Source organism: Lepus europaeus, chromosome 1 (assembly GCF_033115175.1).
Source record: "Lepus europaeus isolate LE1 chromosome 1, mLepTim1.pri, whole genome shotgun sequence".
NCBI classification, from domain to species: Eukaryota; Metazoa; Chordata; class Mammalia; order Lagomorpha; family Leporidae; genus Lepus; species Lepus europaeus.
In genome coordinates, this window is record NC_084827.1 from 163664814 (window position 1) to 163733372 (window position 68559).

The 68559-nt window shown below is 53.9% G+C and overlaps 3 protein-coding genes across 5 annotated transcripts; 1 reads left to right on the forward strand and 2 right to left on the reverse strand.

Annotated features, from left to right (window-relative positions):
• Positions 1–4761: 4761 nt before the first annotated feature.
• DNAJB2 (DnaJ heat shock protein family (Hsp40) member B2) lies at positions 4762–13039 on the forward strand. 2 transcript variants are annotated; one of them, XM_062192429.1, is made up of 9 exons: positions 4765–4969; positions 5525–5634; positions 6620–6673; positions 6840–6962; positions 8324–8416; positions 8622–8724; positions 8849–8919; positions 10747–10953; positions 12095–13039. In XM_062192429.1, the coding sequence occupies exons 1-9, from the start codon at positions 4905–4907 to the stop codon at positions 12103–12105; spliced, it is 837 nt and encodes a 278-aa protein (XP_062048413.1). In that variant the 5' UTR covers positions 4765–4904; the 3' UTR covers positions 12106–13039. The 2 variants fall into 2 exon arrangements, with proteins under 2 accessions (XP_062048403.1, XP_062048413.1); XM_062192419.1 differs by lacking the exon at positions 12095–13039 and having other exon boundaries at positions 4762–4969; positions 10747–11204.
• A 1974-nt stretch (positions 13040–15013) lies between these two features.
• Positions 15014–31482, reverse strand: PTPRN (protein tyrosine phosphatase receptor type N). 2 transcript variants are annotated; one of them, XM_062201983.1, is made up of 23 exons: positions 31362–31482; positions 29963–30013; positions 29614–29727; positions 26824–26920; positions 25712–25973; positions 25277–25631; positions 24742–24873; positions 24127–24161; positions 23238–23512; positions 22965–23051; positions 22620–22699; positions 22415–22479; positions 21594–21812; positions 20964–21164; positions 20733–20880; positions 20417–20490; positions 20088–20165; positions 19857–19976; positions 18779–18945; positions 16461–16514; positions 15641–15705; positions 15386–15459; positions 15014–15173 (listed from the first exon to the last, which is right to left on the reverse strand). In XM_062201983.1, the coding sequence occupies exons 1-23, from the start codon at positions 31474–31476 to the stop codon at positions 15102–15104; spliced, it is 2940 nt and encodes a 979-aa protein (XP_062057967.1). In that variant the 5' UTR covers positions 31477–31482; the 3' UTR covers positions 15014–15101. The 2 variants fall into 2 exon arrangements, with proteins under 2 accessions (XP_062057967.1, XP_062057962.1); XM_062201978.1 differs by lacking the exon at positions 22965–23051 and having other exon boundaries at positions 31362–31476.
• Positions 31483–44371: 12889 nt separating this feature from the next.
• On the reverse strand, positions 44372–48488 carry RESP18 (regulated endocrine specific protein 18). Its single transcript, XM_062197179.1, has 6 exons — positions 48383–48488; positions 46463–46567; positions 45032–45164; positions 44759–44798; positions 44552–44641; positions 44372–44383 (listed from the first exon to the last, which is right to left on the reverse strand). Exons 1-6 carry the CDS (start codon positions 48486–48488, stop codon positions 44372–44374), a joined length of 486 nt encoding a protein of 161 aa, XP_062053163.1.
• Between the last annotated feature and the right edge of the window lie 20071 nt (positions 48489–68559).

The following is a 68559-nucleotide window of genomic DNA, read 5'->3' on the forward strand; positions in this document are numbered from 1 at the left end:
CCTGCCCGTGTGCTGTACCAGCCAACCCAGCTGGACTGCTACCTGGCTGTCTCCTTACAAGGCCTCCCAGTGAGCTATGCACCTGGCAGGCACTGGCAGGCTGGAGTTGGCCTGGCTGTGGGTGTGGGGAGGTGGCAACCCAGACCTCCTGGAGCAGCAGCTGGGAGCCCCACCCAGCCTGGCTCCTGGAGACTCCCTCAGTGCTGGGGAATGCTTTCATCCCTGACACTTCTAAAGCCAGGGTACAAGTCCCTCCTGCAGACAGACACAAGAGACCTTGGATTCCACCCAACACCTTTATTCTCTCGTCTCTGATGTGTCAGAAAAACGCTTACCACCAAAGCTGAGTCCCCAGCGTTTCCTGCGTGGGGAAGGCCACCCACCCCCTGCTTGCCACAGTGTTGCCATTCCTTTCGGCTGAGCTCATGGGCACGCACCCACCCAGCCCTGGGAGCACTCCCTCCTCCCGCGTCTCTAGCGCCTGCCTGCTGTCTGTCTCTATCACTTATCTGATGCTTGTCGTGGGCTGCCCTGTGTAGTAGTAGGTAGCTTCTTATCAATGTCCCATTTTTCCAACTGCATCTTTTAAGTTACAGATGCATTTAAACAGTTGTTAGGTGCGCATGCTTCAGAATTCAGAGGTACCAAAATGATACACCGGCAGCCAAATAGGTCTCTTGGGTGAGGAAAGGAAGGTAGAGAGAGGAGGTTCATGGATACAGGGGTGCAGTTGGGTGAGCCCAACAGCTTCTAAAGTTCTGTATCACAGTAGGATAACCATGGCTAGCAACGATTAATTGACTATTTCAAGATAGCCAATAGAGGGGCTTTTGAATGTTCCCAGCACAAAGGAAAGATATCTATCTGAAGTTACCACCTGGATCATCGCACATCGTAGACATCAATTGCAATGCCAAACAGTGCATCCCAAGTACATACAATCTGGAAATAAATAAAAGCAGTGATATATTAAGAAAAAAAGAGGAAAGTCTTCTTCATCTTGTTCTCCTCTTAAAAAAAAGATTTATTTTTTATTTGAAAGGCAGAGTCATAGGGGGAGAGAGAGAGAGAGAGAGAGAGGCCCGAAGCCACTGGATGGTGTACTATCACTTAGTCTGCTATCAACAGGTGTTAAGGTTGTTTCCAATGTTTTGCTATTAAAAAGAATGCTGCAGCCCTTGTGTATAATCCTTTGCACATATGCACAGCCATAAATTCCTATAAGTAAAACTCCAGGGTCAAAGGCTCTGTGCCCTTAATTTTGTTTAAAACCATATTGTTCCCCTTAATTAATTAATTTTTAAAAGATTTTATTTATTTGAAAGGCAGAGAGAGAGAGAGAGAGAGATCTATCTTCCATCTGCTGGTTCACTCCCCAAATGGCCACAAAGGTCAGGGCCCAAACCAGGAGCCAGGAGCTTCTTCTGTGTCTCCCATGTGGGTGACAGGGGCCCAAGCATTTAATCCACCTTCCACTGCTTTCTAGGCACATTAGCAGGGAGCTGAATTTGAAGTGGAGCAGCCAGGACTTGAACTGGCGCCCATATGGGATGCTGGCATCATCAGCGGTGGTCTTACCCACTGCAGCACAGCGCTGGCTCCCATATTGCTCCTTTTAGAAGTTACACAAATCACTCACCCTCCCACTGGGGCCGTAGGAGAAGGTCTGTGCTCACACCTTGGCTTAAACTTTCCCATCTTTGTCAATGAATCGCTAGGTGAAGCACAGTGTTTTGTTGCAGCTTTTGTTCGTACTTCTCTTGTTAGGAATGAGATTGAACATCTTTCCATTTGTTTAAAAAGCCAGTATTTCCTCTTCTGTGGACTGCGCCCTCTGCCCATTTAAAAAAATGTCTTGTATGGGGCTGGCCTTGTGGTGCAGCAGGTTGAACTGCTTTTTGGGACACCTATATTCTATGTCAGAATGCTGGTTCAAGTCCCAGCTACTCTACTTCTGATCCACTTCCTGCTAATGAGCCTGAGAAAGCAGTGGAAGATGGCCCAAGTGCTTGGGCCCTGCCACCTACATGGGAGACCAGGATGGAGTTCCTGGTTCATGCTTTCAGTCTGGTCCAGACCTAGCTGTTGCAGCCTTTTGGGGAGTAAACCAGTGGATGAAGGATCTCTCTTCTCTCTCTCTCTGTCTTTCAAATATAAATATATATATGTATATATATATATATATATATTTTTTTTGCAGGCAGAGTGGACAGTGAGAGAGAGAGACAGAGAGAAAGGTCTTCCTTTGCCGTTGGTTCACCCTCCAATGGCCGCCGTGGCCGGCGTGCTGCAGCCGGCGCACCGCGCTGATCCGAAGGCAGGAGCCAGGTACTTCTCGTGGTCTCCCATGGGTTGCAGGGCCCAAGCACTTGGGCCATCCTGCACTGCACTCCCGGGCCATAGCAGAGGGCTGGCCTGGAAAAGGGGCAACCGGGACAGAATCCGGCGCCCCGACCAGGACTAGAACCCAGTGTGCCGGTGCCGCAAGGTGGAGGATTAGCCTGTTGAGCCATGGCGCCGGCCATAAATAATCTTTTAAACACTGTATTTCTTGTCTTATTAATTTGTTGTATTTCTTTGAGAGTCAAGGAAATTAACCTCGTATCTATTACTTGTGCTCCATGTAACTTCCCTGGGTTGTCATTTGTCTGTGTCCCAACTAGGTTACCATCTCCTTGAGCACAGGGGTGGGCATCTAGGCCCTTTGTGTAATTAATAGAACACCACCCACGTGGCAGGGGCTAGAAGCTGTCTGTGGATACAGAAGTGAGAAGAAAAAGGCAGAGATTTGAAGATTTTGGAGCGAGTTAACCTGACCTACTCCTCCCTCTTATGCCAAGTCTCTGGGCCAATCAGGCCTCTTGCTGTAATCAGCAGAAGTACCTCTGTCGAATTTATAAAAGCAAAATACCTAATCTAACCTCTTGCTCCCTACCCTCAGCCCCCTCCCAAACAAGCAAGAAACAGGCAGGCACCAAGGGAAGCTGAGCAGCCAGGCTGGGGTCAAGGTCAGGGCACAGGGTCCCCTGTGCAGGAGACCCCCGGCCCTCTCCTGTGATGAGGACCCCGGCCCAGGCACTGAGGCTGATACTTCCCCCTCCAGACACTAGAGGTCGCTGCAGGCCCTCATGGCCACCACCAAGGCAGACCCGAATTCTCAATTGCCTGCGCTTTTCAGTGACCCGCTCCAGATTCAAAGTCCCAGTTGCAGCATCAGATTGGCAGCAACCTTAGAGCCGAGAAGTCTGGGAGAGCAAGCGCCAGGGCTTTGTAGCAAAGGGTGGCCTGCCTCCCATGAAGGGTCGATACCCTAGCTGGGGTGGCTATTCCTCAAGTGTAGGCGGCAGGTTCAGGTGATGGGCAGCCGGGAAACCCGGACCACCGGGCACCTCCTTGTCTCCTGTCGGCGGGCACAGGCCCTTCTCTTTGGTGAAGCATTCCCAGGTCACCCAGCCTGAACCACTGCTCCGGATGGCTGGAGCCGCTGCTGCTGGGGCCCACCAGGAAGCGGGGGGGGGGTGGGGGGGGGGGATGGGCTTGCGTTTAATCCTATCTACTCTGTACCACTGCGCCATTTGACTTTCAGACACCCTTAGGCGCTACTGATATTTGGGGAGACCACACTGAGCCCTCAGAGGTTTTCCCCTCTCCTGGCAGTGCCAGGTTGCAGATCTAGGTCTGTTTGCGAATTCTCGGGGTTTCTCAGTGGACTGTGTGGATGGACCGGTGCCTTATCAAGTTCAAGTTCTCGGAAAGTAAGGGATTGGGCCCCACTCTTCTCTCTGCAGCCTGGCAGCATCGAGTGCTCCACCACTGCTTGTGGATTTCTCTGGGTGGCATCGAGCGGGCCAGTTCTGGAAGGTTCCCTACCTCTCCCATGAGACCTGGACTCAGGAGTCATTTTGAGGTGTCACAGGCCTATCCAGGATCGGTTGAGCCAGAAAAACCCTAAATCGAACACCTTCCCTTTTAGGGTCCCCTGTGACCTCCCACCCCCTCCCCCAATGTGGCACACTTGTCAGGAGCTTTGCACCTGCTCATTGAATCTCCCAGCAGATCACTGTTAACCCTCACCAGTGCTTAAAAAGACACAACTCTCAGGCTGTGCTATTTACATTCTAGTGGGGGAGGTGAACGATAATCGAATAAGCCAGTGAATGCTAATTTGTGGCTCTGACAAGCATGAGGAAGCAGATGCCACGCGAGGTTATAAAAGGCAGCTCTGACCTACTCGGGCACAGGGCAGCCTCTTTTGAGGATCTGGAGCCCACGGAGGGGGAGGAATTGCACTCAGAGGCGGTGGCCTCCGGAACGAATAAGGGTCACGGAGCGTGTTCAGAGGCCAGCGACACGGGGACCCCGGGCCAGGCGGCCTGCAGGTCGGCCGCCCCTGCCCCTGTGCGGGTGCGACTGCGTCACGCCGGGATGGATCCCCAGGTCCCAGCTGGGGATGACGTCGTCCGGGTGCAGGCCCAAAATAGCCGGCTCCGCCCCCATCTCCCGGCAGCCCCTGCAGCGCCCTCCCCCGCCCGGGGTGACAGGCCGAGCCGCCCCTCTCCGGCTCTAGTAGCTTCCGTGCCGCTGACGCATGCTGGCGCGCACAGCGGGGCCGGCGCGTCCTACGCTGCGGCCGCGAGCCGGGCCGCCGCTGCCAGACGGTTCCCGGCGCGGGGCAGGGGCGGGGCGCCGCAGGAGGCCGGGGACCCCCGGCGGAGGAGGTGCGGCCGGGGCCCAGGGCCGGGCTGCGGGAGTCCGGGGGGCTCCGATAAGGCTGCGGGAGGGGGCGCCGTCGCCGGCCGCAGGCTGAGCGCCGCGGGCCCCGCTTCCGTCTCCTGCCGGGCCTCCGCCTGACGCCTTCTCGCCTGCAGCCCGGAGGAGGCCGGCCTGACGCCCGCCGAGTTGCCATGGCATCCTACTACGAGATTCTAGACGTGCCGCGGAGTGCGTCCGCTGACGACATCAAGAAGGCGTAAGTGCCGCGGCCGCGCTGCGGGCGCCTCTCCGCCCCTCTGTGACACCTGTAGACGTCTCAGGGCACCGGGGCCTTGGGAGGCATGGGGGCCGGCCTCTGAATGACACCGTAGGGAGAAAGGAGACCCCTGAAAGTAGGAGGGAGTCCGGAGTGGGAAGTTAGGGCCGGGGGCGGCCCGGTGGGTCCTGTCCGGAGGCCCTGCCCCGCCCCCCTCTCCACCCGAACCTCAGCTCCTAGGCGTGGGCTTTGCTTGGGAGAGCAGCGCAAAGGTGCCCGGCTCTACGCGGAGCAGGAGGGGCCACGGCTGCCCCAACCTTGGCCGCCCAGGTCCAGCGAGCCCCAGGGAGGGCTTAGGGCCGGAGCTGGCTCACCCTCGCGGAATCATGTGTGCGTCCCCGCAGTCCTAGCGCCAGCCGGAGAGAATCCCCTGAACTGCTCGCAGCACAGGCAGTGGGGCGAGGGCAGTGGCAGGCAAGCGGCTCCGCTCAGGGCCCTGGTGGGAAGTGTTGGCCTTTGTCCCTGACCCCTGCCCTCTGAACCCGCTCCCCGCAGGTACCGGCGGAAGGCTCTACAGTGGCACCCAGACAAGAACCCGGACAATAAGGAGTTTGCTGAGAAGAAGTTTAAGGAGGTGGCTGAAGCCTACGAAGTGCTCTCTGACAGTAAGGCCCGCGGGGTCAGGGCAGGGCCCAGTGCGTCCCCCCACCCACTCCGTGACCCATCTGGCTCCTTCCCAAAGCCACCATCACCATCTCCCCCAGGCCTGCTTCCGGCCTGGCCCCCTCCCACCAGCACAGCTCCACGTGTGTTCCGCAGGTGTGGTAGGGCCGCGAGGGGCCTGCCGAGGGGAGTGAAGTGGGGCAGGTGCCTCCTGGCAGGTGCTGGGGGTCTCATCTCCCTGAGTGCTCGCAGCCATGCTGCAAGGCAGCTTTACCCCTCCCGTGTTCCAGGCAGAGAAACAGGCTCTGAGAGGTGAACTCACTGGCTCCAGGTCATACAGAGCTGGAATAGGGATCCAGGTCTGTGCTTCACTCATTCAAGAAGTTTGCATCGAGTGCTGTTGGGGCCAGGCACTTGTGGGCGTCTGGGAAGCAGGGTGGTGGTGGTGGGGAGAGGACCAGCAGGCCCTGGCCTTGTCCTGTGGGGCTCTTCCTATCCTGGTCAGAGACGACTGACACAAGCCAAGTGGACCCTCAGCCAGGGCCGCAGATGGGAAGAGTGTTCCAAAGGAGAGTAGCAGGGCCGTGGGCTGTGGGGAGTCATGGGCACCTGGTCTGGGGACGGTGGGCACGGAAGTGCTGGAGGTGGCACTTAGGCTCAGCCCTGGTAAATAACATGGTGAAAACTAGCAAGTGTTTGCTACCGTGTGTCAGTCGCTGTGCGGAGCTGTCTGCCTGGATTATCTCATGTAGTCATGTAGTTCCTGCGGCGGCCCTGAGAGATAAGGGACTGATACCATGTCCGTCGTAGGGATGAGAAGGAGCCAGCTGTGGGAAGGGCTGAGCTGCTGCAGCCTGCCGCCCGTGGCCCCTGGACACCCTACCGCGCCCCCTGTGTCTGTCTCCCACAGTCCTTTGAGGGTCCTGGCCTGTGGGGGGGCGGCCGCCACCCAGAGCGGGGGAGAAATGATGTGATCTCTCTTTCCAGAGCACAAGCGGGAGATCTACGACCGCTATGGCCGGGAAGGGCTGGCGGGGGCAGGTAGGTGGAGAGGCGGGGCCCAGGACTGGAAGTGGGTCAGGGAGGAGAAGAGGGGAGGGCAGCTTCCTGCAGTAGGACGCTCCCTCCGAGGTGGCGTAGGTTGGAGCCCCTGGCTCGGGGCAGGATGCACACCCACAGTCCCCTGCTCATCCTGCCTCTCCTCCAGGAACCGGCCCGGCGCGGGCAGAGGCTGGCGCCGGAGGACCTGGCTTCGGCTTCACCTTCCGCAGCCCCGAGGAGGTCTTCCGGGAGTTCTTCGGGAGCGGAGACCCTTTTGCCGAGCTCTTTGGTGAGTGCCCGGCAGTCTCTGAGCGAGGCCTGCCCTCCATCCGCCTTAGGCAGGAGGGCGAGGGAAGCACCGCTGCACGGCAGATTCTGTGTCACGGGGGTGGGGCCAGTGAGAGCAGGACAGAGGCTCACACAGGCCGGCAGCCACGTGACCCTGCAGTGAGCCCTCACAGCCTGGCCTTAGCAAGGGACGGCAACAGTGACACATTGTTAGGCCGCCACAATAACAGCCGTGGAAGCACACTCGAAGCGTCACGTGACAATAGTAATAACATCACACCTAACAACAGCCCCTGTTGGGGGAATGATTAATACGTGCCAGGTACTTTATTTCCCCTAATCCTCGAGTGAACCCGGGGAGGGGGGTGATTTTAGTCCCTGTTTACAGACGAGAAAACTGAGGCACAAGTAACTTATTTAAAGTCACACGGCACGTGGCAGAGCCGGGACCCCTCGCCGTGGGTCCTGCCGATCTGTCTGAAGGAGCCACCTGCTCCCCCTCTCTTTCCTTCCCTCCCGCCCGTCCTTTACTCTAGTGGGACAGAATGATCCAGTGAGCATTTTCGTACGTAATATCAACAAGCAATGTAATGGGGCAGTGCTGTGGCGCAGTATGTCATCTACCACTTGGGATGCATGCATTTCATGTTGGAGCGCCCGGCTTGCGTCTTGGCTACCCTGCTCTTCTGATCCAGCTGCTGCGAACGTGCCTGGGAGGCAGCAAATGCTGTCCCCAGTACTTGGGTTCCTGCCACCCGTGTAGGAGACCTGGATCGAGTTCTGGCTCCTGGTTCTCTTTGACTGTCATGAACCAGCAGATGGCAGATCTCTCTCTTTCCCTCTCTCTCTGTCACTCTGTCTTGTTAATATTTTTAAAAGGAAATTTAACTTGTGAATGAACCCATGTAGAAATGGAAAGACAGGGGCAGGTGTTGGTTCAGTTAGGAAGGACACCACCTGGGATGCCTGCGTCCCACGGTGGAGCCCTGGCCCCACTTCCAACTCCAGCCTCCTGCTAATGCGTGTCCTGGAGGCAGCGGTGATGGTTCAAGTCCCTGCCACTCATGCAGGACACCTGGGCTGAGTTCCCAGCTCCTGGCTTGGGCCTGGCCCAGCCCTGGCTGCTGCAGACATCTGGGGGTGTGCACCAGCAGACGGAAAACCTGTCCCTGTCTTTGTGTCTGTCTTGCTGCCTTTCTAATTAAAAAAAAAAAAAAAAAAGTAAATTTTAAATGGGAGAACAAAACTAGAAATGCACCTGGCTGGGTAGCAGCTTCGATTTTCCGACTGAGAGGCAGCGTTTGCCCGTTTTTGGGGGCGGTCTCTAATGCAAGTGACTGCTAATCTGTCTTTTGGTTGCAGATGACCTGGGCCCCTTTGCGGAGCTTCAGAGCCGGGGTTCCCGACACTCCGGCCCCTTCTTTACCTTCTCCTCCTCCTTCCCTGGGCACTCTGGTAAGCGCCGTCCCTTCCCGGTTTTGCAGGCTCTGAGCCTGGCCCCCTTGGCGTCAGCTGTGGCTCCCCCAAGTCTGTGTGGGACCTGCCTCCAGGCTGCTCTGTGGGACGCCCCGCCGAGTCCCCTGGCGCTGGGTGACCGCAGCAGGCAGCGCGGGACCCCCAACTAACAGCCTCTCCTCCTCCTCCTCTGTCCCGACACCAGATTTCTCCTCCTCATCTTTCTCCTTCAGTCCCGGAGCGGGCGCTTTCCGCTCGGTTTCCACGTCTACCACCTTTGTGCAAGGACGCCGCATCACGACCCGCAGGTGAGGATTCCCGGGGCCGCCCAGGGAGGAGCAGGGTCCGGGCGTGAGGGCGTCGTGGGGGCTTGGGGCGGTGCCTGCAGGCAGCGCCTGCCGTGGGTTGACTGGACTCCGCTGCCTCCCACAGAATCATGGAGAACGGGCAGGAGCGAGTGGAAGTGGAGGAGGACGGGCAACTGAAGTCGGTCACGATCAACGGTGAGGAGCCGCTCTGCCCCCCAGTCCCTGAAGCCCCCGCCCCAGCACCCCTCTGTGAGCCCTCCCAGAGTCCGGAGGGAACAGCAGCCATGGACCCCCAGGGCAGGACCCGAGCTGGTGGTCCCGAGAAAGGCAGAGGGCTCTGAGAGCAGGCTGATTGCCAGCCTCATCAGTACAGTGCTGCACGTTTGCAAACGTTTCACTCTTGTTGGCTTGTTTAATGCTTATTTATAAGGAGAGAGAGAGAGAGAGAGAGAGAGAGAGAGAGATTTTCCATCCAGTGTTTCACTCTCCAAATACCTGCAATAGCTGGTATTTTTTTTAAAAGATATGTGATTGGATTGGCAACCATCCTAGATAGCACTTCACTGCGTGCTTCCTGTGAGAAATGTTTCCTTTTTAAAAGATTTATTTATTTGAAAGGCAAAGTTACAGAAAGGCAGAGGCAGAGGCAGAGAGAGAGAGATCTTCAATCCGCTGGTTCATTCCCCAAATGGCCTCAATGGCCGGAGCTGGGCTGATACGAAGCCAGGAGCCAGGAGCTTCTTCTGGGTCTCCTATGCAGGTGCAGGGGCCCAAGCACCTGGTCCATTGTCTGCTGCTTTCCCGGGCCATAGCAGAGCTGGATTGGAAATGGAGCAGCCAGGACTCAAACTGGTGCCCATATGGGATGCTGGTGCTGCAGGCCATGCTTACCCACTACGCCATAGTGCCGGCCCCGAGGAGCCTGGAACTTATTCCAGGTCTCCCACTGGGTCACAGAGACCCAAATACTTGAGCCGTCATCTCTGCCTTCCAGAGAGCACCAATAAGAGGAGGCCAGAATTGGAAGGGAGCCCAGACATAAACCTGGCCACTCTGACATGGGTGTGGGTGGCCCAAGTGTCGTAACTGCTTTCCCAAACACCTGCTCCACCCTGTACTCTTTTTAAAGCACTTCACATATATAATATCCCCTGTATTCTTTTTTTTTTTATTTAAAGATTTACTTATTGATTTGAAAGGTAGAGTTACAGAGAGAGAGAGAGGGAGAGAGAGCAGGCTTCTGTCTGCTGGTTCACTCCCCAAATGGCCACAATGACCAGGACTGGGCCAGGCTGAAGCCAGGAGCTTCATATGGGTCTCCTATGTGGGTGCAGGGGCCCAAGTACTTGGGCCATCTTCTGCTGCTTTCCCAGATGCGTCAGCAGAGAGCTGGATCAGAAGTGGAACAGCCAGGACTTGACTTGGACTGGGGGCCCCTATGGGATGCCAGCATCACAGGTGGCGACTGTTCCCCCTGTGCCACAATGCTGGCCCTCCCTGTATTATTAAAGAATCCGGGCAGGTGCTGGTTGCTTGGTTTTTAATCCAGGAGCCTGAGCTGTAGCGCAGCTAATTGGCCCTAACATCCAAGGACCCCAGGCCCAAGATTCTTCCCCGTCAAGTGATGGGTAAATCAGGATGCAGAATTCCTGGAGTGGCACGCTGCCACAGCAGCATGTCGCACAGGAGTCCCTGTGGCTAGCCTCCTGTGCCAGCTGATGCTGGGTGCCCTGTGTTGCGGGTCCTGGGCACGGGCTGTCTGATCCAGTCACCAGGACAGTGTCTGGACGTAGGCCCTCTCCTCATTGCCATTTCACAGGTGAGGAGGAGGCAGTGCAGGGAGGTTGAGTAGGTTGTCCGAGGACGGGGCTCCTGCCTGGTGGGGTCCTGACCCCTCCCTGTCGCATCATCACGGCCGCAGGTGCTGCAGGACTGCGTGGTCAGAGCCTTCAGTGCACGAGGAGGTCTGGCAGGATGCCCTGGCCTGGAATGAGGGTCTCATGGGGTCCCCGATTCTTGCAGGTGTCCCCGATGACCTGGCACTGGGCTTGGAGCTGAGCCGCCGGGAGCAGCAACAGTCCGTCCCCTCCAGGGCCGGGGGCCTGCACGTGCGGCAGACGCCTGCCTCCCGCCCCTCCGACAGTGACCTCTCTGAAGATGATGAGGACTTGCAGCTTGCCATGGCCTATAGCCTGTCTGAGATGGAGGCAGCTGGGAAGAAACCGGCAGGTGGGCGGGGGGAGCAGCAGCGGCAGGGGCGGCTCAAGGCCCACCACCAAGATGCAGGCAGGGCGGGCACCCAGGGGGGCGCGAGGGGTGACGCAGCAGAACGCAGTCCATCCCCGGAGGACAAAGCCTCTCGCTGCCTCATTCTCTGAGCCCCGGGCCCTCCGTCGCCTGACTGGGGTCTCGGCCGGGGGTCCGGCTCACTGTCAGGAGAGCCGAGAGGAGCCTGTCTCTGACTCCAGGCTCCCACTACGAGTTTCCCTCCCGAGGTCCTCCCCTCCTGCACTGCAGTGTGGATTTGGGATTTGCTGTGCTCAGCCTGGGGCTGATAGGTCCCTGGGTGACACCCAGGGAGGGGACTTCAGGACAGCGGAAGGGCCTGGGGAACTCAGAGGCCCCGATCGTCAGATGGGGAGCTTCTGAGATTTCTAATGGCCTGGGTGGGCCTTCTGCGCCCAGTCCTCTGCCACCCGTGTCGCTGGTGGTGTTGCCAAAGAAGGAGGGCTCGGCCCTCAGCCTGAGTCGGTTGCTCCCCCGCCGCAGTGCCGGCTGAGCGGCCGCCCGCTGTGCTGGTCCAGCCGCAGCCGCCCCTTGGCCCGCCGCGCAGTGTCGAGCTCTGACCGTCTCTGTTGCTTCCTTTCTGGTGTGCTTCTCCTCCCTCCCACTCTGTTCTCCGCAACGCCCCGCGGGCCGCATCGCTTGCTTTCACTGCCGTCTGGCTAGGACTCCCTTCTCCTTCCTTCCCGGAGAAGGCCTCAGTGTGCCGAGGAAGATGCTGGGGCCGGTGGGGCCGTGAGGTCATCTGGTGGGGGGCGGGGGGGCGCGCTGGGAGCGGGGCGTGGGAGTGGCTCAGCTGTCCAGGTCGGAACCAGAGTCCATTCCTCCCTTCCTCCTGCTGCCTCAGCCTGCCCTGGCCGTGGGACTAGGCAGAGGCGAGGCTGGCTAACCTGGGAGAGGTGGGATAGGGCCAAGGGGACCCAGGAGGGAGGCCTAGGCGGGGACTGTGCCCAGGACTGCCTCCCCACCATGCGTCAGGGCTCAGGGAGGGGCTGCGCAGCCAGCCCAGGTCTGCATGCTCAGCTCCATCCTCCATGGCTTGCTGCTGACCCTCTCTCCTGTCACCCCGCCCCCGCTCTCTCCCCAGATGTGTTCTGAGCTGGATGTCCGGGAGCCAGAGTCGCTGCACAGTTCCAACAGGACAGCGCCCTCCCCCATGTGCTGGGAGGGGACACTCCATTCCTCTCCCTCGCCCATGCTGAGTGTAGAGTTGGGGCCTGGGTAGCGGGTGGGCACCGGGAGGAGGCGTCAGTAGTCTATTTTAGCCTTGTGAACTCTGTTTCCTGGGTGTTAGCTGCTGTCTCTTGGGGACTACAAGTCCCAGAATGCAACGTGCCCGGCCTCATTTCTGATAAATCACGCTTGGGGGAAGCGGTGTGTGTTTGTGTGTGGATATGGAGCTGTGCATCTCGGGACGTGTAGTTCCAGCCCCAGCCAGCCCGTCGCTGGCTGTGAAAGGGGGAGATCTTGTCTTTTGATTTGCCCCCCGGCAGGGGTGGCAAGAACGTGGATGAACGGGGAATGACGCCAGCATCAGTTCCCCCGACACCTCTTGCTCAGCTCCGGGGTTGGAGTCGGGGTAAAGTTGGGCCCTCCAGCCTCTGGGAGAGGTTCTTGTCCTGTGAGTGGCCTGGGGCCCGAGGAACAAGCCAGGGCAAGCAGCGGGACTGGGCTTGCAGGCCTGGGCCCGGGAGTTGATGGGCGCGGGCTGGCAGAGCCGGGAAGGGAAGCTGTCCCCATGGGTGTGTGTGGCCGGGGGGGCCTGTGATGGGAGCTCCGGGCATGCTGCTGCTTGTATGGCTTTCTTTGGCCTCTGACCCTGCTGCCCATTCTTTTCTCTCCAACATCACAGCAAAGCCGCCTCTCCTCCTCCCTGCCTGGAGTGCCCAGTGGCTGGGGAGGGCGGGGGTGGGGACCTGGGCTGCCACCAACCCTTGTGACCTTGAGCCTCAGAGACCTATCAAAGCCAGCTGGGCTGAGCTCAGACACAGAGGGAGACACTGGAAATCAATAAAGTTGAGTTTTGACAGCTCGGTGGTATGCTGTGTCCCTGTCTTCCTCTCCGGAGTGGCTCAGGAGGGACCCTGTGGGACCAGCAGGGGGCACTTGTGACCCACACTCCCTTTACACCCAGACAGCTAAAGGTGCAAGGTCAGAATCGGTACCCTCTGTGCCCAGGTGGCCCTCCCCACCTGTGTCATGGAACCCCGAGGATGCGGTCCCCTCCGTGCCCAGGGGGCCCTCCCCACCTGTGTCATGGAACCCCGAGGATGCGGTCCCCTCCGTGCCCAGGGGGCCCTCCCCACCTGTATTATGGAGCCCCGAGGGTGCTTCGTTCTCTGCCTTCACCAGGGGAGAGGCCCATCACCCAGGACGGTGGGGCCAGACTGGGTTCAGACTTAACAGAAATCACGGAGACCACAAAATGCCGTAAAACCTTTAAGCTGTGTCTTCAAAGCCCAGAGGCTAAACCTTGGGCAGCTTTCCCGAGTTCACAGCCAGAGGCACGAGCCAATGGCGCGTGGAGTGGCCTAGGTCCACCCCGGCCGGGGGCCAGGCCACAAACTCAGGGCCCAGGGAGGAAAATGCTGCGTGCCCTCCTCTTTGGTCTCCGGCCATGGTGCGAGCACCTTGCATTGTCAGGTGGGGCGGTGTGGCTCCCCATCGCCCCTCACCTTCACCTTCAGTAGCTAAAGGCATAGGATGCGTTTTTCTCCAAGAGGTTGCCTGCCCAGAGAGGGATTTCAAGCCTCCATTGTGAGAGAGGAGTCTACAGGAAGTTTGCAAAATCACTTTTGCCCTGTTGTGCAAGTTGAGGTGTCTAAGGGAGTGGAGCTCTCTCACCCAGCAGGGCATGGGTGGGACCCCAGGAGGGGCCTGGGGCTGGGGTCTGCCTGGGGCTCCCTGAGCCTCAGCCCACGGAAGCACCCAGGTAGTCCGGGGTTTGAGGCACTTTTCACCGCGTTTCCACACCTACCACCCTTGTCCACGGACATCTCATGACACGCAAGTGAAGACCCCTTGTGGGGCCACACAGCGGGGAGGGTTCTGGGAGCTGGGGCTGCAGGGGAGCAAGCGTCCTGACATCTCACGGGGCCCAAAGGGCTTATCAGAGCCCTGTGGTGTGGCAGGCACTCGGCCAGAGCCACCTCGTTTAGTCCAAATCCCAGTCTTTGATGCTGTACCTTATTCCTGAGGCCCCGGGGCAGGAAGCAGCTAGCTGAGAACCTTGGGCAGAGGCAGGAAATAGGTTTGGATGCCCGGGTTCAGCTCCTGGCTCACAAGTTCTGTGCCCTCGTCTCTACGTCTTGAAAGTGGGGCTAATGGCAGGTGGTGTTCTTTTGGTGCTGAGACAAATACCCGTGAGGCCCCTGGAAGACTGCTGGCCACCTAGGGAGCACAGCGCGGCCAAAGCGACCGCCCCAGTTGGGACCCACTGTTCAGACGCGGGTACTGGCCCGTGCCCTCTCTGTGTCTCCTGAACCATGCAGGGCCCGGGCAGGTGAGCAGGGCAGGCTCACATACACTGGAGTCTGGGTTGCAGCTGCACAGACAACACACTAACTTTATTCACATCGATACAAAAGTAGATTTTTCTAGAAGTGGGCCAGAGGGAAGAGGTTGACTGGCTCACGCGAGAGGGCAGTGGGAGGAGGCTGAGGGCAAGGGCTGGCCGGGCAGATGCCAGCTGAGGGGGGTCAGGGTGGCAGGCCAGCCACGGCAGGGCTGGGGAAGCAGCAGGGGCTGGGGCTGGCCACCGCCACCCTGCTCTGGCCGCAGTGGAGGCTGGCAGGGGTTGGAAGCACCCAGAACCACAGGTGCCAGGACCCAGGGAACTCAGGCAGGGAAGGCTCTGGGCAGAACCCCTGCCCACATCCTTGCCTCTCCTCCCAGCCGGCTGCCAACTCCTCCTGGGAAGCCTGCCCCCCCGACCCCCCTTCCCCTTCCTTGCAAGCGCCTTTTGGAAGGGCTGTGCGTGCCACCGAGGGGCCCAATGGTGGGGCGGGAGGAGGCCAGGCGTGGGTGCACAGACAGATGCTCACGTAGGCGGACAGGAACGGGGTCTGGCTGCCCAGGGAGGGGTCCCGGGGGTCTCACTGGGGCAGGGCCTTGAGGATGGCATTCACTTCCTCCGCCACAGCGGTCAGGGCAAATTCAAACTGGTCCTGCGGGAGGGTCAGGGGAGGCTCCAGCTCCGCCCTGCCCCAGGAGCAGTTCCTGGGCAGGGGAAGGCGTGGCACAGAGTGCGAGTCCTCTCAGGGAGGCACAGAGGTGGGCGGGGGGGGGGGGGAGGGGGCGGGGAGGTAACTGCTGGTTTCCATGAGTGGTCCAGAAGCAGGTGCCAGGGACGGGGCGGGGGGCAGGAAGGCACAGTCACCTTAGAGCGGACGAGGCCAGGTCGCTGGTCCCGCACATGCTCCAGGGTGGCAGCAATGTCAATTTCCTTCACTCCTGGGGGGGGGGGGGGGGTCACGGGGCTGCTCAGGGGGCGTCACTCTTGGGGCATGTCACACACATGAGGTGTGACAGCCTGCTTCTCCACCAGCTCTGGGACCCTGGGTGCTGGGGAGACTCTAGCCAAGGCCTGCTGTGGGGGTGGGGCGACTGCAGGCCCCGTGGGGACAGTCCTTACCCTTTGCCATGCGGTTCAGGACCATGTCGATGAGGATGTAGGTGCCGGTCCTCCCTGCACCGTCACTGGAATATGAGTTGGAACAGGCTTAGCTCCGAGTCAGCAGGAAGGGGGAGGGACAGAGGGGACACAGAGCCCTGGGCTGGGAGGATACTGGCTGATCTGTGCGGGTGGCCGTGGGGACAGGCCAAGGGTCAGCCATGGAAGGACAGTCATAGCCCTGGGCCTTGAGTGGGCAGCTGGTGGCCCGTGGGAGTCGCTGGACAATGGGACAACTGGGGCTCTGTTGTGAGGTGGGCACAGTGGCGGGGGATGGGGCCAGGCTACTATGCAGCCAGCATTTTGTGGAAGAGGCCAGAGGGTCAATGCCCTCTGCTCCGTGGGCTGTGGGTGAGACTCCTTTAAACAGTTCTTGGAAAGCAGAATTAAAAGATACGATTATTTTGGTGCAAAAAATTTGGAATCCATGCACTTTTTTTTTTTAAGTCTTCTCTGTATGTACATATTCAAGACTTTTTGCACCCTATAAGCTCATCTTTTAACTCCATCTCCCAAGAACTCTTTCACATGCCCTTGAGCAGCCTCGGTCACACGTTCTTCTTTTGTTCCTTCAACCGTTCTCAGCTCGTGGGGCGCTAGAGACGGGTGGTGCGCCTGAGGGGGCCCGGGGCTGTGGTGTGCCAGCCTCAAGGGGCTGGACGAGCAGCGTGCACAGGGAGCAGGAAGAGCTGGGATGAAGGGCCCCATCCCAGGGCCCCATGGCCTGGGGCCGCCGTGTCCTCAGCTCGCCCCCACCACACCCCATGGCCTCTGCACGCACCTGCAGTGCACGATGATGGGGCAGGAGCGGCCGCGGTAGCACTTGTTCACCTTCCTGCAACGAGAAATGGCCATGAGGGCCCGGTGGGCACCAGCAGAGCAGGAAGAGGGGCAGAACACAGGCCCGTGGGCCCCTCTTGCTCCCTTTGTTTTCCTGGGCTGTGGGCAAAGGCCCGGAGCTGGTGTGGGTGGCACTGGGCCCGCCTTGTCACTTATGAGCCATGCGCCCAAGCTTCCTGCCTGGAACAGCCGATCTACCCTTTTGAGCCTCAGTCTTCTGACCTGGAGAATGGGGTGAGGGATAATAATAGAGATGGCAACCTTCCCCTTAGGGTTCTTACAATGGGAAGAACTAAGTGCCAAGTGTGGCACACAGCAGGTGCTCAATAAATGGGTAGCCTCACAGTGATGCTAACAGCAGTCTCTGCCAGCAAGGCAAACAGGCTTCTTGGTGACCTGAAGGATGTCACATCCCTGCTCTGCCCAGGCTGGTCCTGTCCCCGGGCAGACTCCTGGTGGTTGTTCCTAGTGGCGCTGTCAGCTGGCCTGCGTTCCTCTGGCCGGGTCTTGGGGTGGGGGGACAGCCCCTCCACTCTGAACATTGTGCTACTGCGTCTCCCTGGACCTGCCTCAACTCGGCACAGTCGTTCTGGGGCTGGGTTATGGTCAGACTTGGGGTCCGCGTGGGACCCTTCCTGCAGCCCCTGGCCACAGCTCAGCAGGGAGCACGGGTTGGCTCCCTCCCTCAGAGGCCCCTGGGGACCTGCCCTTGGCCCTGGCGATCTTCCTGCTTTGGGAGTCACTTGCAGGCTCCTGATACCCCTTCTGGGCCAGGTCCCGCGGGAGCCATCTCGGCAGTCATCAGGTGGTTTCGTGGGAGGCTTGGGCCTCGGCGGTGCCCCAGCTAAGAGGCAAGGCGACTTCTCACCGTCCACATGGTTTTCCAGCACTGTGGCTGGCCTCGGGGGCTGGGTTTGAGCGGCAGTCACAGAGCAGCTTCCAGTCATTGGCTAATCGTAACAACAGTCACCGAGCATTAAGTGAGCCCTTTTGAGGTGGCAGTCACTCCTGCTGGGTCCCTTCCGCCTTATCCTGTTAAATCAGGGGTCTCCCCCAGGGGCGTCTGCCACCATTCTCATCTGACAGGCAAGGGGTCAGAGGGACGGGCAAGGAACTTGAGCCGGGTCACTTTCTAGGGCCTTTGATTCATCGGCCTTCCCTCTGGCCGACTGTCACCAAGCCACATGTTTGAAGCGACAGTTTGCCCTGGAGGTCTCAAGTTAACTGGAGCCTCTGTAGGTCAGCCTCAACCACCCCTGTGCGACCCTGAAACAGATCAGTGCTCTAAAAGGGATTTTAAACGCAGAAGAGGGGAAGCAGCCCCGGTACCCCATCACTTTCAAGGGCCTGTGCCTGCAGCCCCAGGGACTCCCGTTGGAGGCCACTGCCCTGAGGTGTCCCGGGGGCCATGCCCGTAGCCCCAGGTCCCCCCGTCCCAGCTCTGCTTCTCTGCCCAGCACCTAGAGACCCTAGGCCAGCCAGGCAAGAAACGGAGAAGCAGGAGAAAGCTGTGTGCTGCCTCGCCTCCTCCACGGGGCAGGCTTCTCGGCCACCTGTCTGCGGCAGGATCAGGCAGAGGGTGCAGAGGCCTGGGCTGCCCAAGGGTCCTGTCTGTTCCATCCAAGCAGCGGCCAGGCCGGCAGGGACCATCCTTGTGATTATGCATGGGAAGCGAGAACGCTGGCTGCGAATGCCCAAAATGACACTGGCAGCTGGGGCAGGGGGCAGGGTGGGACAGAGGGAGAGGAAGAGGAAGCACAGAGGGAGGGTGGGAGGTGGGGAAAAAGAGGAGAGGGCTAGGGAGAGAACAGAACAAGGCGGGAGCAGGGAGGGAAAGGGAGACCACGACAACGGATGGGGGGAGGGAGAAGAGGGAAGGAGGAAGAGAGTGAGACTGACACAGGAGAAATAAAAATAGAGGCAAAGAGGCTGGCAGCGGCGCCGGGTGCAGGGTGCCAGGCTGGAAGGAAGGCGCCCCCTGGTGGAGGAAAACCGACCCGCAGAGGCAGGGAGCACGCGAGGCTGACCAGGCTGGACCGCGCACAGCCTGACCCTGCATGGCTCCTGCTGTTCTGGGTGAAATAGTGGGGTCTGGAAGAGGCGGCCAGAGTCCCAGCCTGCAGGCCCCAGGTGGAGCTGCGGGCTGCAGGATCGGAGGTTGGCCGGGCTCCCGGCACCCTGCTCTGGCGCTGCTTTCCATCAGGGCTCCTAGGCACCTGCCGGGGATGCGCGGTCCAGGGCCGGCCCCGCGGCGCTCACCTGCGGAAGTCCAGCAGCGGCCGGGTGGAGGCAGGAGTGCCCTCTGCCGGCCAGCTGAGGAAGTGGAACTGCGTGAGCGTGCGCGTCTCCTGGGTCTGCACGTTCTTCAGGTAGAAACTCCGCACTAGGAAGTCCTCGCACCAGATGTGCTCCGACACCAGGTTCACCTGCCGGGGAGCGAGCCCAGGGCTGAGCGCGGCAGGGGCGCGGCAGCCGCCACGTCGGGCTTCCCAAGTCCTGCCCACCTCAACTTTTTAAAGTCCTCCCGGAAGGGGCGGACCCACCTGTCCCAGTGTCCCAGCTGGTCCCCGAACCCCTGGCTGCACGTGTCACTAGGGACAACTGGCAGCTTTTCCGCCTAGATGCAGCAGCTGAGGCCCGAGTGTCTCCTTCCCCTTCCTCACCGGGTCTCCCCCAGTATCAACGCTACACATAGCACAGACTTTGATGAAATTCTGTAATACTTGGTTTTGATATTTTCCTTTAACCACGAGCAGGGCCAATAAAAGGCTTTCACAAGACTGTTAAGTGCTCATTTGGTGATGAAAAACTCCACGTTTACCTGGGGATGAGAATCTCTTGTTGAGTTCTCTAGGTCTCTTGTCTGACAGCCAGGTCACCATTTCCCATTTGTCTGGAATTTCTTCCTCCTTCCCCTGCTTTGCCTAGCCCCCCCCCCCCCCATCCTCTCTCCTCTGGGAAAAACTGTTTCCATTTTACATAAGCAATATACGTGAATGGTAGTGTTTCTTTCTTTGCTGTGGCCACTAGGAAACTCAGAACTAAGCTGGCTCAAAGGCAGGAAGTCCTAATCTCAGCTTAGTACTTGGATGTACTTACCTCCTCTGTGTCATACGCTTTTGGTTCTTGGCGTCTTACCTCAGTTGTGGTGGTTTTATAGTTTTATTTCTGTGCCTTTATTGTAAGTCCCTACAGATTTTTTTCAACCCTAGATAGCACACACACACACAGACATACACACACGCTGGGTATGCATGCACGCACACATTTGTACACACATGCCCAGCACCCACTCTCCCCACTGCCGTTATCCCCTGGCCGGTGGGGTCCTGCTGACCTCATACACGTGGTAGAGGGAGGAGCCCTCATCCGGCCAGTAGCGGTCACACTGCTTAATGCCATCCTCCACCAGTGGGGTCAGCATCACGATGACGGTGCAGCCGCTCTCCCACACCATCTAGGACAGAGACCCAGGTAAGCTCTGCTCTGACCTCTCTGGGACTTGGCTGGCCCTGGCTGGCCACAGGGGTCCCTGGTCCCCAGAGAAGGCCTCCCTCCAAGAGCGCACCTGCCAGAAGTCAGCGATGGTATGGGACAGTGGTCCCTGGGTGGCTATGTAGGCTGGCATCCGGGGGTCGTGTTCGATCTGGGGGCAGGGAAGATGCAGTGAGTCTGAATGGGAAACACCGCTATGGAGAGGCTTGGTCAAAGGGGGAGACGCAGAGCCTGGGAAAGGCTGCGGATCACCCCCTCACCCCCCACCCATGTCCATGCTAGGGCGCCAAGCCCTAGAGTTCCAGGGACTTGGGTGGGGTGGGATGCAACCACAGGGGAGCGATATGCGGAGAGGCAGGAGAGAGATGTGGCAGAGGCGCGGCTGGCATCAGGGCCACTCACAATGGGGCTGGCGTTGATGTAGTCGCTCCGAGACGGGCTGCTCTCCACCTTCAGCTTGATTCGGGCGTGGTCGTCTGCAGGACCCCCCCGTCCCACCCCAGATGGCCCAGCGGTCACTGAGCTGGCAACTCCACCTCTCAGCTTGTGCCAGGAGCCCAGCCCCTCCCTGCCCCAACCCCCCAGCCCTCCAGAGCTCCCACACGGGGGTGGGCAGGGCCAGTCTGCGGTGGCAGGGGACAGCACGCCCTCCCCCGCCAACACCACGTGGCTGTGTGGCTGGCACCCGAGGACTGAGCTCCAACTGGGGCTCACTCACAGGGCAGGAAGTCGGGATGGCGGTTCTTCTTGGCATTGCCCTCCCCCTGTGCCGTGGCACAGGTGTTGGGCTCAGCTTGGTAGGCACACAGGGCCTGCCACTCCTTGGCCAGGCGGTCCCGGTTCCTCAGGTGGTCCTCCATGTAGGCCTGCAGGGGGCAGCACGGCCTGGCTCTGGCCCAGCCCACCCTCCTGTGCCCTCCCTGTCTGTGGGCCCCAGCCCTGTCCTGACCAGAATCATGTGTCCTGTGGAGATGTCCATGTTGGCCTGGGCGGGCTCCTCACACCACGACGGCGTGCTGCTGTGGGAGCTGGGGCTGGCCTGGGCCGCGTCGCTGAACTGGGAGGACACACTGCTCACGCGGGAGGGCTCCGGCGGCCCCTCGGCCCGGTTGAACAGGGACTTCGTGGCCATGTGCTGCCGGCACAGGTCCTGCAGAGCAAGGCTCGGTGAACCCTTGCAGCAGGTTCCAGGCCGGGCCCCTGGGCTCTGCCTTGCTGTTCCATGGGCCCCAGCTTCTCCAGGATGGGGGCTTCTGCCCAGGCCCTCACCCTTCTGAGGGTCGCTCTGCTCAGCTTACGACCACTTTGGATATCAGGAGTGGACTCCCAGAACCACAGCATCACGGCGCTGGGAAGAACTTAGGACCCTCTGCTTCCAACACCATCTGTTCAAAATGTCCTACAGCATCCCTCCCAAGGCTGTTCCAGCTTCCGCCGGGGGCATCCCAGGGATGAAGCTTCATGCCCCTCCCGCCCCATTCAACTCCCACCCTCACTTTCATGCAAGACCCAGACCTCCCCCCACCCCCCGCCAGCCCTTTGCGCATCCTCTTCTCAGCCAGGATCTAGGGCTGCACACCTGGTACTCAAAGGTGGTGTCCCCATGGGCCCCCTCGGGCCCCAGGGCTGCCAGGCGCTCCTTGTCCCGCTGCCGCGCATGCTGCCGCACACACAGAGCCACTGCCAGTGCCACCAGCAGCCCGGCCACGCCTGCCAGTGCCACCAGAGTAAGGAGCACAGAGCGCATGGGAGAGGCGCCGTGGGCAGGCCGGGGAAGGACGGCGGCCGCCTCCTCCCTCTGTGGGAAGAAGGTTGGCATCAGGGGGTGCAGTGGTGGGGTCAGGGTGGGGGTGGGGCGGGAAGTTGCTTCTCAGCCCTGTCTGTGCCAGGCTCCCTGTGAGGACATCTCCTGGGGCAAAGCCAGGAGGAGGGGGACGGCGGTGCAGGGCTCACATCCTCATTTCTCAGTTCCCATCAGACCAACTCAAGCACCAGAGGCCTGGCAGGTGACTCCCACCGAATCGCTTGTGTTTAAAAGTGGACATGGAGAAGTAGAGACAGTGCCCAAGGAATTGAATGGTAGAATGCGAGGCATCCGTGTTGGGTGCAGAATAGATAAGCATCTTTGGGGATACCGTCCATTCTGTGCAGGGTTTGGCCTTGGAAAATAAACTTTGCCCCAGAAGGCCAAGGGCATCTCAGCTAGAACTTGCCAAGCAGGGGACTTGGTCTGGCGGAGAGGAGCCACCTTGGCCATCTACTGGTCAGAAGGAGAACTGCACGGGGAGGGGCTGTTGTGGCAGGAAGGGGTCAGACAGCCACAGGAGGTTTCAGCTCCAGTGCACCCCTCCTCTGGGTCAGCCTCCTGGGACTTTGCCGCATTGTCCAGCTAGCGCATACCTGGCCCACGCCTGTCTGCAAGATCCGGAGCCCTGTCTGTGCTTCCAGTTCGGCCTTCACCAGCCCTGCGAGGAAAATGCAGGTCAAGCTCTCTCCGGCTTGTAGGCTATGTAGGCTGCGTACTTCCTATTAAATCGCAAGCCTGGATCTCTCCTAAGGCTGGCGCTGGGGCCAAGCCTGGGAAGAGGGCTGGGGCAGTATTTACCAGCTTGCTGAGTCACATCTGCCAAGGACAGGTTCTGCTCATTGTGCCGGATACGGAAGGTGAGGGCTGGTCCCACCACACTGCCAAATAGGAGCCACGTCATTGCCTTGCCCACCCCGGACCTCAGACTCAAGTAGAGTGGCTGCCTCTGGCCTCTCGGCAGCAGAGGACTGGGCTGGAGTAGACCAGAGCGCCCCCCGGTGGTGGCTGAGGCCATATGCAGAGCTGGGTGTGGCTGCAGCTTCAGCAGAGCTGGGCGCTTGCCTTCCTTGCCTCCCCAGAGCCGCGGCAGCTCAGGCTGCCTCCTGGCTCCCTGCCGCCACCCCAGCAAGATGCCAGCCTCACCTGATATTGATGAAGCTGCCCGAGGACATGTGCACGTGCTCAGCCAGGATCTCCAGGAGCTTCACTCCGGCAGCCAGGCTCAGGGGCCTGGCGAGGAGGAAAGAAAGTGGGGGACCCGCTCAGGCCCCCTCCGGGGTGCTCAGCCGCCCACCCACCTCCCTGTCACCTTCACAATCAGATTTCTGTTCTCTGCTTCCTGCCAGGCTAGCCAAACTCCTCCCCGCCCCCTGCCCCCCCAGGGACTGAAAGCCTTGCCCAGGCTGCAGCCCTTACCTCTGGTCGGTGACAATGTAGCCATACTCTTCAGCTGCCGGCCGAGCTGAGGGCTGGCCCACCACGGTGGGCTGGCTCTGACCCAGTGGGCTTTTCTTCTCCAGCAGGACAGGTGTGGCAGGAGGGCTGGCAGGTGTGGGAGGCTCGGAGGGGCCGGGGCTTACCCCCAGCTGAACTATATTGGCAGTGGGGCTGGCAGTGGGGTGTCCGGGCAGGGAGGGCGTGGGGGGCAGAGGCTCAGCTGTGTCTCCGCCCTGCACTTGCTCTTCTACTGTCTGTTTAGAAGGGAGAACTGAGGTGTGGCCTCTGGTAGCAGAGGGGCTTGGGGCTAGGACAATACATCCTGGAATCCAAGCCATCCCCAGGGCCCAGGGCAGTGCTGGGTGCAGAGAGGGCACCCGGATCATGTGAGCCAGGGCTGAATGAATGGAATGTGGTCTCTGATACTCCACAGGGTGGGGCTGGAGTGCGAAGAAGCTCTCGAGTGAGGGAAGCTGGGGTGAGGGTGGAGGAGGAACAGGTGGGCTGCGGTTTCTAGACTTTTGTTTAACCACAGGGTCTTAGAACCCCACCAGGAGAAACTGAAGTAGAGGCTCTACAGCTACAGGGGTCAGGAGGCTACCTGCCCACAGCCCTTTCTCCCCTGGATCTCCTTGGATCACGGTCCCACCGTAGGCAAAAGAGCACAGGATCAGGAATTCATGGCCCCAGCACTGCCGTGAACTTGATGTGAGACCTTGGTCATGGACTCACAGTCTACGGGCCTTGCGTTTCCCAAAAAGGAGGGATCAGAGGAGTCTGGCTCTGGGTCCCAGTCCTGGGACTTGGGCTTTGGAAGGGGGCATGCGCTGCCTCGGGGCACTTAGGCAGGCAGGTGCTGGGAACTCACTTTCTTGACATCAGCTCCGACGTTCACCGCCTCTCCTGTGGAGACAGGAGAATGAGAGTCTGGGAAGAGGCCAGGGCCCTCACGGCACAGTGGGAGAAAGGACCAGAACCCCTGAGCCTGTTCCACCTGCCACGGCCTCTTCCCCCTCAGCCAGTGCCCAACACCCTGGTGTTGGTCCCATCCTCGGGGTGGCCTCTTTTTTCCTTGCTTCTGCCTCTACAACTCACTGCTTTATTAACCCCTTCTTCTGTCATTGGCCACAGCTCTAAACTCCCTTTACCCATCAGCTGCTGGCTTCCCCTTAGCACTGGCTACGCCCTCCTCAGGGCCTCATTTTCATTCCCCTGCCCTTCCTGATGCCTGTTCTTCCTTGCACCTGCTGATGGCTTCTTTTCCACCTGCTAGTCTTTCTCGGGTCTAACTCCTCAGCTTGCCATGTGGTATGCAACCTGGCTCCCTGCTCTTTGCTGGCAATGCCCTTGTGTCGCAAAAGAACTCTCTTGCCTTGACCCTGACGCTGACATGTCCCTCTCCAGGCTGTTCCATGTGGTCTGGAGAGGTGGGACGAGAGGCCTCCACAAGCTGGGAGTTGCTGGTTTCTGCCTGGACACTCACCGAGATTTCTCCCTGCGCCTTTGGGCAGCAGCTGCAGCAGGGTCAGGAGGGTGGAGAGCTGTTCCGGGGTCAGCTGGCGCAGCTCCACCCCGTAGCCCGCCAGCACAGCTGCCAGTCTCTGCAGAGTCCCATCTGCTGGGAGCCAGACGCAAGGCTTAGGGCTGATGGCAGGGTGAACTTGTGGGATGTGCAAGTGTGGGTGGGAGCGGACTAGCACATGTCAGAGCTGCTTCTCAAATACCAAGACCTCCTCTTCCCAGCCCTTGTCCACCCTTTGGAGGAGAGGAGCTTCCTGGGGCCAAGACTAAGCTCCAGGGCCACCAAGGACGGCTTGAGCATCACTTTGAACAAGAGACACATTCCATGCCCGTAATATCTCCCACCCACATTAGTGCCTGGTTGGTATCAGCTCCACCTGGGCACTTGTTAAACATCTGCATGGCTTTTAGGATAAGTTAACAAATGCATACGAGTCAGGAAGGAGTCCCCATGGTTCCCCCGAAGACAGAGAGGTGGGTGCTGAGGTTTTTGTTACCTGGTTGCACGGCTGAGGAAGGGGGCCTCTCCCCACGACCCCCTAGTCCTTTCCCTTCATTGCCCTCGAAGGAGTCCACTGCCCGGCTGCTGCTCCCTTGCTCTGGCAGCCTTGGCGCTCTGGCCCTGCTGGGCACTGGCAACTCCTGGGCCAGGTAGAGCAGCCCTGAGTCCTGGAAAAGCTGAGCAGGTGGTGGCCCCGGGAGGTCCCCATAGGAGTGGCCAGGGTGGGCCGCAAACATGCCCTTGGAGGCAGTTCTGCTGAAGAGGGCGGGGGCTTCAGCCTTGTGCAGGGGGCTGGCGTTGTCTATCCCTGGGGCGATCTCTGAGCCCCGGGATCCATCGCGAGAGCCAAACTGCAGGAAGCCAGAGATGCAGGTAAGAGCAGAAGTCAGGGCTGGGGGACTGGTGGGCGGGGCCAGGGTCAAAGGCTCACCTGGTGGAACAGGTAGGGCTGCAGCAAGGCAGGTTCATAACTCAGAGCTGGGTGGGGAGGCTGTGGGGGCAGCAGCAGGTGCTCCAAGAGAGGGGGCAGTAGCTCAGCCTGCAGAGGGGTCAGGGGGGAGCCCACCGCAGCTCCACCCCCACCCACTGGAGGTCGGGGAAGCCCGAGCTGGGCGGCAGGGGCGGAGCCGGTGGGGATGCCCTGTGAGACCAGCTCCCCAGCGGGACCAGGTTGCCTGGGCACCACGCCAGATCTGGGGAAGAAAGCAAAGTGTGTTTGTGTGTGTATGTGTTGGTTGGCTGGCTGGCAGAGATTATGGGAGCCCAGACAAGCTCAGTAGCTTAGAGCAGGTCTGACCTCTTAGAACTGAAGTGGCCTTGGGGGGAGAGAGATGGGCCGGGTGGGGATGAGCCAGAGGCCAGGTGGGGCAGAGGCATCTGCCTCCCCTGTCAGGATGCCTGGGTCCCTGACCCACAGCTGCAGAGGCCAGGGAAGCATCAGGCTAGGGCTGCAGGCGAGAACAGGAGCAGGGAAAGGCAGCCAGGAAGCTGTCTGAAAGAACTGAGGCTGCAGCTTGCCTCGCCGGCCCTCTGTGCTGTGCCCACCGCTGGCTCTCCAAGTGTGTGCTCAAGTACTCAGGACTGTGCCGCCTGCCACCGTGCCTACTTCCTCCTGGCACCAGCTTCTGGGCTCATTGCCTTTCCTCTGCTTTGCAGGGTCTGAACCTGCCTTTAAAGGCTCTAACTGCAACATGATGGCACCTCCTGCCACGTGTAGCGGGGCCAGGGTCAAAGGCAGTGAAATGGGACACTGAACAACTTCAGTGCAAAACAAGATTCTAATCTGTCCCCGATGGCTACTTGGACAATGCTTTTGTAAAGACGTAAAGTGTCCGTGTGTTTCGAAAGCATTTTTTAGTTTCCCTGTTTTGCTGGATTCCCAGGAAAGGGCTCAGTTCCTTTTGGCCATGTGAGTAAGTCAGAGTGACTGTTCCTGAACTTCTTTGGCCTGTGCCCTAGTCTGGAGACCTTGGGGCCCCTCCCTCATTTTGACCACAGACCACCAACCTCACCATGCTACCATGGTTGAAAAAGGCTGCCTACCTGTCCCGTGGACGGGGCTCTGGGGGGCGAAGCCGGGGGATGCGCTCCATCTCCTGGGAGATCACATACTGCGTGAGGTCATCGTGCCAGGACAACCCTGTCGGGGAAGAGCTAGAATGAGGTGGGCTCAGAAGTCAGTGGGCCCAGGAACAGGGGGCAGAGGAAACCCTAACTGCGTGCCCTTCCCTGTGCTGCACTGGCTTTGGCAGAACAGAGGGGACAGCGGAGGGGTCCAAGGATTAAGAGGGTGATCTGACCTGCGTCCTTCCTGCAGTCAGGTACAGCTTAGACTCCCTGGATTCTGCTCCTATCTCTGCCATTGATGAGTTATCTGACTGTGGGTGAGTTGCAGAGCCCCAATCCTCTCCACTCAGTTCACTCTGAGCTGCATGTCCAAATCCTGTGGTCAGTTCTTGGGTTTTGTTTTACATAACCCATCACCATCACTGGACACTCACAGTTCCTTACTCCCCCTCCTTGGTACATTTTCACTTAACTTCTAGGACACTAAATGCTCTTGCTTTTTCTCCTACCTCTCTGGCTTCTCCCTTGTTGGTTCCTCATCTTTTCCTGGACCTCCTAATATTATAATATTGCAAATATCGCCATGTTAATATTACAGTACTACAAAGCTCAATCCTTGGCTTCATATTAGAATTTTTTAAGGATCTCCTCTTCATATACACTCATTTTTTGGTTATCTTATCCACCTCATGTTTAATTACCTATATGCCAAATAATTCTATCTTCACATCTCCATCCTAGATCTCTTTCTGTCAAAATCCAGTCTCACATTCAGTATTCAACTCTTTGATGCACTTGACTAGACATCTTAAAGTCAACATGCTCAAAAGCGAACGCATAGCACCACCCAAGCTGATTCTTCTGCAACTTTCTCCATGGTAATTAACATCTCCACTACCCCAGTTGTTTAGGCAATAAGTTCTGTGTGTCATTCTTGACGCCTCTCTTTACAACCATATCCAATATTTCAGGATATCATGCTGGCTCCCTTAAATATATATGATGGGGGCCAGTGCTGTAGCTCACTTGGTTAATCCTCCACCTGCGGTGCCAGCTTCCCATATGGGTGCCAGGTTCTAATCCTGGTTGCTCCTCTTCCAGTCCAGCTCTCTGCTGTGGCCTGGGAGGGCAGTGGAGGATGGTCCAAGTGCTTGGGCCCTGCACCCACATGGGAGACCAGGAAGAAGCACCTGGCTCCTGGCTTTGGATCAGCACAGCATCACCTGTAGCAACCATTTGAGGCATGAACCAACAGAAGGAAGACCTTTCTCTCTCTCTCTCTCTCTCTCTCTCTCTCTCTCACTGTCTAACTCTGCCTGTCCAAAAAAAAATGCTTTAAAAGAATCATTCTTGTTGCTGGGTTGAGAATACATAAAATATTAGGGAGTAGAGAGTTGAAGCTTTTGAATGGGAGACCATTCAAAGCTACCACAATAACTCAATTATGAATGTAGTTTGGACCAGGGTTGCAGGGAAGTAGGAAGGAATGATAGAATTCATCATATATATATATATATATATATATATATATATATATATATAATTTGACAGGTAGAGTTATAGACAGTGAGAGAGAGACAGATAGAGAGAAAGGTCTTCCTTCTGTTGGTTCACGCCGATCCAAAGCCAGGAGCCAGGTGCTTCCTCATGGTCTCCCATGCAGGTGCAGGGCCCAAGCACTTGGACCATCCTCCACTGCCCTCCCAGGCCACAGCAGAGAGCTGGACTGGAAGAGGAGCAACCGGGACAAGACCTGGTGCCCACATGGGATGCCGGTGCCGCAGGCAGAGGATTAGCCAAGTGAGCTGCTGCACCGGACCTTTTAAGGCATTTTTAAAGCAGGTAGAGCAGTTTCCTCTTTTGCTCAGGGTAAAGCCAATATCCATGTATTTTCCTCTAAGACCTCACAGTGGATTGCATACCCCCCATACCCCCCCCCATTACCTACCTGACTGCTTCTGCTACTTTCTTTACTTCCTGACAGTCACTTTGGCCTCCAGAGTGTTCCCCAGACTTGTGCTCCTGCCTTGTGGCTTCTGTCTTAGCTGTTTGGTCTACCTGAAACACTCTTTCCCTGGATAACTTCCTGAAAACCTCTTCCCCTAGATAACCTGACGAACTCCCCCACCTCCTTAGAGTCTGTTCAGATTTCACAGTCTCAGTAAGGTCTACCTTGACTACCCAAATGAACATTGCATTATTAACCTGACCACACCATTTCTGGTCCCTTTATCTTGTTATAATATTATATGGCACCTACCATCTAACATATGTATTTTATAATTTACATAATGTGCTCCTCTCTTTGTACTTCAAACATAAGCCTCAGTAAGCAGAGATCTTTGTTTTATTCCCAGATATATGCCAAATACCTAAAACTATCCCTTTCTCACAATAAGTGCTCAATAAATACTTCCTGACAGAATGAATGGGGGGAGGGGGCATTCTCCTGGCTGAGGATCCCAGGATGCATGGTCTGGAGCACTCAGACCAAGGAGTGGGACTTGTCCTAAAGAGGTGCATGCTGGCCTCTTCCAGTGTCTCATTCTAGAAACTCCCCATGGGCTCCCCTCAAGAGTCCCAGTATGGACCTCCCATCTCTAGGGCTCCACCCCCACTGCTATCTTGCCCCCTTCTCCAGCAAGATCTGGGAAAGTCAGACTCCAGAAGTGTGTTCCACAAAAACCCTTCAGTTAAGTCCCCTTCACTTCCTCTCCCATATCTAACCAAGTTCCAGGCTGCCTCCCCCAGTGCATCAGCGCTCACCTTGGGACATGAGTTGTCGGAGCACTCCTTGTAAACGTTGGAGAACAGGGGAAGTCACTTGCAAAAGGGGCCGGGCCTGCCCCACTCCCACCTGGCACTGTCCAAACAAGCCATCTAAGAGCACAAAAGTGGTGTCAGCAGAGGGCTTGGACCAGCAGGCTTCCAAAGTCCAAGCAGCAAATCAACACATTTCTCTACTTCTTCTCATGGTTCCCAGGGCTTTGATCCTCAAGGCCAGTCCCCATGCTCCCCACGCCCAGTAGCCCTGCTTCTGTCTTGGCCCCATCCATCCACTTGTTTATTTTTGTGTCTCCCTTCTCTTGTGAATCTATGCTTGAGCCTCACTCACCCTGAATACAGACTTCCAGGTGGGAGCAGAGTCTGCGGTCAAACAGACAACCTGTAGAGGGACAGGTGAGTAGAAGCTCAGACACCCACACAGATAGAATGGCTGCATGGAGAGGGGGCTGGAAAAGAAGATGGGATCCATTCTTTCATTCTAAGGAAGTCTTTAAGCTGGGAGGAGGAGATCTAGAATTCTTAAAGGAAGAAAGTATGAGATCTGACTTTGGATTTTGAAGACCTGTAAATCTGGATCCTTGCAAGCCTGAGTGCTTAACTGAGTGATGGGAAGAAGACTTCTTCCATGTTCATGGGGGTGGGCAGAGTGGGGGATGTTGCGGGGAGGGGGGATCATAAACTTCTGTTCTTACAGAGTTATTGCTATGGCAGGATTTGGGACCAGATTCTAGGGGAAAAGGGATTTTCCTTCCCAAACATCCCAAAGCATCCTAACTATGATGGCCTGGAACTCAGAAGAGGTGGACACCGTAGCACACCTCTCCCGCAAGGGGATGAGGGAGGGGAGGGCTCTCTCTTATGGCAGCAAGCGCTGCACTGGTCCCAGACCCGGGTCGCTGGTGCTGTCCGCGGTGCTGAAGCTCCGAGCCTGGCGCGGCCAAGGGCTCGCCTGGAGGCAGTAACAGGAGAGGGAGGGGTGCCGGGGCGAGGAGTTTTCAAAGACCCGACACTCCGCTTGCCACAGCGTCACAGGAAGTACCCTGCATTGGCCTCCCGGGTGGGGAAAGAGGGCGCCAGATGGCGAGGCTGCGCCCCTTCCCCCACGCGCCACCTTCCCACCCCCACCCCCGGCCCGTGAGTCAGCGCTGAATGTCTCTGTCCACACAGGTGTGAGTCAGCACCGGGCCGGGCCGTGGGGAGGGGGACAGGAGAGGACCCTCCGTTCTTCATCCTCTTCTGCCCTCCCATCCAACTCTCCCCTCTTATGGGTGACCAGATCGTAGCAATCGCCTTTCTGGGCTTAAAGAGAATCGCCGGCTCCTGTCTAGGTCCGCTCTCCGATGGAAGCTGCCACCCGGGCGCAGATCACGGCGCCCTCGCCCTCTTCCTCGCCCGGCTCGGAGCGGGTCACCACCTCCCGGGGGCCTGGGCGCGACTTGCTTCTCCTCTGGCCTCGGAGCCGGGCTCTGAGTCTCTCTGCCCACACGCAACCCCATTGCTGCTCGGAACCCATAACCTTCCCTCAGCCCAGTTCTCAGGTCCCGCCCCCGTCTCCCCAGCCCCACCTCCAGGCCTACGCCCCTTTCCTCCCAGGCGCCTCTCTTCCTCCTCGCACAGCGCCCACCCCCCGCTTCCACCTGGGTTTCTCACCTTCACCGCACTTCCCCCATCCCTCACCGAGTTTTCTCCCGGCCCAAATTGTCCCCCCCGCCAAGTTTCCTCCTGACCGTGGGCACTAATGGCGCTGCAGCCCCCCGGGCGGCTGCTCAGAAGCAGGAGGCAGAGGAGCAGCCGGAGCCCCCTGGAGCCTCCGGGACTCCCCGGCCGCCGCGGGCGCCGCATCCTTCCTGGCTCCAAGCACTCGCTCCCCAGCCGGAGCCGCAGCGACTCTGGCGGGCTAGAGGGGTCGAGGCGGGGCCTGCCACTCCCCACCCACCTAGAGGCGGGGTCTACAGCCCCTCTCGCGGCGACTCGGCCAACCGCAGGCGGGGGTGACGACACCTCCACCCCCGGCTCTTACGCTTGTTCGCGTCATAGGTGGCGTAAGAGCCTCGTCTTAGCCGGGGCCCCTGCACAACCCATTCCTCCTCCGCCAAAGAGTGGGCGCCTCGCTAAAATTCCCTCGTGGGCCCACCTTCTTTTACCTGTTCTCCTTTTCGAGGACCACACCTCTGTCCCCCAGTCCCAGGGTTGGCGAGAGGGTGACGGTTGGGCTGGGGCCCGGACAGATACGTGGGTGGGGAAGTGTACGCCCCAGGATGAGGTGCCTAGAGTGAGTGGAATACGCGCGCCCCAGTACCTTCATGAATACAAGCTGGGGGCCACCTACTAAGGGGATAACCTTGGGAAATAGCCTGTGTGCGCCCAAGTGGCCTGCCAGCAAGGCGGAGGTGCTAACAGCACTCACCTCACCAGGTGGCTGGGAAGACCGCCCTGGTTACTCTTGGGCGGAGCACTGAGAACAATGGCTGGATTTGTATCTGCTGCGCATTTGACCCGAATCCTGGGGCACCACTCTCAGGTCTTCGGCCATCATAGTTAGGATGCTGTCTCTCTCACCAGTTCTACCCGCTCTCCCAGCTCCCATCGGCCTTCCTCACTGCATCCCCACTGCTCCGCCTGAACCGCTGCGCTTTTCTTCATTGTTGTAGCCCGCATCCCCTAATCGTCTTTTTGCTTTCATTCTTTGTCGCCCAGTTAGCCAGAGACTGAGCTTTCTAAAGCCCAAATTTAATATTTTTACTTTCTGCTTTCCAGTAAAATACCAAAGAAAGTTGCAAGTGTGTAGTGAGTGCTCACTCTTCATCCAGACTTGACAATGATCGCTCTTTTGCCGTGTTTGCTTTTTAGTGTTTAAGCAGAAATGATAGACACAGTTCCCTTGTCAAGATTCAACGGCATCTCCAGGAAATAAGGACATTTTCCCACAGAACCAAAACATCATTCCGACGTCTAGCAAAATGTTCAATAATTACCTAGTATTATTTAGTGCTCAGGTTATAGTCACATTTCTCAAATTCTCTCTCCAAATGCTCTTTGTCCAGCTGTTTTGTTCAAAACAGGAGTCAGCCAGGGACCACTGGTGCTTGTATCAGCATAGACATGGAGGCCCCTTCCCCTGTTTCTGACATTATCTTGTCAAAGAGACCAGGTCAGTTTTCCTTTTTTTTTTTTTTTTTTTTATAGGCAGAGTGGACAGTGAGAGAGAGAGATACAGAGAGAAAGGTCTTCCTTCCGTTGGTTCACCCCCCAGATGGCAGCCGATCCGAAGCCAGGAGCCCAGCACTTCCTCCTGGCCTCCCATGCAGGTGTAGGGCCCAAGCACTTGGGCCACCCTCCACTGCCTTCCCGGGCCACAGCAGAGAGCTGGACTGGAAGAGGAGCAACCGGGACAGAACTAGCACCCCAACCGGGACTAGAACCCGGTGTGCTGGCACTGTAGGCAGAGGATTAGCCTAGTAAGCCACGGTGCCAGCCCCTCATCAACTTTTCACCTAAGAATTCTTCCACTTATTGATCCTTGACTGAGTTATTTCATCAATGGTGGCAAATAATGGATTTTTCTTGTTCTATAATTCCTTTTCTCTTGTATCAGTTGATAACTGTAAAGAAGGTCTTTCATCAACTGGGTTTACTTACCCTGAAGTACAATTCCAGCTGCGAGGGCAGAATGCAGTCTGGTTTTTCTCTTTACTCGTTTGCAGAGTAGTCATTTGTAGTAGTTACCCTGACAGTGGCAAATTAACTTTTAAAACATATTTTTATGATTTTTCTTTTTAGATTGTTACTGTGAAAGTACAGGTTTTTTGCTATTCAATGTGTCAGTCTATCATTATTCTTTTTGATATTTAAATTTTGATATTTAAATTTCCCCAGATTAAGTCAGTGAAAGCCCCTTTAGCCTGGTTCAGATCTTTTGAAACATAATCAGTGGAAGCTCCCTTACTTTCTGACACTCTGACACATACCTGGTTCTCTTTTTATTTCCTGTCCTAGACTTGAAAGCAGACATTTCTCTAAAGAGGCTCGATAGCTTTTGGTAACGACGGACTTCAGAGACCACAATCTGTGTTTTGGGGTGATAATGGCTATGAGGGTTATGTTGTTCTGGACCCTTTTAGAGTACAGAGCTAGGATGCACACACACACACACACACCCTACACTGATATTTCCAGTTAATTTTTTATATGTTTACTTATTTATTTGTAAAGCAGAACAACAGAGAGTGATGGAAAGATCATCTATCCACTAGTTAATTCCCCAAAGGCCTACTTGCAATTGGTGGCACTGGGCCAGTCCAAAGCCAGGAGCCAGGAACTTCTTTATCTAAATCTCCTGCAAGATGGTAGTAGGGGAATCCGGTACCTGTTATAACCAGGGTGTGCATTAGCAGGAAACTGAATAAGAAGCAGCCTATTGTGCTCCCTTGTCCTTACCTGTTCCTGAAGGTAACCGTCTTCTGTTCTCTTGTTGATCATGTTTCTTTGTTTTTCCTTACAATTTTATAACCTAAGCATGCATCACTAACTATTGATGCATTTTGTATTATTTCTGGTCTTGGGTTATCATGAATGGTGTGACTGTCTATGTTTCCTGCTGCACATGCGTATCTGGGGAGGCAGATAGCCTGAAATAACCTCATGTAGAGAAAGCTGGGGGAATAAATAACCTATTCTCACTCTCTTTCCTTTTTGATATTCCCAGGGTCCTAATCTAATCAGAATCCAGAGGAAGAAGGAATTCACTCAAGGTCAGCCTGTTGGAACAGAAAACATGTTGAAGACAAGTGCAGAGTGGATCTTAGGAGCAAATAAAGGATCAACTAGCTTGACTTCCCCCACCCTGTCTTTCTCTCCTTCAGAAGTCACCTGTAAGTATAGTTTTTGCTCTTATGTAGGTAATCTGTAAGCTTTACGAGGCTGTGACTAGACAAATTTCTTTTTATTCATTTTCTTTGCAATTCAACTGGCTTCTTGCATATGTGGCTTGATGTCTTTCATCACTTGAAATGGTTTCAGACCCTATCTCTTTAAATGTTGACTCTTCCCTGTTTTCTTGCTCCTTTCTTTCTGGGGCTCTGAGTAAGTATAGTCAGACTTTCCTGTGATGTCCTCTTTGCTTCTATCTTACCTTCTGCATTTTCCACTCTTTTGTCTCTTTGCGTTTCATTCTAGAGACTTCCTTTTCAACTGTGCTCCAATTTACCAATTTTTTCTTCAGCTGTGTACAATCTTGGATATTGAAACCAAGTATCAGACTTGGCCAGAAACAGATGGCACACCCAATCAGAGTGGTGAGAACAGTTTAGTGAAGGAACTATTCATAATGTTATAGGCAAGCATAGACTTTTAACAACTCTCAGCTGGTCATGGAGGGAGTCAGAGCTAAATCTACCTTAACCTATGTTTCTTTTTGGGTTCTGATCTCCCACCAGTTTCTACTATTGACCAAATCAATAATAATTGCCTCTGGTGGATGCAGTCCGTAGATATTAGCTCAAGGACATAGAACAAGGTGAAAAAAATGAAGCATTAATATGGATAGGAAAAGGGAATATCCATCTTTTAGAGGAGCTCATGGCCCACATCAGGATACCTGGGTTTGATTCTGGATTCCGGCCGCTGATCCCAGTTTCCTGCTAGTGCAGATCCCAGGAGGCAGTGGTGATGGATCAAGTAAATACATTCCCACCACCCACATGGGTTGAGTTCCTGGATTCTGATTTTGGTACCAGTGCAACCTCAGCTATTTTGAGCATTTAGAGGAGTGAACCAGCAAATTGGAGCTCGATCTCTGTCTCTGTGCCTCTCAAATAAATTTTTTTTCTAGTCTTCTATACTGATTTCTATGGTTTCTAGTTCCCTGTCAAAAATTACAATCTGGCTTTTATGTGCTTGAACATGGTCAGCACATTTGTTCTGCACCAGGACCATTGGAGTCACTGTGAATCTCTTTCTGTTATCCATTGTGAAGAGCACATTATTTGAAGAATCATTTGGAGAAATAATCTTAAGGCTTAGAGAACATTCACTTACTTCTGCGGGCCCCTAAAATATATAAATTTGATAAAGTCTTGGTCAATTTCAAGGTCATGTGCAGTCTGAGCAGGAATTGATTTACTTCCCCCCCCCCTTTTTTTTTTAAAGATTTTTATGTATTTGAGAGTCAGAGTTACAGACAGTGAGAAGGAGCGACAGAGAGAAAGGTCTTCCTTCCATTGATTCACTCCCCAGATGGCTGCAACAGCCGGAGCTATGCTGATCTGAAGCCTGGAGCCAGAAGCTTCCTCTGGTCTCCCACATGGGTGCAGGGGCCCAAGGACTTGGGCCATCTTCCACTGTTTTCCCAGGCCCAGCAGAGAGCTGGATTGGAAGAGGAGCAGCCGGGACTAGAACTGGCACCCACATGGGATGCCGGCACTGCAGGCGGAAAATTAACCTACTGCGCCATAGCATTGGCCCCTACTTCCATTTTTATCCTTATTCCTGGAGTTAGCCTTTTGGTGCCAGGCTAACAGGGAGTGGCTTACTGGAATTCTTCCTTTCCCAGGCCCTAGACTTGAGCATCTACACCTCTAGCTTCAAAGGTTGTGTAAGCCAGCCTTTCATCTGTTTTCTGAACACTGGCATTGCTATTTTTGCATTCTGTTTCTCTCTGGATCTTGGCTGGAGTCAGTTACTCCTCACTCTTGTGAGCTTTTTGATACTTATAGGAAGATTTTGGGTAATTTTTAAAATATTTATTTATTTATTATTTATTTGACAGGTAGACTTACAGACAGTTAGAGAGAGACAGACAGAGAGAAAGGTTTTCCTTCCAATAGTTCACTCCTCAAATGGCCGCAATGGCCGGAGCAACGCTGATCTGAAGCCAGGAGACAGGTGCTCCTTCCCAGTCTCCCACGCGGGTGCAGGGGCCCAAGTACTCGGGCCATCCTCTACTGCTTTCCTAGAACACAGCAGAGAGCTGGACTAGAAGAGGAGCAGCCGAGACTAGAACCTGTGCCCATATGGGATGCCGGCACCGCAGGCAGAGGATTAACCTATGCCATGGTGCCAGCCCCAATATATATTTATTTTTATTTTGTTTAAAAGGCAGAGATAGAAACCAAAAGATACAGATCTTTCATCCACAGATTCACTCCCCAAATACCCACAACATCCAGAGCTGGGCCAGGTCAAATCCAGGAGCCCAAAATTCCATCTAAGTCTCCCACATGGGTGGCAGGGATGCAAGTACTTAAGCCATAAGCTGTTTTTCCCCAGGTTTTGCATAATCAGGAAGCTGGATCAAAAACAGGAGCCAGGACTCAAATCATGCACTCTGATATGAGATGCAGGCATCCTGAACAGCATCTTGACCGCTGTTCTAACTACCTGCCTCAGTTTCAGATAATTTTCTGTCCACTTTCTTAAGGGTATATCAGATACCACTTATGGTTCCACCTTGCTTTCTCTTGGGTTACCTTTCTTTTTTAAAAATATTTATTTATTCATTTGATAGAGTTACATAGAGAGGGAGAGGGAGAGGGAGAGGGAGAGGGAGAGGGAGAGGGAGAGGGAGAGGGAGAGGGAGAGGGAGAGGGAGAGGGAGAGGGAGAGGGAGAGGGAGAGGGAGAGGGAGAGGGAGAGGGAGAGGGAGAGGGAGAGGGAGAGGGAGAGGGAGAGGGAGAGGGAGAGGGAGAGGGAGAGGGAGAGGGAGAGGGAGAGGGAGAGGGAGAGGGAGAGGGAGAGGGAGAGGGAGAGGGAGAGGGAGAGGGAGGTTTTCCATCGATGGTTCACTCCTCAATTGGCCGCAATGGCCAGAACTGCGCCGATCTGAAGCTAGGAGCCAGGAGCTTCTTCCAGGTCTCCTAGGTGGGTGCAGGGGCCCAAGGACTTGGGCCATCTTCTACTGCAGAGAGCTGGATCAGAAGTGGAGCAGCTGGGTCTCGAACCGGCGCCCATATGGGATGCCAGTGCTTCAGGCCAGGGCGTTAACCTGCAGCACCACAGCACTGGCCCCTGTCCACTTTCTTAAGGTATATCAGACACCACTTATGGTTCCACCTTGCATTCTCTTGGGTTACCTTTCAGTGTCACCTCCAGCCACAGCTGCAATCCTCAACTGCATGCAAACATGTGACGTCACCTATCTCCCTTGCACTGTGCGTCTTTGGGTTTTGGTTTTGGTTTTCTCTGCATGCAACATCTGTGGGGGGCTGCTAAGTCATTCTCGTGTGTGAAAACTTGGAAGTATGAGGAAATTAACATCCCACAGAGCAACTCTCAACCCATGGGCATGGGAGCTAGAGGATACATACCTTTCTGCAGACATTCTTGAGGTGCATCTCATATATGATGCCTATGAGACTCCCCAGAAAATAACCAGTTTCTGGTTGCCTCCAGCTCATTAATCTGCCCTTGAGTTAGGTGTGCGAATCCTTCTTGTTTGACTCTTTCCATTCTCCCACTTTTATTTTTGTGAGTTCCTAAATTAAATGATCCCTAGGCATGCCTTTATCTCAGGCTTTGGTTTTGAGAGGAAGCAAAATAAGACATGTTGTCTTCCACAAGTGGGAATTGTCTTTGGCAGGGGCACAAGCAAAATGAATTACCTAATACACCATTACCAGAAGCAGAAAGTGAGAAAAATTATTCAATATGGGTGACATTACAGCGTACCTACATGTTGATGGAAATAACCAGGCATCCAAGGGAAAGGTAATAAAGCAGGAGAGAAAAAAATAAAGTTGGGATGGGGAGGGGTAGAGAGAGAGAGTTGCATTGTGATGTCCTTGAATAAGCTCCCAGGTTTAACCCCTTTTTTTTTTTTTTTTTTTTTTTTTTTTTTTTTTTTGACAGGCAGAGTGGATAGTGAGAGAGAGAGAGAGACAGAGAGAAAGGTCTTCCTTTTTGCCGTTGGTTCACCCTCCAATGGCCGCTGCGGCTGGCGCATCTCGCTGATCTGAAGCCAGGAGCCAGGTGCTTCTCCTGGTCTCCCATGCGGGTGCAGGGCCCAAGGACTTGGGCAATCCTCCACTGCCTTCCTGGGCCATAGCAGAGAGCTGGCCTGGAAGAGGGGCAACCGGGATAGAATCCGGCGCCTCAACCGGGACTAGAACCCAGTGTGCTGGCGCTGCAAGGTGGAGGATTAGCCTGTTAAGCCACGGCGCCGGCCTCCAGGTTTAACCCTTAATAGTAATATCTGTTTTCCTTCATCATCCAATTCTGCAGACATTGCTATTCTGTGAGTGGCACCATTGTTGCCCTAGGCAGAACAGTTCTAAATTCAGGAATGGCTCCTCTTGCTAACAAAACACAACCATCATATTAGCTTGATGTGCTACCATAGTAAAGTGCCCCAGACTGAATGGCTTAAACAATAGAAAATTGGGGTTCCACAACTCTGCAGCCTGGAAATCTGAAGGCCAGGTGTCAGCAGGGTGCCTGCTCTGCAGGCCACCACAGGTGAGAATCTGCTCTGGCTGCTCTCCTTGCCATGCGGACGGCCCTCACCTCCCTCTGTCTCCTCACACTGTCTGTCTCCAAGTTCCTCTTCTCAGCAAGGACACCGGTCAAACTGCATTCGAGTCTACCCTAATGACTTCATCCTAACTTAAGTAATACCTGCAGCAACTCTTTGCAAAGAAGACCACATTCCGGGGGGCCTGGCAATTAGGACTTCAACTTACAAATTTGAAGGGGACAGAATTCAATCCATAACAGCTTCCAAGACTCTTTTCTTAAGATATCTCCTGTAAATGCCCACATTCAGGTCCTCGTGTGGCACACCCCTATCCTGCAACCACTTTTCTAATGTCTCCAACCTTCTCCTTCTCTGACTCCCTAGCCCATTGCTTTTTTGTTGTTGTTGCTTTTAAGATTTACTTACTTATTTGAAAAGCAGAGTTACAGAGAGAAAGAGAAAGAGAGACTGGGAGATCTTTTATCCACTGCTTCACTTCCTAAATGTTCACAATGGTCAGGGCTAGGCCAGGCCTGAGCCACGAGCCTGGAACTCCAACCAAGTTTCCTATGTGGGTGACAGGGGCCCAAGCATTTGGGCCATCCTCTTCTGCCTTCCCAGATGCAATAGCAAGGAACTGGATAGGAAGTGGAGCAGCTGAAACTTGAATCTGTGGTCTTTTGGGATGCTGGCATCACAGGTGGTGGCTTAGCTTGCTGTGTCACAAGGTGAGCCCTCTCAAGTTCATCTTTACAAAGAAAAGCGAGGCTATTGTCCCGAAGTGCATTTTTCATTGTGTCATTCTCTTGCTCAAAAACCCTTTGGGACTCCTCATTGTCTATCAAATAATAATCAAATCATAAAAATTAGATCTGTTTTCCTTGAAATTTCATTTTATTTTCCAATATTTTCTACTCATTTGCTCAGTCCCAGAATTATCATATTTTTTAATGGTTTTATTTTTCCAACATCTGGAGATGTTAGGAGGGTCAGGGAGTAGACTAGAGGAGAATTTAGATTTTTAGGATGAGAATGACAGAGTGTGTTGGGGATGTGGCCCTCACATGCAGAGGGAATGTATAAAAGGGCCTGGGGGCATAAACCAGCTGAGCAAGTTTTGGGAAATAGAAGCAAGGCTAAATAGCTGGAGCAAACAGGGTTGCAAAATGAGGGAAAACACTGTCACACTGAAGAAGTTGGTGGGACGGGAACTTGAACTTTCTGTAGGCTAGATAAACGACTTGGGCTTTTCCCTATAAGCAGATGGTTAGTAAATGGTTTCTAACCAAAGTCCTTGACAGTGAGTGGTTTATTTTATTCACAATGGCACCCCCCCCCCCACCGCCAAGGCCCACAAATGTGTCCAACACAGAGTAGGCTTAGTTTGCGATGATCCAAAAGCAAACTGAGACAAGAGTTTGAGTGTAGCTAGTTTATGTGGGAGATGATCCTGGAAATCACAAATGAGGGGCAAGGAAAGTCATTCAAAGAAGGAAGAAAAATCAGTAATGTTAGGCGTGTTGTTGAATAGGTGTCGCTGTGGAGGACAGGGTACAATCTGCCTGGGGACCCTTTGAAGAATATTGAACATTTCTCAGAGCTGTCCACTAAGGACTGGAATTTTTGCACTAAATTCAGCCATGTGCTGGTTGAGAGTTTTCTCTGGTAATGTTAAATCCCAGGTACGCTAGGGCTATCTGTAGCACAGATAAGGAAATCCTCTGACTTTCCAGAAAACCCTCAAGAGGAGTGCTGGGGCTTGAGGTGGGGAGGTATTAGCAGGTGCAGGAACTGTCCACCTGCAGCTACAGTTGAAAGGAGTTGTGGGCCAGGAGGCAAGGAGTGGGACACTCTCTGTGGAATCAGACATGCTCACTGGAGCCAGACGCAGTGAAATTAAGGGTAATGATTGAGAATGAAGGAGAAAAAGAGGCATAGGGGGAAATAATGAATGTGTGGGCAGTGGTTAACTGATTTAATGAGTACTGGGTACCAGTGAATATGACTGGATCAGTGCTGGGTTTAACTGTGTAGAGAGCAGAAGGCAAGCACAGCACCATGACTGGGTATCTGTGTTACCAAGAACTAGTTGCTGTGGCATAGCAGGTAAAGCTGCCACTTGGGACACCAGCAACCCATATGGGTGCCGGCTTGAGTCCTGGCTGCTCCTCTTCCAATCCAGCTCTATGCTAGTGCTCCTGGGAAAGTAGTGGGAGATGGCCCAAGTACTTGGGATGTTGTATCCATGTGGGAGACCTGGAAGGAGCTCCTGGATCCTGGCTTCAGATTGGCCCAGCTCCAGCTGTTGCAGCTATTTGGGGAGTGAACCAGCAGATAGAAGAACTCTCTCTCTTTAACTCTGATTTTTAAATAAAATAATTTAAAAACCTCTAGTTGCTTAAATGGGTGAGATGTGGTGTGGCCAAGTCCTGATACCTTAGAGAAACACAGTCTTGATACCTGCCCATGGATTTACACCTGTGAGTACCCAGTGAGTATGAAAATGCTTTCAGTGAGTGCTTTGCAAACAGAACATTCTGATGTTTTGTTGGGCAGCAGCATACTTATGTTCTTTTAAGATTTTATGCTACCAGAAGCAAACTGGAAGGGCCACAAGAATGTTAAGTGCATGCACGCTTCGACTTTAGCACTGCTGTTTTTGATCCTTGGGGGCAGGCAGGATGAGGGGGACAGCCCTGGCAGGGGCTGTACAGCTGGAGGTAGACACTCTCACCAAACAGCAGGATCCAGGCCTCTTTGGCATTGAGGTGGAAGGAATGATTGGAGGCCAGTGCCGCGGCTCAATAGGCTAATCCTCCGCCTGCAGCACCAGCACACCGGGTTCTAGTTCCGGTCGGGGCACCGGATTCTGTCCCGGTTGCCCCTCTTCCAGGTCAGCTCTCTGCTGTGGCCCGGGAAGGCAGTGGAGGATGGCCCAAGTCCTTGGGCCCTGCACCGGCATGGGAGACCAGGAGAAGCACCTGGCTCCTGGCTTCAGATCAGTGAGATGCGCTGGCCGCAGTGGCCATTGGAGGGTGAACCAACGGCAAAAAGGAAGACCTTTCTCTCTATCTCTCTCCCTCACTATCCACTCTGCCTGTCAAAAAGAAAAAAAAAAAAAGGAATGATTGGAGACAAATAGAGTCCCATCCCCATAACACGAAAGGCTGGACAACCAGACCACACCACTTGTCTGTGGGAAGGCTGCCTTTCCAAGTGTGGTCTCCCTGACTTTCCCCACTTCAGGAATGGTCAGTGGGAGGAAAAGAGGACAGGAAGTAGTCCTCCATCGGCACCAAGAGCTGTGCTCTCCTCCTGCCACCACTCTACCTTAGGAGGTTCTCGCCAAGTTCCGTTCCCACCCATTCTGCCTCAAGACAAGCTCACAGAAGAGTTTTGCGTGAACCTTCGCTTTAATGATCTGGAGATGGGTCGCTGGAGGACGACCCCTTGGGAGAACATGGGGCAGAGGCTTCACGTGAGGTCTCAGTCAGCGACAAGGTTGTGGCCCACAGTGGGAAGTGGCTCGAAGAAACCCTGTTTTACAACAAGAAGCAGCAAGGGATTTGAAGTCAGCAAGTGTCGCATTGCTTTCCTCCCCCAATACTTCAATAACAGCCCAATTTGGATAAGACTTTAACACAGTGACTCAGCGCACAGATTGACAGTCTAACCCCTTGGCTCCCACATAGAGCTCCTCCTCCCTCCATGATCCTCCCTTAGGCTGGGGCTGGAGAAAGATGGCAGTGCTGTTCCCGGAAGTGTCATATTTGGATTCCCGGAAGTGCCATGGCAACCAGTCGGCAAAGGCAGGCCTCTGCCACTTAGCTCTGATTATGTTGCCTTGGCAACCAACCCTGACTTAGGAAGCCCAGCTGCTACATTTTGGGTATGGGAAGTGATTCCTTGAAGAGCAGAAGGGGCTGGGACCCCGAGGTGCATCTGCCTCTACATGGAGGACACAGCCAGGGGTGTGTGGTGCTCAGCTCAACCACCACCACCCAAGCCCAAGGCACCTCTGTCTCCCAGGAGAGGATATCAGCTCCTTACAGGCCTCTCAGCTCTTCTCATTACCCATTCTCCAGTATCACCAGGGCAGCCTTTTAAAATCATGTCTCACACTGTGACATCCCTTTCTGAAAGTTTCCTGGTTAACCTCCTACTGTGCCTAGCATAAAATCCAAGCTTTTGACCTTGGCCTGTGAGGCCCTGTATGGTCAGCCCTGAGCCAGCGTCTCCAGTCTCATTTCCCTGCACTGACTTTTCTGCCTGTTTCTCTGGTGTACTGTGATACTCTTGTCTCAGGGCATGTGTGGTTGCAACTCTCTCTGCCTGGGATGTCCTTCCAATCTGCCCCTGCCTGCCATCTTCTTATAATGTAAGGTTGAGGCCAAAATAAAAAGACCTTTTCAACATGGAGGAGTCTATTGTTTGGAACAATGTACTATGCTAATTGAGAAGCAGGGCAGAGGCTGTGCAGGGGAAAGACTGGGAATCAGAAGACATGGGTCCAATCTTGGCTCTGCCATGAACTACTATGCAGCTCTGAGTAGGTCCCATGACCAGCCTGGGTCCTAGGTTCTCATCTATAGTGATAGATGGGAATGCTAGATGGATGCATTCTCAACTGGATTCTGAAGTGTTCAAAGATCCCAAAGAGATGCCTCAGAGTCTTTCCCAGTGACTTGCCCAAGCTACCAGAGTACAGGAAGCAGGAGGCTGAGAGTGAGGGCTCTGTTTTCCATTTATCCAAGGGAGTTTTTCTATAGGTAAGGGAGAATATGGTGAAAATGAGGAGCTTTTTCCTCTTATTTTGAAAACTCTGAGGTTTTCAATAACTATTTTAAATTTTATTTATTTATTTGAGAGGAAGACACACACACAGAGGGAGAAGGACAGAGGGAGAGTGAGGGAGGGAGGGAGGAAGGGAGGAAGGGAGAGAGGGAGAGAGAGAGAGACAGAGACAGCTCTCTTCCATCCATTCCCCAAAAAGCAGGAATAGCCCAGGCAGGCAGCTGAAGCCAAGAGCCAGGAACCCAATCCAGGCCTCCCACTAAGGTGGCAGGAACCCAACCACTGCTACCTCCTAGGATTTTCATTAACAGGAATCTGGAATCAGAACCCAGAGCCAGGCATTGAGTTCAGGCACTCTGATATGGAACCTGGGAGTCTTAACCAAATACCTGCCCACTCAATGCCTATTTTAAGCTCAATGCTGACACATGATTTTAGATATCATTTCTCCTTTAGGGGCTCTCAGCACCTGCGTCATGCCTCATCCTCCACCTCTCAGAAGGACACCTACAGGCAGATTCCAAGAAAAACAGGAAAGTGGGGATACCGTTTGATTGAAAAAGGAAAGATCTTTTCTTCAGCTTACCTGTTCTCACCCTAACTCCTGCTCCCTCCTTCATACCTGCCTCCCTCACTGAAACATGTTAATTTCCCTAGCATCAGTGAGCCTCTCACCTTGACAGGGCTGGCCACCTCTCTTTTCAGGGCCTTTGAAGATACCTTGGAGGTAAAGCATTGTTCTTTGTTCATCTTGGCTACTGGGCTCTGTGGGGCGGAGAAGCCAGGAATCAAGGAGACAGAAAGGGTGAGAGAGCCCAACAGGGAAAGCAATGGGATACGAGGTCGGGATTCACAGTTCTTGGGAAGATGCACACATCTCACCTTGGGGAATAGGAGTCGAAGTTTGTCCTCTTTCTTGCCCCTGGAAGAGACAACAATGACAAACAAGACCCAGGCTTGCCAACACCCACCTCCCCTCCTTTTGTAGATACTGCCAATGGGTCATAGACTCATTCCCTACTGACCCCAGATGGGACCTTTGCATCATTCTTCTCCTACCACTACAAGTGGCGGCTACCTCCAGTTTTGGTGCCTCTTCAGTCTTTTCTCCATCTGTCTGCCACACAGCATGGGCCAGTCATTGGCCTAACCTACCTCACCCCACTGGTTTTAGTGGGGAAAACTGCCTTCCCATCCTTCATGCATGGATCTTGGGGGCGGAGTCTGCTGATGTGTCCCATCTTCTGGGTCATCACATCCTGGGTGATGTCATCCTTCCAGAACAGACCTGCAGAATGAAGGATGGGTTGGACTGACACCCGGGACACCCTGATTCACCCACTTTAGGGACCAGGGGGATCTCTTTCCACATACATATCGGATCACATTTTTTAAAATTTATTTGAGTTAGACAGTGAGAGTGAGAGACAGAGAGAAAGGTCTTCCTTTCATTGGTTCACTCCCTAAATGGCTGCTATGGCTGGAGCTATGCTTATCTGAAGCCAGGAGCCAGGTGCTTCCTCCATGCGGGTGCAGGAGCCCAAGAATTTTGGGCCATCCTCCACTGCCCTTCTGGGCCATAGCAGAGAGCTGGACTGAAGAGGAGCAACTGGGGCTAGTACTGGCACCCATATGGGATGCCGGTGCCGCAGGCAGAGGATTAACTAAGTGAGCCATGGCACTGGCCCTCAGATCACATTTCGTGGAAAGAATGTTATCATATAAAAGTCACTTACCACAGTGCTGGATATGTCCTATTGAATTGGGATTATAATGATAGTCTCTTGCTGATCCACTTGAGCTATTATGTGAAGATCAAATGAGCTTACAAATGTAAAGTGTGCTTAGAAAACTCTAAGGTGGTGATTCTCATCTGAATCTCTTGCAAGGCTTATTACAACATAGATTGCTGTTTATCATACCCAGAGTTTCTGATGTAGTAGGTCTGGGGTGAAAATCAAGCTTTAGCACTTCCAATAATTTTCTCTGATGGTGCTGATACTGCTGGTCCAGGATTCACTTAGAAGACTACTATTCTAAGGCACTACACACACACACACACATACACACACGGCATTGGTAGTAACAAGATGAACTCAAAGCAGATTTCCTATTTCACTCTCCCCGACCCTCATTCATAAAACTGCTCTAAGGAAGAGTCAGCCATCTGTCTCAATGGACTCTCCACTGCCTTTTATCCTCTCCTCTATTTCTCATACAGTTTTCCCTGGTTCCTACTCAGAGGGAGAAGTGTGAGCTCCCAGCTGAGAGCTTGAGTCCTGACTCTGGAAGAACTCAGTGTCGGGGATTGGGTCTAGGTCCTAAGGGGTTTCACGCTGGCCTTTTTCGGGGTTTCTTCTTGAAGTATCTTCTTGGGCTCTTTAGTGTGTTCAAGGGCAAACAGCCCACCCATCCAGACTCCAACTACACACCTGTCTCACCCCCTCCTCCACGAGGTGAGTAGGACAAAAAAAGTTTCAAGCAGAGACATTCGGGGAAAAGAATCCATCATTAGATCAGAGCCCCTCATTGCCCTTTTCACATATCTTTCCAGGTCCCAACCTCTGTTCTCCAGCTCTTACTTACCCTGGGGCACAATCTGCTGGAGTACCACTTGCAGGTGCCAGAAGACTGGACTGGTGAATCCTTGGAGGGACCAGAGTTGCCCCACTCCAACTTGGCCCTGGCCATCTAAAGGCAAGATAGTGGTGTCAGCATGGAGTTTGGCCCAAAGCCTTCCAAATCCCAGTTGAAGCAGCTTCCCTCCACTGGTACTCCTGGAGCCCCTGGTCTCTTCTCCCCCCCTCCCCCACCTCACCAGGCCCCTTTTCCATCTTCAAGTCTTCACTTTTTCATTTCATTTTCTCATCTCCCACTACCACTTTACTTGTTCTTCAGCCTTGAAGCCTCATTCATCCTTGGGACCAACTTCCAGGTAAGAGCCATGAGCACACAGAGCTGCCCATGGACGGTCAGATGAACAGAGGCTCAGAAAGCTGCCCACATGGGACAGATAGTTAGATGGATAGGTGGGGTATGGGAACCAGGTGAGTTGCATCTTTGAAGCCGGGGGGGGGGGGGTGTTACGGAGGAGGATTGGAATCCTTCCAAAAACTTTATAGAAAATGGACATTATGAGAAACTTATGCGCAGATTAAAAAAAAATTCTGCACCCAAGTCAAGTTTATATTTTAATCCCACTTTCCATGAACTCTTCTAAGTACCTTTGTCATCCCTCAATATCTTCAGGGAATTGCTTCCAGAGCCCCTTCCCTTCAATACTAAAATCCGTGGATGCTCAAGTCTGTCATGGAAAATGGCATTGTATTTGTATACAACCTGGGCAATGTTCCCATATGCTTTAAATCATCTCTTGATTATTTATAATATCTAAGTATACAACATAAATGCTATGTAAATAGCTGTTACAGTATTGTTTAGGGAATAATGACAAGGAATATAGTTGTTTAGCACAACCGCAGTTTTTTCTTACATATTTTTCATTCACAGTTATTTGAATTCCCTAGTATGCATAGGAGGGATGTGTGTGGAATGTGAAGGGCAGCCCATTTTTCTCTATAGTGGAATTGTCTTGAGTTATTCTGGACACGTCTTAAGAAAAGACCTGATGCCTAATAATGTCCTGGAGCCTCCAGCACCCTGCCAAGAAGGGGAAAGTCTTCAGGAAAGGGAGATGGTACTATGACGCCGCGCTCCCAGCGCAGGCAGGAAAACGCGGCGACCTAGAGGCGCCCTTGGCCAGACCCACAGCTTGGCTAGCGCTGTCCATGGTGCTGAGACGTGGCGGTGACGCGGAGCGGTAACGAGAGCTCGGCGTCTCCGCGAGGCCCGGCTGTCCCCCGCTCCCCGTCCTCCATCTCCCCTATGGCCCCGCGAAGCCTCTGCTCTGGCCCCTAAACCCAAGAACCAGGATGGGAGACTCGACACGGGCCTCGGAGAGTGGGCTCCTCCCCGCGCTCTCCGGAGTTCCAGCGTCTGCGCACTCTGGCGGCCGAGACCTGAGTCAGCGCGGCGTCTACTGCACAGCGCTGAGGCGGGGGTGGAGTGGGGGTGGCGATGTTTCTCCCAGCCTAGAGGCGGGGGAATGTTTTTCTCTTCTTATTGAAAATCGGATCACTGAGCGCTGTCTCATCTGTCTGCCCGGGCTTCTCCCCGGGGCCAGGACCCTGACACCTGCAGATCAAGTCCCTTGCCAACCTCGCCGCCTTGGTCATCTCTTCTCTATCCTCGCCGGACGTCTCGCTTCTCCCGTGGTCACATAAGCCAGTTTTTACCTATCTCTGCCCATTTGACTTCCCGACCCCTTCCCAAAACCACACTCCCGGTAGGCGCGCCTCTTAGGTCCAGGGCCCCTAGGCTGAGCCCTACCCCAAGCCGCCGCCTCTTCGGGAGGAACTCTCTATGCGGATCTCTTCTCACCGCCCCAAACTTTCTTTCCCAGCCTCCTGGCCCCGGCCCTGCCCACACCCCCAGTTTCCTCCTGACCGTGGGCGTTAACGTCGCCGCAGCCCCCCGGGCTGCTGTTCAGCAGGAGGAGGCCGACGAGCAGCCGCAGCCCCCCGGAGCCCCCAGACCTCAGCGGGCGCTGCATCCTCTCGGCTCGGCGCGCTCGCTCCTCCACCTAAGTCGCAGTGCAGGTGGCGACGGCGGCCGGAGGGGCTGAGCGGGGCGGTCGCTTCCCACCTGCCCACCAGCGGCGCGGGATCTGCATCACCCTTCCCCGCGGCTCGGCCAATCGCGGCGGGCCTCGCCCCTGCGGACTCTTCCCCAACCCCTCCTTCTCCTTACAGCGCCCGGCACCTCTCGCAATTTCTAGCCTTGCGCCCTTTTGGCGTCGGTGGGGCCCCAAAGACCACCGTCTCTACCCCCAAGGCCCAGAGTTCATGTGAGACGTGGGTGTGAGTCGTACCTACCTCTTGGGCTTGCTGTGAGGATTCAATATGGACTGCGCAAGAACAGCAGACTGTGAATTTAGTCAATTCTTACCCCTGATGCTTACCTCACCCTCACCTGCCTAAAAGCCTTTAGTAGGCACGTGGGTTCCATCTGGAAAATGTAGAGCACATCCACCCACTTTTTTCCACGTGCAGCACCGTCACCCCAGGTCCAGACCACTGTACCCTTTAAAATATTTCTTTATTTTCATTTTATTTGAAACACAAAGAGACAGCTTCCATCTGCTGGTTCATTCCCCAAATGCCGGCAGCAGCCCAGGGCTAGGGCAGGGTCTAACTGAAGCCAGGAGCCCAGGAAACTCCACTAGAGCATCAGCAGGGAGCTGGATCAGAAGTGGAACAGTGAGGACTGGAACCAGCACTCATATGGAATGGTATGATGCCAGAGTCACACGGTGGTTTAACCTACTGTGCCACAAGGCCAGCCTCTTCATAGAGCCCTTACAAGAAGTAACTAGCTGGGGCTGGCACTGTGGCGGAGAGGCTAAAGCCGCTGCCTGCATTGCCGGCATCCCATATGGGCACCAGTTCGAGTCCTAGCTGCTCCACTTCCGATCCAGCTCTCTGCTAATGGCCTGAGATAGCAGTAGAAGATGGTCCAACTTCTTGGGACCCTGCACCTACATGGGAGACCTGGAGGAAGCTCCTGGCCCCTGGCTTCGGATAGGTGCAGCTCTGGCCGTTGCTGTCAATTAGGGAGTGAATCAGCAGGTGGAAGATCTCTCTCTCTCTCTCTCTCTCTCTCTCTCTCTCTCTCTCTCTCTTCTTTCTCTCTCTCTCTCCTTTCTCTCCTTCTTTGACTTTCAAATAAATAAATAAATCTTTTTACAAAATAAAAGGAACTAGCTAAGGGACTGCTTATTTACCCACTGTGTGTTGGTAAGCTAGTGCGTGAGCTTTCAAACCCTGCCACTTTAATGTAGTTCTCTGTTGTATACTGAACACTTAGGGTTGATGCATTGTGGAGACTGAATTACATTAGCCTTCCTTAAAGGATGTTGGGTTTGTTCTGGCAGGAAATTCCATTTGGGGTGGAAAATCTGAATCCTGAAGAAACCTGATGAAGGTAGGAATATTTCAGTTATGCTCTTTTTAAAAAATATATTGTATTTATTTGAAAGGCTGAGTTACAGAGAGTACAGGGAGAGAGGGAGAGAGGAAGGAGAGGAAGAGAGAGAGAGAGAGAGAGAGAGAGAGAGAGAGAGTGAGTCCATCTGCTGGCTTACTTCCCAAAGGGCCACAATGGCAGAAGCTGTGGAGCCTGGAACTTCATCTGGGTCTCCCATGTGAATGGCAGGGGCCCAAAGACTTGGACCATCATTCGCTGCCTTCCTGTGTACCTTAACAGGGAGCTGGATCAGAAGAGGAACAGCCAGGACTTGAAATGATGCTTCCATATGTGATGCCACTGTCACAGATGGCAACTTAATACAGTGCACTATGACACTGGCCCTCAGTTATGTTCTTAATCCCTTACTGTACCCTTAGTCCTGGGACACGGCATTTACACCTAAGCTGAGGTCCTTTTGCAGTTTCAATGCTAAATGCAGTGTTTACTAAAGCCTTCTAATTTTATGGCCCTGGACACCAAACTTGGTCTCCATAACACTGCGGCAGCTTCCAAAATTCAGATATTTGACTCTCCCTCTTGGTTCTTTGAAACCTCACCCTGCATATGTGTCATTGAGAAGATAGTTGAGGATTTGAGGGCCGTTTGTATGTAGATTTTGGATTCCCCTCTCCATAGCTCCCTCATTTCTCAGATTCCTTGCTCACTTTCCAGCTACCCTGGCATCCCCATACTTACAACTCTGCTTCCCCAGCCAGGACAACTGCTTCCTGATAGAGCTCTGAGTCTCTTGCTGTGGAGGATCTTTAGGCTGAGATATGGACCTCACCTGGTGAGCTTCCATTTTTTCAAGGATTTTAATCCCTTCAGCTTTTCTCACCATTGGTTGTCTCCATGCATTTGTACAGTTATATTTATTTTTTATCTAGACTATATATCCAGTGTCAGTAGGAGGGTCTGACACAAGTTATTTTGTCATGCCAGGGACTGGAGAGTGTTGTGGTTATCCCTGTGTGCTGGACATGCTATTTTAAAATGATTTACAGAAATAATTTGAAGCCCAGGAGCAACAGAGTGTGAATGTGCTTCGAGAAGAACAATGCTCTGAGAAAAAGGGACATAGTGGCTTTTGGGGTGGGCTAAGCAAAGCTGAGTTGATCGTCTCTCCCCTTTCCGATTTCAAGCTCCCTGGGGCATTGCTGTCAGAAGGAGGATGCGTGCACACATGCACTGACATTGCATTTCTCTCTGCTGTTCTTTGCCGAGGAGGAGCGAGGGGGATTCTAATGCAGATGGTAACACCCTCAGAAGGCCAAGACCTGGGGTTCACAGGGAGGAACTTCCTTCCCCAAGGGGAAAAAGACTACAGCAGAGCAGGGCTGGAGACAGTAGATGAGGAAAGGTTGGGGTCCAGCCTTGCATTCACGTTATGCATGATGTCTCTAAGGAGAAGAGGAATCGGTGCCCAGGAGCTCTGCTATCCCATGCCCCCCCAAAATGTCCCCTCTGTGCTGGCCTTATACATTTTACTTCCGAGGCTTTGGTTGGGGTCCATAGACCTGCTTCCAGGCAACCCCACACAAAGAATTTCTGCAAAAACCCACTCTCAAACTGCAGCCCCAGGTGGTCCTAGGGCCATAGGGGGAGGGCAGGGAGGCCTCAACCTACCAGGAAGCTTTGCTTAGAGAAGGAAACAGTGTGAGGAAGCTCTAAAGGGAGTTGAAAATGGGATTTGGAGTTTGTGTGTCTATGTGCCAGGGGCTTGCCCTCCAACATGTCTGTTCTCCCCACCCAATACACCACAGGCTGTAGTAGCAGCCTTGATCTGGGCCCTTCTTGAGTGACGGTGACTCAGCAACTACCTATGGCCAACCTCCCCCGGCTCCTGTGTCGTGATCTGCTCTCCCTCCACGATTTTCCCTTAGGTACAAGGACACTGAGCCTGGGGAAGAATGGGAGGTTCTTGTCTGCCTACTTAGTAGCACCATGGCAACCAGTTCTCACTGTAGAGATCAGTCACTTAGTGTGATGATGTCACTGCAGTGACCAATCCAGGCAAAGAGGCACAGCTGCCATGGTGACAGGAGTCAGAAGCAGTTTCCTTGGAAGGCACAAGGCTCTGGAGTCCCCTGAGGTTCAGGCTCAGCTCCACAGCCACTGCCTGGTTCAATCCCCCACAGTCTATCCTGGACTAAGACATTACTTCCTAATAGTGCTGTGGATTCTACTCTCACTTCAATAAATACATTCTCCAACAATTCACAGTAGTCTTTACTTATTTATTTGAAAGAGTTATAGAAAGAGGTAGATCCAGAGAGAGGGAAAGGTCTTCCATCTGCTGGTTCACTCCCAAAATGACTGCAACAGCCAGAGCTGAGCTGTTCTGAAGCCAGGAGCCTAGAACTCCATCTGGGTCTTCCACATGGGTGCAGGATCCCAAGTACTTGGGCCATCTTCCACTGGTTTCCCAGGTGTATTAGCTGGGAGCTGGGTTGGGAGTGGAGCAGTCAGGACTCCAACTGGCACCCATATGGGATGATGGTGTTGCAGGCTGCACCACAATGCTGGTCTTGAAAACAGTGTTTTATTTTAAACCACGGCAACCAGAAGTAAGTAGAATAACACTTTTCTTAAGATTTATGTTTATTTATTTATTTGAAAGGGAGAGTGACAGAAAGGGAGAGGTCTTTCATCCACTGCTTCACTCCCCAAATGGCCGTAACAGCCAGGTCTGGGTCATACTGGAGTCAGGAGCCAAGAACTCCATCCTGATCTCTCCTGTTGGTGGCAGGGACTGAACTCCTTGGGCTATCATCTGCTGTCTTCCCAGGAACACTAGCAGACAGCTGGATGGGAAGTAGAACATACAGGACTCACACTGGTGCTCTGACATCGCAGGCTGTGGCTTAACCCGCTGTGCCCCCACACCAGCCCCTGCAATAACATCTTTAAAGTGGTGAAAGAAAGGAGCTGCCAACCCCAGATTCCATATCCAGTGAAAATGCACTCCAGCAGTGAAGGTAAAATAAAGGCACTCTGAGATGGGAAAAACTAAGATAATTCCGTGCCCACAGAGACATCAGGAACAAAGGAAGAGCAATAAATGTGGCCAAGGCTCTGGGGTGCAGTGGGCTAAGTCCCCTGGCTTACAATGCCAGCATCCCATGTCAGAGGCATGGTTTGAGTCCCAGCTGCTCATCTTCCCATCCAGCTTCCCACTAATGCACCTGGGAAGGCACTGGAGGATGGCTCGAGTGATTGGGCCCTCACACCCACATTGGAGACCTGGATGGAGTTCCAGGCTCCTGGCTTCAGAGTGGCCCAGCCCTGGGTGTTGTGGACATTTAGGGATTGAACCAGTGGATGAATGATGTCTTTGTCTGTCTTGCTGTTTCTGTCAGTCTATCTTTCAAATAAATAAATGAATCTTAAAAAAAAAAAAAAGAAATGGACAGTGTCTGAGTAACTATTAAAAGCTATTCTTCCACTTGTGAATTATTTAAAATATGCTTGCTGAAAAGCAAAATCCTAGCACTTTCTGAAAGGTTTTTCCATGTATGTAGGTGTAATTGCTCCTATTTGACAACCATGACGTAAGTGGGGGAGAGTAAAGAGGCCTGTGGGCTGCTGAGGTTTCTGCCTCCCACCTAGCACTTAAAATAGTGATTAGAAGTAAACTGTGGGCCGGCACCGCGGCTCAGTAGGCTAATCCTCCACCTAGCGGCGCCGGCACACCGGATTCTAGTCCCGGTCGGGGCACCGATCCTGTCCCGGTTGCCCCTCTTCCAGGCCAGCTCTCTGCTGTGGCCCGGGAGTGCAGTGGAGGATGGCCCAAGTGCTTGGGCCCTGCACCCCATGGGAGACCAGGAGAAGCACCTGGCTCCTGCCATCGGAATGGCGCGGTGCACCGGCCGCAGCGCGCCTACCGCGGCGGCCATTGGAGGGTGGACCAACAGCAAAAGGAAGACCTTTCTCTCTGTCTCTCTCTCTCACTGTCCACTCTGCCTGTCAAAAAATAAAAAAATAAAATAAAATAAAATAAAAAAAAGAAGTAATCTGTGTCCTGCAACCACTAGGGCAAACACTGAGAAAACTATGCAAAGAAATATAGTAAAAAGTAGGCTGGCACCGTGGCTCACTTGGCTAATCCTCTGCCTGGGGTGCCAGCACCCCAGGTTCTAGTCCCAGTTGGGGCGCTGGGTACTAATCCCGGTTGCTCCTCTTCCAGTCCAGCTCTCTGCTGTGGCCTGGGAGGGTAGCGGAGGATGCTTGGGTCCCTGCACCTGCATGGGAGACCAGGAGGAAGTACCCGGCTCCTAGCTTTGGATCGGCGCAGCATCAGCCATAGTGGCCATTAGGGGAGTGAATCAACGGAAGGAAGACTTTTCTCTCTGTCTCTCTCCCTCACTATCTATAACTCTCTTTCTGTCTCTCTCTCTCACTGTCTAACTCTGCCTGGCAAGAAAAAAAAGAAATATAGTAAAAAGTGCAACAGACACACTGAACTAGAACATTCAAAAGTATTCCACCAACCCAAAATAAGGAAAGGCAGGGACAAGAATAGCCATGAGGGGCCGGCGCCATGGCACAGTAGGTTAATCCTCTGCCTGCGGTGCCAGCATCCCATATGGGCACCAGTTTGAGACCCGGCTGCTCCACTTCCAATCCAGCTCTCTTCTATGGCCTGGGAAAGCAGAAGAAGATGGCCCAAATCCTTGGGCCCCTGCACCCACATGGAAGACCTGGAAGAAGCTCCTGGCTCCTGGCTTAGGATCGGCACAGTTCCGGCCATTGTGGCCATTTGGGGAGTGAACCAGCGGATGGAAAACCTCTCTGTCTCTAATTCACTCTGTAATTCTGTCTTTCAAACAAACAAAATAAATTAAAAAAAAGCAGCGGGATATACAAGAACTGAATCATACGACTTGCCAAATGATTCTAATTGATATTTCCAGAACACTTCCATCCAACGACGGCAGAGAATACATTCTTTTCAAGTACACAGTGAAACATTAGCCATACCCTGGATCATAACTTCAATTACAAAATAAACCTTAGTAAGTTTAAAAGTACTGAGATTTTAGGGGCCGGTGCTGTGGTGTAGTGGGTTAAGCTTCTACCTGCAGCACCTGCATCCTATACGGACACTGGTTTGTGTCCCAAGTCCTTGGGCTCCTGTACCTGTGTGGGAGACCCAGAAGAAGCTCCTGGCTTCAGATTGGCCTGGCTCCTTCCATTGCAGCCATCTAGGGAATGAACCAGCGGATGGAAGACCTCTCTCTCCTCCTCTCCATTTCTCTCTCTCTCCCTCTCCCTCTCTCAGTAACTCTGCCTTTCAAATAAATAAATAAATCTTTTTTGGGGGGCCTGTGCTGTGGCGCAGCGGGTTAACACCCTGGCCTGAAGCACCAGCACCCGATATGGGCACCGGTTTGAATCTCGGCTGCTCCACTTCCCATCTAGCTCTCTGCTATGGCCTGAGATAGCAGTAGAAGATGGCCTAAGTCCTTGGGCCTCTGCACCCATATGGGAGACCCGGAAGAAGCTGCTGGCTCCTGGCTTTGGATCGGTACTGTTCCGGCCATTGCGGCCAATTGGGGAGTGAACCATTGGATGGAAGAGCTCTCTCTTTCTGCCTCTCCTATCTCTGTGTAACTCTGACTTTCAAGTAAAATAAATAAATCTTTAAAAAAATCTTTTTTTAAATAAAGTACTGAAGTTTTACAAAAGCATATTTTAAGGACTACAATGCAATTAAATTAAATTAAGTGCAATTTTAAAGAAATTAGTTATCAAAAAATAACAGTGAAGCTTCCAAGGAATGGGACATTAAAAAGCACACTTTTTTTTTTGGACAGGCAGAGTTAGACAGTGAGAGAGAGAGAGACAGAGAAAAAGGTCTTCCTTTTCCGTTGGTTCACCCATCAAATGGCTGCTACGGCTGGCATGCTGCACCGATCTGAAGCCAGGAGCCAGGTGCTTATCTTGGTCTCCCATGGGGTGCAGGACCCAAGCACTTGGGCCATCCTCCACTGCACTCCCAGGCCACAGCAGAGAGCTGGACTGGAAGAGGAGCAACTGGGACAGAATCTGGCGCCCCAACCGGGACTAGAACCTGGGGTGCCGGCACCACAAGGTGGAGGATTAGCCAAGTGAGCTGCGGTGCCGGCCTAAAAAGCACACTTCTACATAATCTATGGGTCAAAAAGGAAGTCTTAAAGGGAATTAGAAAATATTTTGAGCTGAACAAAAATGAAAACAAAATGTCTCAAAATTTGTGGGATGCCACCAAAGGAGTGCTTAGGATAAAGTTCAAGGCATTAAATGTCAATATTGGAGAGGCCAGTGTTGTGGCTCAGGGGGCTAAGCCCCTGCCTGCAATGCTGTCATCCCATATGACACTAGTTCAAGTCCCAGCTGCTCCACTTTTTTAAAATCTTTTTTAAAATTTATTTCCCCCCTACCAAAGAAACCTTTTATTTAAGGAATACAGACTTCATGCATTTCATAAGTACAACTTTAAGAATATAGTGATTCTTCCCACCACACCTCCTCCTCCTCCCTCTCCCATTTCCAGTCCCATTCTCCACTAAGATCCATTTTCGATTAACTTTATACACAGAAGACCAACGCAATACTAAGTAAAGACTTCAACACTTTGCATGGTAAAAAAAAAAAAAAAACCCACAACAACAACAACAAAAAAACAAACCAAACCCAAACAAAACAAAACAAAAAAAACCTGTTCCTCAACAGTTGAGACAAGGGTTGTTCAAAGTCATTGCATCTTGAGGTTAATTTTATTTTTATTCTTTTTTTTTTTTAAGACCAGCTCCCTTCTAATGTGCCTGGGAAAAGATAGAGGATATACTTGGGCCCCTCCCACCCACGTGGATGGAGTTCCTGGCTTCAGCCTGGCCCACCCCTGGCTGCTGACAGGCCATTTGGAAAGTGAACCAGCAGATGGAAGATCTCTTTCTCTCTCTCTCTCTCTCTCCCTTTCAAATAGATAAAATCAATCTTTATATTAAAAAATCCTTAGAAAAGTCATCAGATAGAAAGAACTAATGCTAAAAGCATAAACAAACTGAAAACAAAAATAGAGAAGGAGGAATGAAACAGAAAGCTGCTTCACTGAAAAGATCAATAAGCTATTTATCAATTACAAGGCTGATAAAGAAATAGAGGAGACACAATTAATATTATCAAGCATGGAGGAGGAAATACCACTACCTACCCAACACCCATTAAAAGGAAAACAAAGGACTACTAGATGCAACTCTTTTTTTTTTTTTTTAAGATTTATTTATTTAGTTGAAAGGCAGACTTATAGAGAGGCAGAGGCAGAGAGAGAGACAGAGATCTTCCATCTGCTGGTTCACTCCCCGGTTAGCCTCAGCAGCCGGAGCTGCACAGATCCAAAGCCAGGAGTCAGAAGCTTCCTCCAGGTCTCCCACGCAGGTGCAGGGGCCCAAGAACTTGGGTCATCTTCCACTGCTTTCCAAGGCCATAGCAGTAGTGGAACAACTGGGACTGGAACTGCCAGGAGCCAGGTGCTTCCTCCTGGTCTCCCATGCGGGTGTAGGGCCCAAGCACTTGGGCCATCCTCCACTGCACTCCCGGGCCACAGCAGAGAGCTGGACTGGAAGAGGGGCAACTGGGACAGAATCCGGCGCCCTGACCGGGACTAGAACCCGGTGTGCCGGCGCTGCAGGGGTTCTGTGGAGCCGCGGCGCACACAGAAATTCATTTTTTAAAAAACCTCCCTCAGACATAGTCTCCAGGCTGGGATGATTTCATTGGCAAATCCTACCAAATACTTAAAGAAATAACAAGTTGATGCACCTGCTTCCAGAAAAAAGAAGAGAGAATAACTACCAAACTTGTTCTATGGGGTCAGCATTGCCTTGACACCAACATGGAGGACAAGATGGCCTAATAAAATTGCAGATCAACATCCTTTATAAGCATAGCTATAAAAATGGAAAAATTTAGCAAATTTAGTCTAGCAACATGTAAAAAGAATCCCAGAGGGATCGGTACTGTAGTGCGGTGGATTAAGCCACTGCTTGCAATGCCGGCATCCCATCTGGGCACTGGTTCAAGTCCCAGCTTCTCTACTTCCCAACCAGCTCTCTGCTATGGCCTGGGAAGGCAGTAGAAGATGGCCCAAGTGCCCGGGCCCCTGTACCACATGGGAGGCCTGGATGGAGCTCCTGGCTTCAGCCTGGCCCAGCCCTGGTTGTTGCAGCCATTTGGGAAGTGAACAAGAGGATGGAAGCTCGCTCTCTCGCGTGCACTCTCTCTCTCTCTCTCTGTAACTCTTTCGAGTAAATAAATACATCTTTTTTAAAAAATTGAAAGAATCCTAGGAACACAGAGCAGAGTCGATACTTAAAAATCAATCAGTATAATCCATCATCTTAACAGTGTAAAAGGAGAAACCACATGAGCAAAGCAATGGGCGCAGAGAGGGTGTTTGATAAAACTGAATAGCCATTTATGCTTTAAACAAACCTCCGAGCAGAGCAGGAGCAGAAGGGACCCCCACCCTGACTAAGGGCTTCTCAAGAAAGAAGCAAGAAAGCTACAGTGAGAAGCAGTAGAAACCACAGAAAACGGAGCTGCAGTGACACCAGGGATGCTTGGAAAAGCACTCTGCTTACCAATGAAGAGCAGGGGCCGGCGCTGTGGTGTGCAGGTGAAGCCGCTGCCTGCAGTGCTGGCATACCGTACGGGCGCCGGTTTGAGTCCTGGCTGCTCCACTTCCAATCCAGCTCTCTGCTACGGCCTGGGAAAGCAGTGAAAGATGGCCCAAGTGCTTGGGTCCCTGCACCCATGTGGGAGACCTGGAAGAAACTCCAGGCTCCTGGCTTCAGATCGGCCCAGCTCCAGCCATTGTGGCCATTTGGGGAGTGAACCAGCAGATGGAAGACCTCTCTCTCTCTTTTTCTCTCTTGCGCACTCTCTCTCTCTCTCTCTCTGTGCCTCTCTGTAACTCTGCCTTTCAAATAAATAAATCTTTAGAGGAAAATGATGAAAACCACACACTTGGATATCAGAAGGCGGAGCAGCTCCCAGGCCTGCTTGGCCTGGGGCCCAGGGGGCAGGATTTCCTCCTGCAAGGGGCAGGAACACCTGCGGGATGTGCTGGAAGGCCACGGAGGGGGGACTGCCGTGGCAGCTGCCGCCCAGCCCTGCCCTCACCCGTCTCAGCACTGACCATGGGAGCAGGAAGGCATCGGAGCCCAGGCCTGCAGGTGCTGGAGCCTGTGTCCTCTGCACCCCACCCCTAGCCGTCCGGCTGTCATTTCGGAGGCTGATGCCCGGCCCAATCCCACTCTGCCTGCAGACAGGTCTGTGGAAAGAGGTTGCTGGAAACCTGACTTTAGTAGTCCAGAGTTGGGTCAAAACCTTTCTCGAAACAATCAAGGAGGTGTGGGGGTGGGGAGACTTCCGTCGGCTCCGAGGTTGCAACTCAGAGGAGGAGGCGTGGAGTCCTAAGATGGAGAAATAAGGGACTTTTTTTTTTTTTTTTGACAGGCAGAGTTAGACAGTGAGAGAGAGAGAGAGAGAGAGAGAGAGAGAGAGAGAGAGAGAGAGAAAGGTCTTCCTTTTCCGTTGGTTCACCCCCCAAATGGCTGCCACGGCCGGCGCGCTGCGCCAATCCGAAGCCAGGAGCCAGGTGCTTCCTCCTGGTCTCATAAAGGACTTTCAATCAATGTGCTGGGGCGGGGTGGGGGTGGTTTGCCACTGGCTCCTCCTCCCCTCGCGCAAACACAGAACAAGTCTCAGTAGCAGTCTCCATCCCAATAATTCCCAAGACAGCTGACTCGCCCCTCCCTGGTCCTCCCTGGAATTTTCCATTAGAAGCATCAGGGGCTGGCCGAGTCCCTTGAGATGGGAGGAGGATGGCCGCTCCCTGTTTGCATATGTGGTGGAACCATGGCAACCAGTCCCCAGCATGGGGTGAGCCACAGGACTAATGATGTGGTCCAGCAACCAATCTGGGCTCAGGAGCTCAGCTGCCATGGTGATGAGGCCGAGGACCAGTTCTTTTGAAAGGAGTGAAGGGCTGGAGCATCTCTCAGGATCAGTTGCCACGGGCAAGGTCCAGCTAGGAGTTTCCTAGTGATGCTGTCACACAGCACCAGGCCCCACCCAGCCCACCTGCTGCCATGCCTGTCCACTTCATAGTCCACTTTCTGGCAGTGACAGTATATCTTTTTTTTTTTTTAATTTTTTTTTTTGACAGGCAGAGTGGATAGTGAGAGAGAGAGACAGAGAGAAAGGTCTTCTTTTGCCGTTGGTTCACCGCGGCTGGTGCTGCGACCTGCGCATCGTGCTGATCTGATGGCAGGAGCCAGGTGCTTCTCCTGGTCTCCCATGGGGTGCAGGGCCCAAGGACTTGGGCCATCCTCCACTGCACTCCCTGGCCACAGCAGAGAGCTGGCCTGGAAGAGGGGCAACCAGGACAGGATCGGTGCCCCGACCGGGACTAGAACCCGGTGTGCCGGCGCCGCAAGGTGGAGGATTAGCCGAGTGAGCCACGGCGCCGGCCAGTGGCAGTATATCTTATAAAATGTGTATCGCACTGGCTTACTCTCGTTTAAAAGAAAAATCCCTCAAGGATTTCCTGCTGCATTTTGAATAAAGTCCAACCCCCTGACTATGGACCCCAGCCCCAGCAGTCCCCACCTGTTCTCCAAGGCCCTCTCCTCCTCGAAAGGTCCCCTGCATCTTGCCTAACAGCCATCGTATTCCTGGCTGCCTCTTTGTCATGTAGGTCTAAGTTCAGAGGTCACCTCCTCAGGCCTTCCTCTGCTCTGGGTCCCTGTGAGGAAGGCTGGGGGCTGGGCAGAGGAGAGGCTGGGGTCAAGAGACAGACCCATCCCAGCCCCATATGCGCCAGGCCTGCACCTGCTCATCGGCACAAATGACTGGAGGTACCAGACGGGCAGTGTCTTTCCAGGGCTCACAGGACATGACTGAGAGCCTTGCCCAGCTGAGTGGCTTGGTGGCACAGACATGGGCAGCGGAGGGCCGGGGAAAGTCCCTCCTCCTCCCACAGAAGGAGGCGAACTCTTCATCCTTCCTGGTCCATCTCAAGTGAGCCACGGGGGAGGTGGGGATCGGGGTCATGCCAAGGTCCTCTTAGAAATCAGAGTGCGTGTGTCATTTAAATGCAGGAAAACCTCTGAGGCAGGTGGCTACAAGCCCTGCAAGTCCCCAGCCTGGGCTCATCCAACAAGAGCTGCTGAAACCTGCGTTAAGGATGTCGGTGAGAGTCAAAGAAAGTAGGAGCGCCCTCCAGTGGCCAAATGAAGAATTCCCCTGCAGTGCTGCTCTCCCAAACGATTTTTTCACACCTTGTGTTTAACCCTCAGGGCAGCGTTAAGGGGCAGCGTTATGATCAGCCCCGTTTCCCAGGTGCGGAAAGAGGCCTTGGAGAAATTAAGCCTTGCATCCAAGACCACACGTGGAGGGTAGCAGAGCCGGGGTGGACTGGCTGTGTTTGATCCTACCATCCAGCAAGGCCACCCTTTCAGGAGTTTCTTCCCTTAGGCTGTGCCCTTGGTCCCTACTCAGCCACTGTCCCCTCTCTGCCACTGTAAATGAGCCCAGGGTGGGCTCTGTGTGCCTGGCCAAGGCCAGCCCTCACCTGCAGAGGGGCTCTGTCGCTGGGGGTCACCTCCTGGTTCAGGGCCTCTGGAACCCCTTCAGAGTTGCAGCCCTGCTCCCTGTCCATCCTGGTCCCTGAGCTCTGTGGGACAGAAGCCAGGAGTCAAAGGTGAGGAGAAAATGGTGAACAGACCCAGAGAGGAAAGACACGGGGCCCATGTGAAGAGTCCCCAAATCCCTGAGGGACTCTCACCTTGGGGAGCAAGAGTGCAGACTTCTCAGGTTTGCCCCTGCAAGACAAAGAGTAAGCCAGGAATAAGAAGTAGGAGCCCCACTTTCCACAATCTTCCCTTTGCAGACATCACTAATGGATCACAGATTCCTTCCAGCTGAAATCAGGCAGGAGCTCTCCATTCTATTGGCTGGACTCCTGGCAGCTCCTGCCTGAAGCCCTAATACTCCCTTCCGGTTTCTCAGTCTACCAGACACGTGCAGCATGGCACAGCATGGGCCTTACCCACCTCACCCCCATGGTTTTTGTGGGCTGGCCTTCCCGTGCCTCCCCAGGCAGGTCTGTGGGGTGGGGGGCCTGGGCGTGTGCTCCATATTCTGGGTTCTCCCTCCAGAACAGCTCTGTGGGGTGAAAGCATGGAGTGCACAGACCACGGTGCAGCCTGATGGGCCCACCCAGAAACTAGAATGTGATGAGAATTTCTCCCTTCCCCAAAGTGCACCGGGGCCACGGAGCGGAGGGCAGTGGAAGGGGTCTGGAGACTGGCTAGGGCACGGGAGTCTGCTGCCCGCCCACCCTGAGGGCTGAACCCCTGCACCGAGTAGCTCTGAGCCTCTTCACCTGCCTGGGCCTCACCCAGGAAATGTGTGACCTCCTCGGGTTGTTGAGGGCACTGCAGCAGATGGTGCGAGCAAGCGGCAGAGCACGGCGCTTGGCAAGTAGCAAGAGGAAAGGGGGATTTAACAATGGTGCCTCTGCTAGAATCAACCAAGGCTCAGGAGGCACAAAGTGCTTTCAGAACACGGAGGCAGACGCCGGTGCTGCGGCACAGAGGGTTAAACTGCTGCCTGCAATGTGTTCCCACCCAGCTCCCTGCTAATGCACCCGGGGAGGCAGTGGAAGACGGACCAAGTGCTTGGGCCCCTGCCACCCGCACGGAGGACCTGGATGGTTGGAGGTCCTGGCTCCGGACTTCAGTCTAGCTCAGACTTGGCTGTTCCAACTATTTGGGGGAATAAACAGCAAAGGGATAATCTCTCTCTCTTTAAAAAAATGCAGGCATGAGACACTATGGTTCTTAGCAAAAACTTGGACTTAGCAATAACTTGCAGATATCCCTCCTGCAGCCCAACACTCATGGTTCGGGAAGGGACACTTCCCCTAAGAAATTGCCTCCCTCTCTCCACCCTCGTCTTCCACATCTTCTACCGGTCACCCACTCAGACCTGCCCACAGCCGCAGTTCATAGTCTGGGATGCAAGGGGGTGGAGGTACCCCTCTCTCTGGCCAGACCCGGCCTCTCTCCTCCAGCTCTCCCAGACCTCACCTTGGGGGCGCAGGTGTACTGTTGGAGTACACCTTCCTGGACCTGGGAGACCAGGTCGACGACCTCTTGCAGGGACCTGGCCTGCTGTACTCCACCTGGATCGTCCCTCTAAGGGTGTGAGAATAACACAAGGTGGGATCGTGGCCAGAAACCTTCAAAAAGTCCTGGCTACCGAGGAGCAACAGCCTCTCCATTGTCGCTAGAAGCCTCTCCCAGGCTCTGTTCCCCTGCTGGTCCCTCGTCTCCCCAGCTGCCCCTTCTCTCGTCACCTCCATGCTTGCCGCTTTATCCCCCAGGTTTCACTCACCCTTAGTACTCTTCCAGGTAAGAGTAGAGTCTTCGGCCCAAGAGGCAGCCTGTGGAGGGACAGGTAAGCAGACCTCAGATGGCCACAAAAACTGAATGGACAGACAGGTGGGCTGGCTAGGGTCGGGGCTGGGCTTCAGCTGCTCCCTAGGGGGTGTTCTGGACCCTTTGGAAGAGTAAAGCATGGCACCTGGCTTCAGACAGGGCTGGTGAGTATAGGTTCTTTTCCTGAAAGCCCCAGTGCACCGAATTACACAAGGGGGCGGTAGAGAGCGGGGGAGGCAATCTCACTGTGATACAGACGCTCATCAATCCAGAGAAGTGGAGGGAGGATGGGAGAGAATCCAGGGGGTTTTCTCTCCTGACCTGTCTTCTCCAGTTCACAACTAAATCTGATTCTGAAAAGGTGAAGGACCCACCAAATAAACTAGAAACTCACTTTAAATGTGGAGAAAGGGGCAGGCATAAGGCTGAGTGGTTAAGGTGCCAATTAGGATGCCCCCCCCACCAGAGTGCCTGAGTTCAATCCCTGTCTCCAGCTCCTATTGGCGTAGGAGCTCCGCACTAATGTAGACCCTGGGAGGCAGCAGGTGATCGCTCCCACAGCTGGGTCCCTGCCATCCCCGCAGGAGACTTGCACTGGGTTCCTGGCCCTGGGTTTTGATGCCAGCTCAGTGTTAGCCACTGGGGGCATTTGGGGGAGTGAACCAGCAGATGAGAGCTGTTCTCTCTCTCTCTCTCTCTCTCTCTCTGCTCTCTCTGTGTGTGTGCCCTCCCCCCTCATGTAAATAAATAATTTAAAAATAACAATATATTCCTCCAAGAGTATATACAAATGGCCACTAGGCAGTCGAAAAAGATGCTAAACACCGATAGCCCTGGGGAAATACAATCAAGACCACAAAGAGAAACCACTTCACACCCACTAGGAAGACTATAAGCAAAACAAACAAACAAAACCCAGAGAGTAGCGGGTGGTGGTGAGGATATGCAGAAAGTGGAGGTGCTTAAGCAGCTGAAGGGAGTGTAATATGGTGCACCTGCTGGGAAGAATAACAGACCAGTTCCTCAAATGGCCAAACACAGATCACCACCCAGCGATGCCACTCCTAATTACAAAACACTGGTCCTCACAAAAACTTGCCCGTGAATGCTTGCAGCTGCGTTATTCATGATAGCCCCAAACTGGAAGCAACCCAAACCCCCATCAACTGGTGAATGGAGAAGAAGCCATGCTGCCCCCATGCGATAGAACATTAGTCATCAGTAAAGACGGATGAAGTGCTGGCCCGTCCTCCAACACGGACGAGCCTTGAAAACATTATGCTGAGTGAGGAGTTGGTCACAAAGGAGCACCTGCTGTTTGATTCCAGTTCTATGGAACTGGCGCATCCGTGGGGGCATCAGGGAAGAGGTGGCTTTGTGGGGCTTTCAACCGGCACGTCTGAGGACACGAGGGGGAGTGACCACGTGAGGGTACAAGTGTCTTTTTGGGATGGAAAAAATGTTACAAAATTGATAGCTATGATGGTAGCACAATTCTGTAAAAGTACCCCAAATCATTTTGAGTGGGTGAATTAGATCTGAAAATTGTGTCCCTAGACGTAAATGGAAGCTGATTATAAAAAAGAAAAATAAAAATCGGAGGGAGGGACCCCAGTACCCGGGCCTGGGGAGGGGGCTACGCGGGGGAGCTGGGTCTCTGAGGCTGCTCATAGATACAGGGAGGGGCCCTGGACGCTGCGGCGGCCCGGACTGAGTCCGGCGCGGGCTTGGTCCCCGAGGCGCGAAGAAGGCCGAAGGTCCCGCCCCCAGGCCTTGCGCCCCTCGCGTTCGCAGCACCTTGCGGACCCCCTCACACCGCAGAGAGCGTTGGCGTTGGCGTTCGAGCCCCAGGACAGGGCGGAGGAACGGGGATAGGGTGGGCGCTGGGAACGGTTCGGTTCGCAGAGAAGGGTCGGGAGCCCCCGCCTGCGCTGCGCCCCCCGCCCGGTGCAGCCACGGGAGGTGGCCGCGTTCCAACAGCTCCAGGCTGGAAGGGAAGGGGCCCGGGCTCCCGGCTCCCCACCAGGGTCAGGCGGGGATGGTTCCCGGTCCCCGCTCCCGGCCCTCCACCCCGGGCCCCTCGGCGCATCGTGCTTGTTCCGAGGCCTCGGGGTCCCCTCCATCCCTCTGCTCGGTCCCAGCCTTCGCAGGACCCCTTAAACCTACTCTCGTCTCCCTGCTTCTGATCCCCTTTCTGCGACCGGCGCTCCGCCTTTCTCATTCCGCAGGCTGAGCCCTGCGCACTCGCAGCCAGCACCCACTCTCTCGGGGTCGGCCCCGCCCTTACCCCGGGTTTCCTCCTGACCGTGGGGACTCACGGAGTCCCAGCCCCCGGGGCAGCAGCTCAGCAGCAGGAAGCAAAGCATCAGACGCATCCCCGCGGGCCCCTTGGCGCCGCGGGCCCGCATCTTGCTGGGCGCCCGAGCTCCGGGGCCTGAGCCGCTGCGGGACAGGAGCTGAGGCTCTGCGGGGCGGCTGGTGCTTAGCTCGGGTAATCGCTGGCCGGAGGCCACAAGACCCCAACACTGGCTCTCCCCCCCAACTTCCTTTCTAAGATTGATTGATTGATTTAAAAGGCAGAATAACAGAGAAAGAGGGAGACACAGAAACAGAGAGAAATCAGGGTTAAGCCACCTGCCGCAATGCTGGCATCCATATGAGCCCCAATTCCAGCCTTGGCTGCTCCACTTCCAATCCAGCTCCCTCCTAATGTGCCTGGGAAAGTGGCGGAAGTTGGCCCAAGTCCTTGGGCCCCTGCCACCCACATGGGAGACCAGGCCCTGGTCACTGAGGGCATTCAGGGAATGAACCAGAGGATAGAAAATCTTTTGTCTCTCCCTCTCTCTCTCTGTAACTCTGCCTTTCAGATAAATAAATCTTTAGAAGAGAGGGAGATCATTCGTGTGCTGGCTCCCACCACGCTTCACGTTTTTGTCTCCTGTTTAAACTTCCCCTATCCAAGGTCATAAAGATGTCTTCTGTAATAATTTCTGAAAGCTTTATTGCTTTGCGATTTATATTAGGTCGAAGTTCCATTTGCAGTGGCTCTTTAGCATCAAAAGAGGTAGGTTCCAATTTCATTTTTCCATAGCCAGTTTTCATCTCAGAGTTTATTGAAGAGAGCATTTGAATTGCCACTCTGTCCTAAACCAAGTATGAGATACTCATGTATCTCTCTTCTGTTCTATTGGTCAATACATCCTTGAACTGGGAATACCCTGTCTTAATTGCTACAGCTGTGTAATAAGCTTTGATAACTGGTAGGGCAGTTTTCTCCTTCAGAAGTATCTTGACTGTTTACCGCTACATCGAATCAGTTTGTCAATTCCCACAGAACAAGAAAGAAAGCAAGCAAGCATGAACCTGTTGACATTTTTATTAGGGTCACGTTGAATCTATGTAACAGTTTGGAGGATAATTGACACTTTTACTATATTGAGTTTTACATCCTCAAAGAAGCTATATATTCCAAGTTATTTGTACCTTCTCCCATATAATTGTCTCAAGTGCCTTTTATATTTATTCCTAAGCACTTGATTTTCATGCTTTGTAGAAGTAAATCTTTTAAAAATTTCATTTCCTGGCCATTCATTGCAAATAGAATTGATTTCTTTGCATTGATTTTTCAGTCAGCCGACTGGATGAACTCTGACTAATTGGAACAGTGTATCTTTGGGGTTTTCTACAGAACAAATCCTAAGCAAGTTTTGCTCCTCCCTTTTTAGCCCTTCTGTCTGTTGCTCCTTTTATTCTGTTACTGTGTAGCTAAGGACCACAGGACAGTGAGGACTGGAAGGCAAACAGCAGGCAGCTTGTCCAGTTCTCATCCTCAGCCAGTGTAACCTGGCTCGGGTTTCCCCAGGAGCAGACCCCGGAGGCGAGCATCCTAGTGCAGGGAATTTCTCTGGGAGGTGAAGGAAAACCCGGCCGGGTTGGGGCAGGAGAGGAGGACGGCAGGGGGTTGCTGAGCCGCCAGGCTTGATTCTGCAGGCAAACTCCGCCAGCTGGTGCAAATGGAAGCTCAGAGCTGTCTCACCCGGGTGTGAGGGAGCTGGGGTGCCCGCCATTGGTTATAGCTGCTCTGGGGTAGGGAGCGTGGCCTTCCCAGCACCTCCGACGGCCACGTGAGTGGACAACTGTACTCAGCGAAGGGAAGTCCTCAGTTAGAAGTGGGACGTGGGTTAAGTGGGTTAAGTGGGAAGTGGGTTAAGCCGCTGCCTGCCACGCCGGCATCCCTGAACAGAGCACTGGTCTCCACTCCAGCTCCCTGCCAACGTGCCTGGGAAGGCAGTGGAGGACGGCCCAAGTGCTTGGGTTCCTGCCACTCACGTGGAAGACCCTGATGGAGTTTCTGGCTGCTGGCTTTGATCTAGCTCAGCCCGGACTGTTGGCAATCTTGAGGGGAGTGAGCCAGCAGATGGAAGGGTTTGCTACAAAAAATAGACTATGAGTTAAGGGGAAATGAGAATTAACAAATACCAGAAAAGGAGGGGAGAGGAAAAGAAGGGGGGGGGGAGAAGAGCAGCAGAAAGGGAAAGGAGGGAGCAGGGAGAGGGAGGGAAGTGACAAGAGGCAATGATCGAAAACAGGAAACTTTCTAATGACAAGAGACCGGACAACTGTGCAGAAATATGAGTCCCCAGATAAAAGGAATAATTTCTCAAAACATAGAATTTACAGAAATTGATTCTGTTTGTGGTAGAAAGTGCAATCACTCCAGTTTCCATATAACGAACAGAGAAACTTCAGGAAGAACCTCTCAACAAAACAGCGTCAAATCCATATGGCTTCTCAGAATTCCACAGATCTGCCAAAGTCAGATAATCCCAGTTATGTAAGTCTTCTAGTACATTAAAAAAAAATCGGAAAACTTTCAAGTTCTTTTGTTTTTCAAGATTTATTTATTTGAAAGGCAGAGTTATAGAAAGAGAGGAGGGAGGGGGAGAGAGAAAGAGATACCTTCCATCTGCTGGTTCACTCCCCTAAATGGCATCAATGGCTGGGCCTGGGCCAGGCCGAAACGAGGAACCTGGAACTGTATCCGGTTCTCCCATGTGGGTGGCAGAGGCCCAAGGACCTGGGCCATCTTCCACTGCCTGCCAAAGT

Coding starts and splice junctions, on each gene's coding strand:
- DNAJB2 (XM_062192419.1), top strand. CDS start 4,905: ATGGCATCCTACTACGAGATTCTAGACGTGCCGCGGAGTGCGTCCGCT. Junction 6,674..6,839: donor GGAAGGGCTGGCGGGGGCAG/GTAGGTGGAGAG, acceptor CCTCTCCTCCAG/GAACCGGCCCGGCGCGGGCA. Junction 6,963..8,323: donor CCCTTTTGCCGAGCTCTTTG/GTGAGTGCCCGG, acceptor TTTTGGTTGCAG/ATGACCTGGGCCCCTTTGCG.
- RESP18 (XM_062197179.1), bottom strand. CDS start 48,488: ATGCAGCGCCCGCTGAGGTCTGGGGGCTCCGGGGGGCTGCGGCTGCTC. Junction 44,799..45,031: donor ACTAAAACCAGTGGGGTGAG/GTAGGTTAGGCC, acceptor TGTCTCTTCCAG/GGGCAAGAAAGAGGACAAAC. Junction 44,642..44,758: donor TTCGACTCCTATTCCCCAAG/GTGAGATGTGTG, acceptor TCCGCCCCACAG/AGCCCAGTAGCCAAGATGAA.
- PTPRN (XM_062201983.1), bottom strand. CDS start 31,476: ATGCGGCGCCCGCGGCGGCCGGGGAGTCCCGGAGGCTCCAGGGGGCTC. Junction 21,813..22,414: donor TGCAGACAGGCGTGGGCCAG/GTATGCGCTAGC, acceptor TTCTTCCCACAG/AGGGAGGAGGCGGCCGCCGT. Junction 15,460..15,640: donor CCTGAACCGCATGGCAAAGG/GTAAGGACTGTC, acceptor CCCCCCCCCCAG/GAGTGAAGGAAATTGACATT.